This window comes from Coturnix japonica, chromosome 5, assembly GCF_001577835.2.
Source record: "Coturnix japonica isolate 7356 chromosome 5, Coturnix japonica 2.1, whole genome shotgun sequence".
In the NCBI taxonomy this organism is placed as follows: domain Eukaryota; kingdom Metazoa; phylum Chordata; class Aves; order Galliformes; family Phasianidae; genus Coturnix; species Coturnix japonica.
In genome coordinates this window covers 16149116-16219231 of record NC_029520.1, presented here as the reverse complement: position 1 = coordinate 16219231, position 70116 = coordinate 16149116, and the positions used below count along the sequence as shown (strand labels likewise).

The following is a 70116-nucleotide window of genomic DNA, read 5'->3' as shown; positions in this document are numbered from 1 at the left end:
ATCCTGTCTTTGACATCTTTTTTTCACAGAGTAGAAAGATACTGCTTTTTGTTTTTGATGAGCACTCATGGAAGAGTCACTGATTAAGTTAAGCTGGTTAAGAGAAGTAGCTTCTCCCTTCTTCATTAAAAGCAAAAAACCTCAACCCCACACACCACCAGTTACCATCTCCAAACAATCAAACCAAGACCACAACATTTATGCTGAGCTGTTGCTATTAAACAGAATTGTTCGTGCTAAAAATATCTCAGAAGCTGGTTTCTACAAGCAGTATGTTCTGTGCACACCGTGATCTAAATTACAATAAACCCCAAACTTGTTCCACAACAGAAACAACACTACAAACATATTAGAAAATACACAATAGAAGCAGGTGGTATAGATGAACTCTGATGGAGACTACTGGGTCTTTATTACCCCTAAGAGTTATTATTCAAAGATGCTGTACTATGGCTTTGCTATACCTTCTTTTCAGAATCATTCTGCATTTTAGCAGGTAAAACACCCCCAGTCAATGGATGATTTTGCAAACTACCATTAATTCCTTAGAACACGCTTTCAATAGTTTCCTGCTTGCACCTGCATATCCCTGGGAGTCTGCAGACTGTTTCAAAGGACTTCGAGAAAGATGAGACTTTTAAAAGACAAAAATGAATTGATCTTAACTGGAAAAGTTTAAGGGTTAAGGATCTGCAAAGATGCCAAAAGCTTTCAATACAAAGAACTTGGAGATAAATGAGTTTATCACAGGGTGTGAGAAAAACTGACAGTTTTAACACATGCTTCTGCAGCACAGAATAATGTAACTCCACTGCATTTATATGATAAAACATATCAGGATTTTAAAAGAACAGATAAACTACCATCAACATCTAATGCATAGTACAGGGCTCTGTTCCTGAATCTAACGGCAATAAGTTTAAGTTATATTGCTTTTGCTATGTTTCAGTGACACAATGGATTTTGGTAACAGGGGGAGGATCCACTGCAACATGAGGCTCACCTACTTTCTGCTGGTCATGGGAATGTTCTGCCTGACACCTTCCCTCTGCCATAGCCAGATTGATCCACTGGCTCTTGGGCGAGCAGACCCTCAGTGCTGGGAATCCTCCTCAGCTGTCTTACTGGAGATGAGGAAGCCTCACATTTCTGACTCTGTCAGTGGCTTTTGGGACTTCATGATCTTCCTGAGATCATCAGAAAACTTGAAACATGGGGCTCTGTTCTGGGACCTGGCTCAGCTATTCTGGGATATCTATGTGGACTGTGTGCTCTCCAGAACCCACGGCCTAGGAAGAAGACAGCTTGCAGAAGCTCAACAGAGGATCACTACCCTGGCTTCTCAGTTCACAGGGAGAAACCAAGGTTACTACTCCTTTAATATATCTCACAGACAGTAAACAGTGTAGAAAAGGAAGAAAATGCAGGCTTATATTGCTGTGTGGTAATAGCACACAAACAGTTGACAGTGCTGCACAACTCACCCACCAATCCGACATAAAACTACACATAAGTTTAAATTGATCACAGTAAAAACTTGATTTCCTAGTAATGTAGACTTAAAAGCTGTCATTAGAGTTCCATTTTATGCGTGTTGGGTAGAAAAGGCAGAATGGGGTAGAAAATAAGACACTGGAGGATTCAAACAAAGACAGCAGCTCAGCCACTGAACAAAGATATTCTTCAGCTTTCAGACACAGCTATAGTTTCAGGAAGAACAGGATCTATGACACTGAAGTGCTGCAATTCCTTATCTCCAGGTTCCCTAGCTGAGAGCAGAATCCACAGACTCAAAGTAAGAATCTCCATAGGCAGTAAGGCAACACCTGATACTTCACAGTAGGATCCACAAAAGGTAGCATGTCACTTAGCTTCCCTATTCCCAGTGGAAAAATACAGCATAGTCTTGAAGACTAGCAGTTAAGATTAAGAGTAACAGCATGGTGCCTTTTTTTTTTTGTTGTTTTGTTTGAATTTTTTTTTTTTTTGTTTTGTGATGAATACCAACTTTTATTTACTCTTATACAGAGGGATCTTAAGATACTACTAAATATTCACGCTTTAAGAGAAACACAAACTCCTCCCTCCCCTCTTCCCTCTCATTCTTTGACTTTTTTCTTTTGTAAATCACAACCAGATGGTCTGGTTTCACCGCACAATTGATTATCATCAGTTGGAAGCAGGCAGCTTCTAGCAGCATCAGACTAGATTTTATTTCTTTGAGGAGCTATCTAACCTCTCATTCAAGACTCCAAGTTTCATTACAAAACCAGCTGTTTTAATCTCTGTAGCCCCTGACCCTACCAGCTTGCTTAGTGAAACCAGAAATCAATTGTTAATAATTGCAGAGACAAATCACACCCTAGAAAGTGATGAGAAATTGAATTACTACTTATTATGTGCAAAGATGTGCACAAGCCTCTTATCTCAGAGAGTAGCATTAAATGCATTTGAATGTGCTCTCCATTCAACTTCTACATGAATTGGTTTCAGTAGGCCAGTTTTAGAAGAGTCAATCAGTGCTGTTCCTTCTACATCTGTTGATAAATCTTTATTTGATTTTTTTCATCTTATTCGTCTTAAGCATTCACAAAAAAAAAGCTTTTTTTTTTTGACCAGCAAACTGTCATAAATGAGGAATAATCTGATAATCTGTACTACTTTACATACACTGTAGTTCTTCACACATACTGAACTAGAAAAAAAGATAGACCTGGACATGGCACAGAAATGCTGGTGTTAAAGTATTATTATTGTCATCATGCCTGATTTCTGAACTAGAAGATAAACCCCATGAGATCATTGTGAAAATCGAGTGATAAAGAATCAGAAAATGACTTGGGCCAGAAGGGACCTTAAAGATTATCACAACTTTCAATACCAGGGAGCAGCAGGAACTAAACTTGTCTAAGAAAAACAGAAAAACCTGCAAAGCCAAAGAAACTAGGAAAGTCTTTAGGAAAGCTTGCAAGAAGCACCTCCACAGTTCTTCAAGCTCTGCCTTTTGGGGAAACAAATCTGTCTGACTGTGTACTAAGACACTGGTAGAAGTAGCTCAGTTTCAGGCTTACAGTTTTAAACACCATTTTCTGAACCAGCTCAGCTAAGCCCTTGATTGTAGTTACCAATAGGCCTAGAGATACCCTAAACTTGATACACAATCTACAAAAAACATAACAAAAAAGTCAGAAGAGCTGTATTTGAATTATCTGACAAACTACCCCCATTTCGTGAAACCCTGCTTAAACTAACTGCATAAAAACTCCCTGAGCAGTCTACAGAGAAGCACCAGCCACCTCTAAATTAAGTGTGGAAAATCCTTTAGTTATGTGACCAAGGTATCTTTAATCAACAATTCTCTTCCTTTCCCAAAATTCAAACTACTATAAAAAAAACTAGGTTTCAAAAAGTCACTTAATGCATTACAACAGAGTAGTTAGAAACATCATAGTTACAACAGCTTTCAAACAGCCAAAATACCCCCCCCCCCAAAAAAAAACAACACAACAAAACCAACCATCCAACCAAAAAAAAAAAAACCACCAAAAAAACCAAAAACCACACAAGGAAAATAAAGTTATTGTATTTACAGTAAATCTCAGTGAAGAGCTGCTGTACAATATCCTCTTCAAGAAGACACGTAGCACACCACCAGCATAAATAATCAAAGATTATAAATTCAAGAAAACTCTGCTTCTCTCCTCCTCACTCAGCAGTTTCTCCACTACCTCCTCACTCAAAATGACCACGGCTTTATACCACTTCCCTCACAGGTGAAAGTAACCAGGCTCAGGTGAGCTCTTGCACATAGCCCAGCTGCCAGGGACAAATGCAATCTGTTCAAGTTCCACTAGGGTTTTAAGGAGAACAGTGAGGTAAAGATTGCTGTATTAAGCATTTAAGGTCTGGTAAGTAAACATATACTGTGTTGATCAGTTGCTTTTTCAGAAGACTATTATCTCTAAAATTAATAAAGCCACTCTGTTCTTGGAGATTTTTCCTAAGAAAATATTCCATAATTCCTCAAGGAAATAGTAAACTTGCTACTAAATAGCAAGAGAGATCTCATTTGTTATGCAGAAAGGCTAGCAACAAGCCAATGAGTTTGTAAGATTGTGTGGAGTCCAACATCAACTGCTCTAACTCTGCTAATTAGAAGTGAAAAAGTTCCATAGGAAGGCTAAGAAGGAAGGCCTGTGATGAAGGGAAAGGCCAGAGCGGTTTGTCAATGAAAGGCAGCTTACAAATGGAGAGAGAACTATCACCAAAATGAGAGGTCTGGGGCCAGAACACGTAGTTACTATTGAGAATATTGGGAGGGTAAAAGCTAAAGATAGAGGAAACACAGATGTGGGAAACTGAGCACTCAGTAGCTCTTTGTCATTTTGAAATGGATTACTTATGTGCATTTTAATATCACTTTTCAGGGATGTTCACTCATATTCAGAGGTCACCAGTTCTGAGGAAGAGAGACTTGTTTGAAGATTTAATAAAAAAACACAAGCATAAAAGTAGATCTATGTTACTTGGAAGAATCATTGGAGAGCTCGGGGAAAAGAAGAAACAACATATTTAATCCAAGAACACAATTTGTATTTATTTTTTTTAACTGTTTCTCTTTTCTTTTTGCATTTTAAGTTTTCATTTTGTTTTTTTCTTAAGTGCTTTTTTTCTTAAGTGAATTTTGTCTCCCTAATAAAGTGCATGGTTTATAAGCAGTTGCCTGCTTCAATCTGTATGTATATCAGGCTTTATGTAATGCATGTGACCTACTCAAACTATTTTCTTTTGAGTGCCAAAGCAGGAAAACACTAATCCTCTAATGAAGCATAGACAAACAAAACAGGAAGTTGCCCAAAACATCCACCATTGCTGCTACTGTACACGTAGCTACACACACATACAAAGCAACCACTGCTGAAAGACATCATCCTATTAAAAATATTTTCCCAAGACCGTGATGTTTAATGAAAGACGTTGGCAGGTCTCACCAGCTCCTCTGATTGCTTTCATAGGACATTTTCATGGTATTTCCTTAGATTTCTAGTTATACAAGTGCTTCCTAAAACGTAACACATTCTTACAAAGTATTTCAACAAAGGATTTCTCATGCATGACTTAAAACTGCTTCTTTCTTTTAATTTGCAAGCTGTTTGTAACCAAGTCAGTTTACTCTGACTGTTATTACTCTCACAGGCAATTTGATATTATTATTATCTATTATATTATTGATTTTTATATCATTGATATACTGCATGTATGCAAATACAAAATTCAGCTTTCTAAGGCAGGTCCATTTAGTTGCTCAAAGCTTCTTTCCTTAAGCATATGGCAATATTTGTTCTTTTCTTCACAAAATATCCAAATCAAAACTCATTTGCAGAAGCACTTTGGGTGTTCAGCAACTTATAGAAGTAAGTTCAAGTAGAAAAATGTGTAAATGAAATCTTGAAATGGCTACTAAACCTGAAGAAAACGAACGTTATTCATTGTCCCATTGGATGGGATCCTGATTTACAAAAGCAGACAGCAAACCTCAAGAAGCCTCCCAAATTCAGTGGGATTAAATAAGTGCTTAAAGTTAAACTCCAGAATGTGAAAAGACTCTGTTCCATTGCACCCTCTGGGAAGAGGCTAGCACATCTAAATTTTACACATTCCTTCTAAACAAGAGGAATGATGAAAGTAAAACAATGAGTTCCTATTATTTTTCTCCTAAGAATGAACTAAGTTCTTTCCAAGGCTTTCATTCACTCATCACTATAAGAAATTAACCTGGACAAAAGTATGAATGGGCCAAAGCACTATTTCTTTTGTCTAGTATATTCCTTACTCTTCAAATCCCAGCCTACTTGTTGCTTAGGCTCAGTAAATCCTTTGTAGTTTATGTCTACAAGTTCAATCTACTACCATTAGCTAATCGTCTGCTTCCAAACTCCCATGCAGTGCCTGCGTGTTTACTTACGTAGGCAGCTGTACTCCTATATGTGTATGTACAGGCTTTATAAGTATTTTTAACACTCTGGAAGGTTTAGATTTGTACAGTGCTAGCAACCAATTAAAAATGACTTCTCGCACATTTTAGATGCTGTATGTAACATTAAATTCTTATTAACCATTCTGTATTAGACATTACATTCTTATTAACTGTTCTATACTAATATAAATACATATATATCAATCCATAATGCAACAGCTCATCTAGAGCAACCAAATTCCTTTAAATGTTCAAAACCGTGTTTTCCTTTAAATATTTCTCAGTATTTTAAGTATTTAAGTATTTTATGTATTTCAGTATTTCTCAGATTGGAATGATGTGACTATTGAGTCCTGAGATGTCTGACAGTTAAGAATTCATTCCTTCCAGTTTAACTAAGATAAAAAGACTCGATAGACAACATATCACTGAAACCACCTGCCTCAAGCCATTTTTATTGGGAAAAAAAGTGTTTCTGAAACATAATTTGTTATCAGTTATATAGCAATGAAAAGAGTGTACAGAACAGGACAGTTGTGAAAGCCAGAGCAGCATTAGTGATGTTATACTCATTCTAATCAATTGCCCCTGTATCTACTGCACAGGAGTTAGAAACTACAAATGGAAAAGGAATACTATTCTATAATATTATTTATGATTCCTGGTAAAGTTGTTAAATGCAGAAATCTGTTAGGCTCAGTTACTACAGTGCAACATCTGAGATACTTTGAAGAGTGTGACATGACTTTAATTATCTTCAATAGTGCAGTGGAGCTGCGAGGTGAACATCATTTTCTATCACTTCCAAGTTGGCAGTTATCTGACTGATGAGATCAGAGAAGGATCTGCAAACGTGTTCAGCTGTAGAGAAGAAATGCTGCTTCAAAGCTGACTGTTGATCTGAAAAGAAGAGCAGATTTTAGGTCTTTCAGAAAACTGGGTTACCACCACAGCTCTAAAATATTCTTCATAAGTCTCTAATAATAGATAATTCTGTATAAGCAGCAGCTTTTTATGTCACTCTCCTCATTATATCCTCATTATCATCACGAGTGTTGAACAAAGTTTTGCTGTAGTATTACTGCTGATCACAAATGCATTTTGTACTGCTAAAAGTTTGCCTGGGACTAGAGCAAGAGTTACAGCATCAGAGCATTAGTTGACAACAGAAAAGACCTCTGGTGCCCTCATCAGTGTGAGTTTGCTCCTCAGTTGACTGCTGAGACCGACTTCCTCTTACATGCTGTTTTAAAATTACTCAAATATTAGAGGCTATAGTCTACCTTAAAGGAGTAAGTTCTGCATCTTACAGTATACCTATAATGTACCTTACAGCAATGCAGTACTTTTATAATGGTAAGGGCAAGATTCCGAATTTCCTCTGTGAGTTAAATGACTACGAGTGATTTATAAAGCAAATTGGATGAAAGTGAGAAGACAGCATCTAGATAACAGAGAGAACTCACACCTGGTTGGGCTTGAAGAGATAATGCATTCATCAATTTTATCACTAGCCGCTGCAGTTCCACTTCATCACAGAATTCTCTCTTATCAGATGCTACTGTATTGCAGCAGAAGCAAGAGCTGTATTCCTTATGACGCCACTGTCATCATTTTCTATCAATTCAGGTAGATGTGTTGGATTATCATCTATTTTTTTAAACTGTCCCATACAAACTCTGTCACTCTGCGAGGTCACTGACTTCACCAGGTCTTCTGAGAACATGAAGTCCACTGCAGCAGGAGCCTCAGATGACTCTAAAACCTGTATTCTATTTGCAGAATTGAGGTGATTCAAAGCTTTCCAATCTGAACTTGTTCTGGAAATGGACTTTATTTGAACTGGATTTAATCCACCCTGCATTTTGCTTTCCTGAAGAACATGCTGATCTCTTGGCATCACATTCTGGCAGAGTGAAAATGAAGGATGTGCTGTTGACTGTAACACTGTCTACTGTAGACAAAACATAGAAAATATACAATGAAAATAACTGATATTTTTGTGCATTGGTAATACTAAAATAGGTGGGAAAAGTCATTTGGAGTCAGAATAATATATTCAATTTCTGGTGCACTTTAACCAACAGTTTTTACTTATAAAGTGATTGCTTGCAGTGAAATAAAACTTTGAGTATGGATAAATCTATGTGGCCATTTTTTCCCCACAATGCCAATTTGAGTACTCTAATGCTTTAATGCCAATGAAAATTGAAGATAATAATGCTCCAAGACTAGCTATCTAAAAGAATTAAACTAAGAGAAAAAATCGTATGCAATGAAGCACATATCAAACACCTCACAACCACTGACACACACAATTACAAAACCAGGCTAGCTTTGGTGCTACAATTCTATTTGGAATTTTCTATACTGTATCAGGATGGCAAACACCATTGTTGCATGATCACTGAACTACCGATGCATACACTGGGCACCTAACTGCATGTGTGCAGCCAATCCTGCCTGCTGTGGACAGGACAGTGTCACAGCATGCACACAAAATGGTGACATGCAAGGTCCTACTGGACTCCATGTGCACATGCCATAAAAACGTCTTGTATCCTATAAGTTTGAACTGAAAACCACTCTAGAAGTTGCATGACAGAAAATACCACAAAAAGCTGCAGTGTCAAAAATGTATGAGTTCCCTGTAACACAGAATCTTTTTAGAACCTCAGTGATAGTTCAAATGAGCAAAAGTTAATAGAACTGAAAAGAAAAAAATAAAATAAAATCTAGGATGTCTGCATTACATCCCAGTACAAGACAACAATTAGAAATGATAGAACAGAATTTCTATGTCCCCTTTGTGAGACAGCAACAGAATGAGCTGCTGGTTCTTTTTTCTGCTAATGCTGCTTGTTTTGGAATACACTCTTGGATTTATCTGCTACAACTGTGGCTCTTTTAGCTGATTGGTCTGATGTTATTATAGGTGGCATTGTAGCCACGAGGCTCTGCAGTTTTCTTCCTCAGTTCAGGGCTGTATCTGCCCTTAGTCGTTTGATCCAGAATGTTAAACACCTGTCTGTGCTGGGATGATGAGAGGAATATTAGGAAACTGAACTCTAGAACTCCCTGCATTTCTTTAGTAGGACCTAGACTTAATGTTTTTTACGAGAAAATCTCATCCAGGTGCGACGAATTTTAAGTGCATCATGTTATAACTACCCTGTCAGATGTGTTTGGGACTATTCATTAGCCCCAGATATGGCTCTTGCATACAGAACCAAACTTCTCGCTGAAGTTCTGTACCTGTCTTCGCTCTCTCCTTTGTATTCTGGCTCCTAGCGCAAAATGATGTTGCCTTTCTCCATCATAACAGGTACTTTGTTGAGGCCAGTTCTATGGAACACAGTTGTTTTTCTGCAAGGAAGTAGAAACGAACATGAAGGAAGTGGAACCGAAACATCCCTCTGGGAACTCATTTACACATAAGTATGTGTATGTGGAAAGCTGCAGCTGTTGGGACACTCGGTGCAACGTCCCAGAATCTAGTGAGTCTCAGAGATCAGAAGAAAATGATGAGAGTGCTCAAAATCATAGGAGAAGAGCCATCAGCTTAACATCAAAATGAAGCAGAGAGAAGCTAATGGCACTCAAGTAAATGATCTATGCACCACTCTGATCTTCCTTGACAGCTCTTGAACTTAGCTTTTCCCCGGTACTGTATCCTGTATGTTCTCTAATTGTTTTTAACAATGCTCTATTTATTTGTGTACAAATGGAAGAAAGTTCACTGTACAAGTTGCATACACCTCTGGATCATTTTATAATCAACTTATTTTATCTGAATGATTAAAAGCACATTTGAAAAAAACAAACATGGATTTTGTGCTTTTTGATATACCATCTAGATGAGATGGAGTTTTAAAAGGGAAGGAAAGTGTTTCTTTTTCAAGTCAGAGGAAGCCTGTTGATGTATTTCCCAAACTTTTGCAATATTAATTTGAAGCTCACTAAAAACTGTACTATAGAAGAACTTGCCTGGAGAATACTGTCTCGGTGGGCCAAAAGTTGCTTATGCCTGCTGAATTTGAAGGAAAAGAATGCATTGTAAAATGATTCAAGTGACTGTAAGAAACTTTCACTCAATTTTGGCACCAGGTCTCATTTTAATAGTGTTAGAACAGTCTCAGTTCATCACAGTTTTCACAAAGATAGTAGTCCTTTGCTGTTGAGAATTTGAAATTCATTCACAGTGTTTGAACTTTGAGAGATGTACAATTAGGAAGTTGTCAGATTTCAGCTTTCACAAAAAAGATGTCCATATCTAGGCTTTCCCAACTGGAAACGGAGTGACGCAGCCATTTTCAACATTCATTCATTTCATACCAAAGGAGATATCCAAAGGAGGTTAACTGAACTGCATTCTGAAGTAACTATTTATCCGATCCCATTGCAAAGCCAACGGGCATTAGCTGAGAGCTGGAAGGCTCTGTTGAAGACAGCTGGTGTGCAATTAGAGTAGCACACACCTGCTGCATGCAGACATTGTGCTTTGTGTTACTTTTGCCTTTATTGATGACCAGTAGTTGTTTTAACCTTCTGAGAGCTAACAGTAACTCTTCTTACACCACCAACTTGAACACAAGCATCTTTGGTACCTGAAGCACTAGAACTTTTGACCCCATTCTATGCTGCTATGACCCCTGCCAGATGTGTTACAGCTTGAAAGACAGAAACCAGTAGGGGGAAGAACAAAAAATAAAACACCAGACATTTTGCATCTTCAGAATGCTGTCTATAGAGATATGGGGGGGAAGAGATAGCCAATCTAAGAAAAAATTTTACTTAATGTAGCAAGCTCCAACACCAACAAAGGTTGATTTCTACTTCAGCATGGGATTCTAAGGATTTCTGTTTCTTGATTCACTGTGAGATGTGATTGAGGCTTTTGCTCTGTGGCATTTATCAGTTCACATTCTCTGTTTGTTTTCTGGCAGCTTCTATGCTGACAATACTCTTCCTTGAGTTGTTTTTGTTTGTTTGTTTGTTTATTATTTGTTGTTGTTGTTTTAATCTGATGATGTCTGGCTGTCTTAGGGATCTTCATTTTTGCAGCTCCATTTGGCTGGAGTCAGCCAGTAGCTCCCAGAGACAAGCAGATTCATAGCATGAACAGACTTGTCTTGTTTCCTATGATAAACTGTACCATTTTGATGCCACTGCAGGGTTTTCTTTCTGTCCCTACTAGTAATGGCCAAACTCCTTCTAGTTTCAGGAGTTAGAAGATCCAGTGTAAACAGTATTCCTGCAGGTTTTGGCTTTGCCACTGCAGGGCAGTGTAAGGCTAAGAATGTAAAATGACTTCAGAGGCAGTAAAAAGCCTGCTGCCTTGCATTTCCCTACTTTTACATCTCTGGCCCTCAACCACCACCTCTTCATTTTTTCCACGCTAACTCATTTGATTTTAATCTGACAATTTTCTCTGTCATTTCCCTTTTTCTCTGAGGTGAGCATGTATACTTTGTTAGAGATTGCATCCAGTGGGGGAACAGAAGGAGAAGCATGTTCTGCCCCATGTACGTTTGTATTTCTATGGCATTACACTTGTAATAGGAGCATTAGCTGTCCTGTTTGAGGAAGAGAACTTCATCTACAAACTGATGTGATAATGATTACCTATACTGTAGTCTTTGTCCTAACCACCAGTATGCAACTCATGAGGATATGCCGCCATATAGACATAAAACCCTGTGATTTTTCACAGTTAGGTGAATCTTGCAAGCCATGAATTCCTACAGATAAATGTACCAAAGTTGCGTCAACTGCCAAGAAAGACTGATGGAGTTACACTAGACAGACATTCAGCTCATTAATTTCAGTTGTCTTGGTATGAGATGATATTCTGTACCTGAACTGAAGCAGTATGAAAGTTTAGGAAAAACAATAGATGCATGCCTTGGAGAAATGGACTCTCTCTTTTTTTATACAAATGCTGCCATCCTGTGGTTTGTGAAGAAAAAGACAACACCAAAAAACAAACAGCAACTGATAAATGCAATGCTTATTGATTGCAGTAATGTAATTTCTGCTCACACTGTGGCAGGTAGAAATAAATTGTACCTCTCAGTATCACTTGGATTGTCCAGGCTCCAGCCTCAGGAAACCCACAGGTGACATAAAGCAAGGTGATGGCCATTGTAACAACGGGGTTTTACTTTACCAGTATAGGCCTATTAGCTCTCTTCTTTCTCATTAAAGGCAGAATTGTAATGCTGTGCCACTCAGTGATAGTCAAAACTGCTGACTTCAAATAGAGCCACATGTGAGGAAATAGTTATGAGTTGGACAAACAGGTCTCAGAGGGCATTTGTTCCCAAACTTGATGGATTCTCCGAACTGAGTGCAGCACTCAGTGGCTGTCAGTAAACAAAGGAGACCATCAGAGTATAAATCCTGAGCCACACATAAAGCACAAGTCATTCAGAATTTGATTTTTGGATATGGCAAGCAGTGTTACGATTGTTTTAGTAAAGCATGAGTGTGAAGGAATGTTGCATGACCAAAGTGTAAGGTAGACTGATCTCTAGGTGTGTTGCCTCTACACTTCCTTGCATGGCTTGAAGTGTTCTTTCCAAATGTGTGAGACCATTTCTCAGCTTGGCCATTTCTACACCTGCATTTTAGCTGGAGGTGACTGTGTGCCAGGAAGATTCACACCCTGCTGAAGGGCTCTGCCACCAGATAATAGCACTGCAGTCCTTCTGCCATTTCCTACTCTTGTGCATGTGCTTTCTAGTATGTAACCAGTCTCCCCCAGCACCACTTCTAACATCTCAGCTGGACAGTGAGTTCAAACCTTTTCACTTTCCTTTTGTCTTCCTTTTCACTTAAGTAAACCAAATGAAAATAGGCTGCTCTCCCCGAATTTAGGCATTAACAGACAAAAATGAATGAATATCTATTCATTCATTTTTTTTTTCTCCCTCTCCTTCAAAGCCTCTTGGGTAATGAAATGCTTGACTTCTCTTACATGTTTTTACTGGCGTATGATGCTCCAGGTGCTAAATTAAAGCTGTGATCATTTTTGCTATTTCCCCACCTACTGATTACTTGTTATTGAAAAGACGAGAAAACAGGACGTTGAACTCACCAAAAAGGAACTTCGGAAATAACTGCAATATGAAAGTTGTCCAGCAGATGCTGCTGTTGGACAAAAAAAAAATCACCAAACGGTTCAAGGTCAGTTTCAGTGTGTTAGGGAGAACCCGGGCTTCAGAGGGCTTCTGCAGTTCCAAGTTGTTATTCAGCACCTCAGATATGGTTCGTAGAGAGTGGGAGACCCATCTCACAACCATGTGATTGCAACATTAGGTGACTGTGCTGAGCCCCAGAACTCTGAATAATTCAGTCTGATTCCAAGCAAAAAATAAGTAAATACAAACAAAATAACCCAACCAAAGCACCAAACCCACTGCTGTTACAGCCTCCTTCCCTCTCTCTGATGAAGTGGGTTATTGGTTGTCTGTTTTTAATGCATTTTCATATCAATAATGGAAAGCTTCGCTTCACATGCAGCATTTTTCTTCCTGTTGATGAATATGGTATTTTTTGTTGAGTCTTATCTGATGTTGCTCAGAGTCACGCGGAAGATAAGTCGGTGATGTTTCAGAAAGAAATGAGAGTTCAGTGTCATGCCAGTTGTGTCAGTGGGAAGACCCTGAGGATTTTTATAACTAGTAGGGTAGATCAGCATTCATTAACTTGTACTGTTAAGATGTTATTCAGGAGTGTCTATGTATGTGAAAGAAGTATTTCTGGGTCTTGTCCATAGGGATGTCTCTAGGTTCCTTCTGCTGGCTCAGATAGCTTTATGTCAGACATTGCTAACTCCTGATGAGACCAGAGTGGGAAAGGACAAAGGAGGCTCTTCTGTGTGACATTAGGGCTCATTTTGTACCCTGTTAGCCCTGAATCTCAACTACTGACTGTCAGACCACAAGCTTCTACTTAACAGCATTCCCAGGTATACAACAGGCTCTGCACAGACCACTGAGGGAGGGTCTTGGCTGTGAAAGAGATTTACAGGAGAATGTATGATCCAAAGGCTCACCTTTGGATGATGTTCTTCTGGAGATGACAATGCCAGTTCTATGAGCAGAGTGAGCAAGCTGTCCCCTTTGCAGTATTTGACCCTTTTAAATATCTCTGCAAAATGCAATCTGTAAAATGAAAACTCTTTTCCCTTTCACATTCAGCAATGCCTACCAAGTCTTTGTCTTGTGTTTGAAATAACACTCTTCTGAAAGAGCAGCACTGGTACAAGGCAAATACCCACTTCATATTTATTTAATAGTGTTGGATACAGATGATAAAATATTTCAAGAAGAAAAAATATTTATCAGGAATAGCTCATATTTCTCTTATACCTAAAATTGGATTTTTAGTGTGTGCACATTTCTGTATCAGTTTCAATTGTAATTTGGGAAATAATATATAATAAGATAATATCGTTCCCATCCTGCAGCACACTGATTCAGAATTATAGTATAAATTGATGACTTCAGACTATTGGTGTGTGTGGTGCATGCTTGTGCATTCCTGTAGGCCAAGCTGGACTGCAGTCTGTCTTGCAGGATGATCCCTACATGATCCCAACTGGGATGGTTGTTGGGATCAACCCGATTTAAGAAGCAGTGTCTGCAAATGTTGGGTCAGCCTTGTGCCCATTCCTCTGCTCTGCCTGTGTCCCATGTCACCACCGAAGCAAAGCTCTGAATCCAAATGATGTCCACCTTTGAAATGTTTCCATGTGGCAGGGCTGTGTCAGCAATGTGCCATCCCCTTGATGCATAGAGTAAGGCATTTATTTTAAATATACCACCTCAGAAATAGACAGGAAAAAATGCACACATTTTTCTTACTTAAGTTGAAAAATAAATACAGCTGTGATTTAAAGGTATGTTTATCAGCACTGATGCACCTTGGCCTTACTCCAGTGGATTTCTCTCACTGACATCAGTGGGGAAAAGATGGGCTCTGCACAGTAAATCTAGGAATATTTTTTTCTTCTTTATCCATCCATCTATTTTGGGATGTGCTAAATGCTTGCTCTCTGTTGTAACATTAACATCAGTATGTGGAAACTTGGGTTGCTAAAATAAATCAGTGAAATGCAATATACATGACTTCACATAGAACTGCATGTACATTGTTGAGCACAAGCACTCTGTGTCCACTGTGCCATGCCAGCTGGACCCAGGGTGCTTCCTATTGTGCCCCGTGGGGTCTCACAGTGAGGCAAGGGAGAGCTTTGTGTTAAGGGTCTTCTTAGTTGAGTCTTCTTAGCTCCTGATCCAGCAAAATGTTTTTTGATTGCCATTACTATGGCTGTACATTTGAAGTAATGACACTTCCACCTGCCTCAGAGCAGGGGGATGGCAAGGTCTGTAGTACTTCTCAAAAGCAGCTTTTGTGCATGGGCCTGATTGTTTGCTAGAGGCAATGGAATTATCACCTGTATGGGAAGCTTTGATTTGTGAGGATCTGACTGTGTTTCCTTAGTTTTTGTGAGTTATTGACACTGCCTCCAGTTAGACTAAAGTGGGACTTTTTTCTGGTCTTAGCAGTTGCTCCTGATTCATGCTTGTATGAATTATAACACCGAAATTCATTTAATTCTTAGTTTTGGGGGGGAAGGGGGTGGGGGTGGGGAATGAACGCCAATAAGGGGAATAAAAAAAGGAAAAGCTGAACATTTACAAGCTGGACTTTGTTTTCTGCCCACAGCAAAGCTGGACTTTGTTTTCTGCCCACAGCAAAGCCAACAGGAGACCCTTACAAAGCTGGATGTTAGCTAAGGTGCTGAGGGGGCAGTCCTGCCCCAGCCTCTATGACCAGCCAAGTTCAACATGCCTGCACAGCAGCCCTGTGTCCTCTGTGCCCTCATTCATCATCCACCGTGGTCACCACTGCACACCACGAGGGAGCCCATGAGTTGCTTCTCTCTTTGAGGAGCTGCTCCTCCTGTTGAAGAGGTACAAGCTGCACAAATTCCTTCAGTACTAATCACCTAAGGGAGAATACAGTGACTGATCTGTCATCAAATGTTTAGAGCTGATGATGGTATCTGTTGTTTATTTGTTTGACTGTTCTTTAAACAAGAACCACAGCAATGTGACAAGGAGCAGGTTGTTGTGTGTGGGCTCCAGCAACTGGCTGTTCTAGTCCAAATGTACACATACACCCTGATACTTTCTTATCAATGACAATCTGCTTAGAGCTTCATGTTTTTCAGTTTTGTGGCAAGCTTGCAAGGTTACATGTATACACTGAATGAAACATACCCCACCAGTTATTTTTAGAAAGGCTCTAAACAAGAAGCAAATCCCTGGAGCAGTGCTGCCAGAGATGCTTAAAGTTCAAATCCAAATTAAAACTGCCAATCTTGGGCTTAAATTCCAACCTGAACTTGAGGAAAACTCTGATCTGTACCTTGAACTTTGTGACAGAAAGCTACTTCTAAGTCTTTTCTAGTACCTGAGTGTATATGAATATGGTATAGGCACTTAAAATTACATCTTGAATGGAAAATCTGTATATTTGATTGGGAATGTAGTACCTGATCTTGCAAAATGTCATCGTAAGGCTTTAACTTATAATTTAATTTATAGTAGCTACAATGGAATCTCGAGAGTCTAATTTATTAGGACTCCCACTTCTATCACAGCTTTGTAAGCTCTAGTCATGTAATAGTGAACTTGGGGGAACAAGACAAATATGCTTAATTTACCTCACAGACATTCTTAGTGAAGACCACTGACACATAAGACTTGGTTCAGAACTCACTGGGATACCACAGGAAGAAAGTCGACCCCTTTTCAGCAATGCCTTTGCACAAAGTAACTGAATGTAGCGCAGCTGAAGCAAGCACTTGATTTCTTTGCTGAATCAGAGCCTGTATCTTCTTCCTGCCAAGGCAGCGATCTTAACACTGCTCCTAAATGCACCAGTAACTCTAGAGGCTCTAATGAAAGTCAAGATAATGCCACAGATTTTATAAATAAGGGTCTTTATTTAGAATACTGTTGAAAACATTCTTGGCAATCACATCGTATAAATATATAAAGTTAAAGTTTGGCACAACAAACCAAGCAACATTAAATATATATTTTTAAAATTTTTCCTATTTTTGTTTTGTTTTTAATTTTAGCTTTTGTTTCATTTTTTCCCTTTTTCTCTCCTTTTTTTTTTTTTTTTTTTTTTTTTTTTTTTTTTTTTTTTTTTTTTTTTGCAAAGCAACTCTTATTTACAATTATACAAAAAGTTTTATAAAAAATGGTCCACAACCTTATTTTGGCCAGAACAGGGGTAATAAGAAGAAGGATCTGTCATGCCACAGCTGTTGTAGATTTCTCTTCTCCTCCATATTCAAGAGCCAGGTTCCTATTCTCCAAAGCCCAGATTAAACATTGGCCATTTCCCCGTATATGCTTTTATCTTTAGACATATTAAATAACTTCAGTTTAACAACCAATAAATAACTAAGTGTATTTTGCAGTAATACAGGTTTGAGAAGTTATAGAAGGAATTTTGCATGATACTTTCAAACTGGAACAAGCCATGAAGTCCTTTCTGTTTTAGAAAGCAGGTCTTGGAGCATGGTTGAACGGAGCAATTTGTTCTCGGCGCAGTCCGGCTGGACCTGCCTTTATAGCACTTGGTAGATTGGATTGCTGCTGCTGCTGCTGTCCTGGGGAAGCGGGGTGCAGTTGGTGGGGGAAGGAATCTGGGCTCCACTGTCATTCAGGCTTGCTCCTTCCTGGGGGGAACAGGGACTCCCTTCAGCAACAGCTTCAGCTGGAGGCAGTATGGGACATGTGGAGTTGTCTGTGGAAATCCTCTCCACAATACTTGAAAGGCAGTCGAGGCTGGAAACAACAGAACTCTTCCCATGCTTTGGGTCTGAAAACAAAGGCAAATGTGATCCATTTACCCACTGTGTACTTATATCATAGGATGTAGTTCTTTCATAAAGAAATGAAAAGCCCACTAAGTGGCTGAAGTGCACATCTGAGAGCATGCAAAGAATCAGAGGAAATGGGTATGAGTGAAGGATGCCAGTTATCAGGAAATGGATTGCAATCTGTGAAACAGAGGAGAGACCCAAGTGAAACAGGCTGCTATTCAGGGAGGGTGGATCCAGGGCTCTACTTCAGTCCTCAGAAAAGGAATGGAAGACTGGAATTCCATCAGGCATCTCTCCAGTTTGGATCAATGATACCTGGTTAGAACAGGCTTCAGGCAAAATGGGGTTAAGACTAAAAATCAGCAGCAGAGAAGGATGTGTTCCTAGACACTCTATTTGTAAAATGGGAAATGCAGATATAACATATCCCCTGCACTTGCAAATACATTTACATGAAATCCAGTGCTTCTGCCAGCCTCAGCAGCTCACTGGCTGGACAGGCAGGCTCCTTCCCCAGCCTGGCTAAGTGACTGGGGATGGAGAAGGCCATGGGGAGGCTACGGCAATGGCTGACCCCATCCTCCGTGCTTCACATAGACATATTCTCAACAGTAGATACTCACCATTTGGTGATTCTGTGTAGTAGCTGCTGTCATAACTGTTTCTCCTGCGAGAGCTGCAAGGCGGCCCGCTGTACTCCATCTGGAAAGGAGAATAATCTGAGTGAGGCTGGAGGGCTGCCTTTTCCACAGGTCCAGGAACCATCTGATCTTGTATTTCAGTAGCTAATCTGTGCAATCGCTCTCAGCTGAAATGCTGTCAAGTTTGTGTTGTAGAATGAAGCAGACAGAATTAACTTGCCAAAAAAAAAAAAAAGGAATGGATTTACACCAGAATGTGTAAATCCATGCTTGTTCCAAAGGCAAATTACCACCATTGCTATGACAGAAGCTGTGGCTTTACCAGAGATGAGGTTTTCCAGCAAACTCATCAGTACTGCCCTACGTGTATGGTCAGTTTAGGAAAGGAAGCTCAGGAGAGGAATTCTTTTGATCTAACTTTGGAAGACTTTTCCAAACCTGAGTTCCTCTGAGAAAGCCGCTACTCTACCTTTGGATTTCCTGCAGTTTCCCTTCTTACTCTGGTTTTGTAAAGAAAGACCGCCAAATCCTGACCAATATATTTCTGTTCAGTATGTGAATCTACAATGAAAAGGCTGCATTTTGAGGAGCGGATCTTTCTGTAACTCTCTCCCACCTGCCAACTATTTCACAGTCCCAAGAACTCAGCTCAGTGATTATTATCCCCACTAGAAAAAAAAATGCAGAAGTGTCCTTGTGGTCCTGTTCTCGGCAACAGTCCTGCAGCCACCCTTGTCCCCTCCCCATAACCCAAGGCTCTAAGCCTGGACTCTTTTTCTTGCTGGTAAATGTCTGCAGAGGGGTCAAGTGAGAGGAGAGCTGGCCTTCTTAAGGGTCAAGGAAAACAACTCCTGTTACTTGGGCCATCCTCCTGTTATCCCGATGAATGATAGAAAGCAAACACTATGCTTGACCAGTTGCCCTGCACGTTTTCCCCTGCAATTTCCACACCCAAGGGGACCTGCCTCACTGCTGTCCTTTGAGGGACAGACAGCAGAGCATGAAATCAGAGGTGCCTGGAGGCCATTGTGTTTGCAGGCACACAGGGACTGCCTAACCTTCCTCCCAGGAATCTAACAGACTTCCCTTCTCTTCCCAGAGACCTGGCGTGTGGGGACCCTGCTTCCCTCTGCTGCTGAACTATGAGGAGGAAGGACCTCATCTCCTGCCCAGGGCACTCACCATGCCATCGGAGCAGTTGGAGCGAGGGCTGGAGGCATCTGACTCCCCGCTGTAGTGCTCCAGCACTGGGTAGTACGCATCCTCCTGCTCGCGCAGCAGGGCCTGCAGGCTCTCGATGTAGCGGATGGCGTTCCTCAGGATCTCCACCTTGGGCAGACGCTGGTTGGGGTTGGTGGAGGTACAGCGCTTGAGGGTCTCGAAGGCTTCATTGACCTTGCTGAGCCGCCGCCGTTCCCTCATGGTGGCGGCTTTGCGGCGGTCAGCATTGGTGGTTTTCCTCTTGCAGGCCTTGCATGCCCACAGCAGGCAGCGGCCGGCCTGATGGTGCCCACTGGGTGCCCGCACATGCTCCTCCTCGTGTGGGTGCCCGTGGTGGTGCCCGTGGTGGTGCGGGTGCTCCTCAGGCTTCAGCAGCCCACCCACGTGCACCAGCCGGGGGTCCAGGTCCTCGAAGAAGTGCATGTCCGATGTGTTGAAGCACGGGTCATCGTAGAAGTCGTCAGCGGCCGCGAAGGAGCAGAGGGAGCCCTCCGTCATTTCCATGGGGCCCAGTAAGTCCATGGGGGCGATCGGGAATGCGGAGCGGGGCGAGAGGGTGGTCGGGGGGCGCGGGGGGGTCCCGAGGGTGTCTGTGCAAGGCAGGCAGGGAGTGGGGTCCTCGCACCCTGTCCCAGGCGAGGCCACCGGCGCGGGTTGTAACTGCTGGCACCACCACCACCGCCGACCCCTCCCCAGCCGCACCGCCTCGGGAGCGCCGCTCGGGGCCGTATTTATGCCGGAGCCCCCGGCGGGCCGGGGCGGGGCGCGGCGGGGCGGGGAGGGGGCCGCGGCTAACGGAGCCCCCGGAGCCTCGGCCCCCTGCGGGGGGGAAGGGGGAGTTGCGCGCGGCGGCGCGGGGAGGGCCGAGCGGCCCTCGGGTGCCGGATCCCCGCTCGCCGGAGGGACGGCCGCGGCCGCACGGTAACGGCGGGGGCGTCCGCGACGGAGCCGGGAGCGGGGGACGGCGCGACGAGCCGGGGCGGCGGGGCGAGGACAGCGACGGGGTCGGGGCTGCGGCGCGGCGCGGCCGCCTGCAGGGGGGAGTAGCGGCCCGCGGCCGTCGGCGGAGCTCGGGGAAAGCGGAGGGAACGGGAGCGAACCGCCCCGTCGGAGCTGCGGGAAGAGGCTCCGGGCCCGACGGGCGGCTCGCGGAGCGCCGCGTCCTTCGCCCCGCAGCGACGCGCCGGGGCTGCTGCCGCGTGCTTTCTGACGGCGCTCGGGCGCGTGACGCCGCTCGGGAGCTGTTCTGTCAGAACCCCAGCGGAGCGCCCGCACCACGAGGTGTGAGGATGGGGACGGGTGCCGCCATCGACGGGTCGTGCCCCGGAGCTGCGAGGGGTCGGGCGGGGCTCGGGCACGGTTATCGGAGCTTGGCCTGAGGCACGGGGCACCGCGACTGCGGGAAACGCGCGGCTCCTGGGCTGAGTCGTGCGGCCGTGGTTCTGCTGTGACCCACCTGAGTTACAGTAAGTGACTCTTTGCACCTCGGCTCAGATGTGTACGTTTGCGATTCAGGTTCCCCTTTGAACTCGAGGCTCAGCTTACCTTAATTCCAAAGCCTTTGAAGAGATTGACATTACGTCGCGAGTGGCATTGTGCCGCACGTGTAACCACACTGCAGTCCAATTGCTTGTGCAATAAGAGTGCAATAAGCTTTCTTGGGCAGAAAGCTGTGGCAGAGTTGGGGATATGGAAGAGTTGTGTGGCTTTGGTAACATCTCTCAAGGCTGCTGGAATCTGGGTTTGGAATATCACTTGAGCTGCAAAGTTCAGGTCTTTCTCCAGTACTGAAGTACTGCAGCACTTCTGCTGTGTGATTTCATTAACTTTATGATTAAGGGATTAATGGACACTTTTAATCTCCTGTTCTGCAGTTATAAATGCTGGTGACATTCGGACTCCTTTAAAATCAAAGACAAAGCTCGCTCTGCAGCAAAGCTGAGAGCATCTCAGAAGGTGATGGAACATCAGTTGGGTCCATGGTCCCGACGCCTGTGGCAGCTCAGATGGGCTGTCACCACAGCGGATTCTTCTGTTGTTCTGTCATTCAGTTTTTTATTGAGTCTAGATAAAGGTAAGAATTGTTAGTCACATTCTGTCATTACCCCAAAGATTTATTTATTTATTTATTTAAGTAGATGTTTTGGGCTCTGTACAAGTTTGTTCTTTCACTGTATCCAGAGCAGCTATTGATCAGCCCTACACATGCAGAAGTGTATCTCCCAGCTGTTCTGAGGCAGAGCAGCAAGCTCATGGAAACACTCCACTGTTATCATAGAGGCTCTTTGATCTGGAAGCAGAGAACAAGAATGTTTGTTTTAACCTTTATAGAACAGCTAAAGTAAAAATAACTTGTATTCAAAACAATGTTTTGTATACTATAAGACAAAACAAGTAGAAATGAGAAACATTGCATGGTTTAACAGCTGTGCATTGGCTGTCGAGCATTGGTGCTGGCCTTGCTGACCCACTCAAAACAATGGAACTTTGCTCAGGTCATTGGTTTAATTAGTGGAAATGCTAATTTTGCTAATATTTACTTAAAGCTACAGCGTCATCTGCCACTGTGAGTGTGCATCTAGGTTGTATCTGACCCCAGGAAAAGGCATTTGAGGACTGGCACGCGCAGTGGTTAATTTGGGCAGAGTGGCAACAGATGGTGAGACTTGGACAGGCAATACTGGGAGTCTGCCAGTAATTGCCTATGAATGCTCGGAAGTGCATGAGCTCACCTAAGTGGAAAAGTCAGGAGAAAGCCATGACCAGCTGGTGAGTTCTGCTCAGAATTGTCTTGCAGTGAAGCTGCCCTTGAGCAGCTTCAACTTGCTTTAGCAGGGGGTTGGACTAGATCATCTCCAGGCCCTTCTGGCCTCTGATTCTGTGAGGATGCGTTCCTTGCAGCTGGCACCAAAACTCAAATTGTCTTTCTAGCATTTTGCCCAAGGATAGTTTTGTCCGTATAGATGTTATGGGCCAGAAACAAGTCTTTGCAAAGAATAGTATTGCAAGATGCTCTTCTCAATTTTGTGCGGCCAGAGAAGAGGAAGGATATGGCACTTGAAGAGACTTGAAGTGAATTCCTCACTCTGATTGCAGACAGCAGCTATCTCCCTTTCCATACAACCACAGGAATTTCTTATGGCAGCATTTAGAAATGCACCATTTTTGATTCCTGTTTCAAAGCCTCTGTTGCTGTGACTCATAATTTTAAGTAAAGAATAGGTCTCTTCAGAGCTTCCAGTTTGAATGCTATATTTACTGCAGCGATGTTTCTGCAACTGTTCTGGATAATTTGGGCTTTGCTTTGTAAGAACAGATACGGAGTACATGTATGACAGCATTCAGCAGTGGAAGAGTATCTGTACAGTTGCTTTAAATGCTGTTGACTTTATACCTGTTTGTTTCACACTGATCCTACATCTCATTTTGTCAGGGCATGGTTGAAATGAAGCTGAGAAGAGAGTTGCAGGTTGTACTTCCTGCACTGCGAAGCATGGAGAGGATCATCCTGTACACAGTGGATGGGTTCTGCTGACAGAGATCACAGACACACATGCCTCACAGCACAAGCGTCACGTGGACAAGAAAAGCTTTGGTTATCTACAGTAACTGATTTTTTCTTTTTCAGAGGATACACTGGGAAAACAGCTGATGGTGAGATTACCTAGAATTAATAGAACTGTCTCTTCAGGCAGAGTCCAGAAAGTATGTTGGAAGAGAGAGAATAAAGGCCTAAAATCTGAAAAAGTACAAAGATAAAGATGAGAAGAGTCTCTGAGAAGCACATATGGCAGTATTTCTGGGGAAAAGAAGCAGCAAGTAAGTCTTACATTGAAAAGTTTAAATGTTGGGCTCCTTGTTCTGTTTGAATTCATTTAAGGTCTTCAGTGCTTGAAACCAATTCCTGTATTGTAGGCTAGCAAATCTTAAAGAAGACTGTTGTATATCAAACATTGCCTGTACTAGCTATGTGGCACTAGCTAATAACCCAACTAGCAGTTTTTCTCCATTCATACTTAGTGAGCTATGTATTAATACTGAGAAGAACGGATTCCATTGCTCTTATTCATGTTGAGTTGCAGTCAGTGGAACTAATTGTTGAATAAGGTATGCTCAGCGTGAAGGTGGGTGTTGGAATCCGGCCCAGATGGAAATATCTGTTAAACTACTGCTGTATTTGAGAGCAGCCACCCCAAACAGACAAATCCAGCATGTTGCTAAAAGCTTTTCAAACCATTCTTGTGGCACAATGCAGTATTTTTGCTGGAGAATACAGGAGATGTTTTAAAGTAATTTTCCCCAACTAAAAGACAAAAAAAAAAAAAAAAAAAAGTTGAGTCATTGCACTAGAAAGATGGGGAAAGCATCAGTGCTGTAATCATCTGTCATGTTGCAACACTAACAGAAATTAAGTGCTCTAAACAGCTTTACAGAAATGGGTTATTAACTGCAGCGGTGTAAGGGAGTCACAAAGCACTTACTGAAAGTGTGTTATTGTGCTTCTTTGTCACCTTAATACAGTCTTCTGGCATTTATTTTCATTCTGTGGTCTACTGCTTTCATCTTTAAATTCATCTGTGCAACTTTCTCGATCACAGCTAAGTACTGGTGTCATTTCATAGACGCACACAAAATCTCTTGGAAAGTACTGTCACGCTTGTAATATAAAATGAGGAATACAGCATAAACGCAAAGTACCATTTTTTACTATGGAACTGAATTTATTTTCAAACATTATAGAAACACTGTCTGTAATGTTACATAAAAGTAAGAATCTTTCAAGGAAGCAAACCCCAATTGCATAAAAATGTGGTATATAACATGTAAAACCCAATGCACAACCTAGCTGCAGGCAGCTGAGCTAGCCAGCTGGTCTTCCTAGGTGATCCTTGGTAGCCAGTATAGAGAAAGAGAGGCACTCCTGTAGGAGGTGAATGGAAGGAATTTAGAATCACAGAATATCCAGGGTTGGTAAAGACCCACGAAGATCATTGAGTCCAACTCCTGACTCCACACAGGACAATATAAGAGCTAAACCACGTGCCTAAGAGCATTGGTCTTATTCCTGCCATTGAGGAAGTGTTTGCATCCTTCATCTTGGAGAAGTACACAAACAAAGAAACAGCTGGGTTGTAAGTGAATGAATTGGACTACTTATTTTAACTGCTACTATGATAGAAATAAGCAAATAATGCCTAGTTTCAAAGCAAGTCTTTTAAAAAATTCATTACATTGTATTAGTATACTGATATAAAATTTCTAATATAAAATATCTGATATTATAAAACTAAATCTTTGGGTTTTCTCCCATATATGTGCTTCTTTTTATTTAAGTTCTTTTTGTTTTTAATAAAAGTTGTATATATTGCTAAAATAATTTGCTTAAGCTAATCCTATAGTTTAAGACAGAAGAGGCCTAGATGCTTTTTGTTTCTAGGAAGAATTGCATAGATAAAAATGCATTGAATTCTGTCAGCTTTGGTAACTAGCGGCCTTACTGGCATTTAAAGAACACAATGGAATGGGCTGGATTTTGAGCTGTGGCTCTCATGAGGATGAAGGACAGAGTGTAAAGAGGGAGAAGTGATAAAGCATCATGTCTCCCAAATTCCAGTCTCCAGGCCAGCCTCCTCTGTACAGGTCTGCCTTCAGAGCTGGACCACAGTGATAAGAGCCACAGCATTAAAGTACCTCCCTCCCCTGTTTCATTTTTGCTCCTATCCCATCATTATTACACTGTGGCAACGTGGCAGTGCAGTGTATGGTTGCATATATTGGCCCTATGCTGTTCCCAAGCTGGGAAAATTCTTTCTGTGGTCGCTTCAGACCCTCTGAAGCTCCTGCACACTGCTGGAGAGGCGGACAGGGGCTGCACTGCTGACTAGAATCTGGCTCTATACTTGTTCTGAACTCTTTCTGCAACCGGTCCATAAAGTAATCCCCAAGACTATTTCTGCCATCTTGGGAACAATCAAGCCTGCGAGCATTGGTCAGGAGATCTCCCATCATCTTGATCTTCCGGATTTTGGGTTCGATAAACTGTTTCTTGATAGTGCTTGCGCTATGAGGGTCTGCGTTTTCAATGCTTAGGGCATAAAGCTCTTCAAAGTACCGTGTCAGAGTTTTCCACTGCACCATAGCTAGTTCCAGAGCTTTCATCAGACCGACAGCATAGTCACAGTTTGGTTTCTAGAAACAAAGACAGAATTACATTTATTCAGTTTATTCAGAAGAACAGCTCATCTGACCGCATTTACAATTTTCCTGCAACTTCCTCTAAAGAAATCACATTAGGATTTAAAACTCCCAGTCTGGAGCATTTCTTTTAGGATTTTATAACTCCTAAAAATTATACCTGGAAATCTAAGGGAGTGAATGCAGAGATCTGAAGTACCAAAACCATAATGCAAGAAATTAGAGTAACTACTGCTCATTGCAAATGCTTGAAAGCTCATTGCTTACCACATACCTGGATGGTTTTAGAACAGTAATGGCCCCCTCTTTCTTGCTGATACTTCATCAAAGCCTCTGCGGCTTTTCTCTCTTCCAGAGCTTGATGCAGGAAGAACTTTGAAACATTTGGTAGAGCCACATGTGACTGATCAAAATATTCACCCTAAAAAACCAAACCAAACAAAAACAAAACAACACCCAGAATGTTAAGATTTGTTAGAAGCAGGGCTTTGTCACAGTCCAGGAGGCTTCTCCAATGCAACTTTATCTACCAGTACGATCTCTTTGAAGATCTTCATATAAATCCTTCTGGCTTTTAATTAGAGATGGTTTAGTGGGAGCTATTGGTAATAGGTGAATGATTGGACTGGATGATCTTTTAGGTCTTTTCCAACCTTGGTGATTCTATGATTCTAGAGAGGTAACTGTAGTACTGATATAGTACCATTGTCTTTCTCCAGTACTGCTATTCTTTCTTGTTAAAAAGAATTGGAATACAAATAATTTTTAAGGCATGTCCCAGAAGAGGAAACACATAGGTGAAAAATGAGCTTTCAAAGCTATTAAGATGAGCCAAATGCAAAAGACAACATGCACAATTTTGCATCTTCATCTAGTTCCAACCCCCCCACCAGCTCAGGCTGCCCAGGGCCCCATCCAACCTGGCCTTGAGCCCCTCCAGGGATGGGGCACCTGCAGCTTCTCTGGGCAGCCTGTGCCAGGCCCTCACCACTTTCTAAGTTTCTTTCTAACCTAATTTTCCCCTCTTTTAGTTTAAAACCTCCACCTCAGCCTTTCTTCATAGGAAGGGTGCCTCAGTGGAGCTGAGGGAGCTACAACCTTGTGATCTGCTAGTCCCCTAAGCATACATATGCAGCACAGCATAGCTTTTGCCTCTGGGATGTGCGCTGGACTGGAGCTCTGCTGTATACTTATAGCCTAGGAAGGATAGAAGACAAATGTATGCCCCAACCCTGGAGGCACACAGAGCCAGGCTGGATGGGGCCCTGGGCAGCCTGAGCTGGCAGGGGGTTGTGAGGTTACTTCCAACTAAGCCGTTCTGCACTTGTATAATTTCATAGGCTTTCCTGCTTCTTACTGTCCTGCTCACTTTGACCTGTTGCTCTGTGTAAACATGAAGTCAATGCTTCCTCTGTGTTGCTTCTTTATTTAGAAGAATTTGCAGAAAAGTTATGCACGCGAGACGGTGTTTATTGCTGCGATAACCAAATGGGACACCCCAACTTGTGCATGACAGTAAAGCACTCGAGAGCAGGGCCATGCTGGGATGTCATATTAACAACATTCATTGCAATACATGCATGATGCTTTTCCTGTGCTTACTTTCACCTTGCCGTTCACAGAAGCGCTGAGATTCCATGTTTTGCAGCCACGGAGGGAAAGTTACCATGCATGCTTAACTGCTAAGGTAAATCCTTTATGTACATTATTAATTTTAGGATGTTAACGCTTTAAAGTTTCATTTACCCACCATCCGTTCCTAACTGAGCAGCACCCACCCCAAGCCCCTACGAGCCACCAGCATCACCCACCGCCCGGCCCTCCCGTGGCCTTACCAGCGCCTGCAGGCTGTAGGCGAGCTCCAGCAGGGCGCCGGTCACCCCGCACAGGCCTTCCTCCACGGCGGCCGGGAAGCTCTGCCTCACGCGGCTGTTGGGCAGCGGGCGGTGGGCCGGGCAGGCGGGCAGCGTGACGCGAGGCCGCTTGGAGCGCGGCTCGGCCATGGCGGGTGCCGCCATGGAGCAGCCGCACCGCCCCGCCGCAACGCCTGATATAGCGGCGGGCACCTGGGCCGCACCTCGGCTCCGCCCGCCTCCCGCCCGACCGGGGGAGGAGGGAGCCGCGGCGCCTCCATTTCCTGAGTGCCCGGCGGGCCTCGGCCGCTCCGCCTGCTGCTGGCGGCGGGGTCACGTCAGGTGTTTTAGCAGCGCTGCTCCGTGTGTTACGGTGAATGCCAAAGTCGGGCTCCGGGCTCCGGGCTCCTCCAGCCGCCATGTCCCGTAGGTGCAGCTCCGCCTGCTGCTCTTTGAGTGTTTGCCTTCAACGCATAGAAGCCGCTGGAGTGGAAATGTGGCCCAACGCCCTTCAGATGGGATAATTTTCTGTTCAGTGACCTTCTGCTGAGTCAGCTCAGCCCTGCGTGCTGCTCTGTGCGGGATATTTTAGCAGATCGCTCTGCTCCCCCACTGACCTGTTCCTGAGCACTGTTAGCCTGTTGCACGCTGTAATTGTGATCGGATCTGACTGCCCATCACCGGAGAGCTGGTGCAATGGGGGTGTGAGAGCTGCTTGGCAGAAACCTGCTTATTTCCACTTGGGCGCCTCCATCTTCTGCAGTATTCTGCCCTCATTGTTTAATGGAACTTAGCATGTTTCAATGTTTAGAAACACAGAATGGTTTAGGTTGGTGGGGATCTTAAAGCCTACCCAGCCCCAACCCCTGCTGTGTGCGGTGCTGCTCCCCATCACATAGATCAGCTGCCCAGGGCCCTGTCCAGCCTGGCCTTGAGCCCCTCCAGGGATGGGGCACCTGCATCTTCTCTGGGCAGCTACGCCAGGACCTCATCACCCTCTGAATAAAGAGTTTCTGCTTAACTTCTCACCTAAGTCCTCCCCTCTTTTAGTTTAAAACTCTTTCCCACTGCTTATTGCTGCCCATGTGAAAAGTTGCTCTCCCTCCCGTTTACAGTGTATTAACAGTTCAGCAGTGGCTTTGTTTCAGAGTTCCCAGTACGGATCTCACATTTAGCAGTGGCCCAAGGGACTTCAGGGCCAGTAGCTTCAGTCAGTTACTGTTCAGCACTGACACTGACAGTGGGATTGAGTGCTCCCTCAGCAGGTTAGAGGATAACACAACTTTGTGGTTCAGTAAACATGCCTAAGGGATGGGTGCTGTTCAGAGAGGACCTAGACAGGCTTGAGCAGTGGGCCCAGGTGTGAATCTCATGTTCAGCAAAGCCAAGGGCAAGGTCTTGGCTTTGGATATGGAGGTACTGATGGATAGCAAACTGGACATGAACAATCAATTTGGTCTTGCAGTGCAGAAAGCCAACCATATCCTGGGCTGCATCAAAAAGAGAGCAGTCAGAAAGGCAAAGGAGGTGATCCTGCCCCTCTACTCTGTGCTGGTGAGACTTCAACTGGAATACTAGGTCCAGATGTGGAGCCCTCATTACAGGAGAGATGTGGACCTCTTAGAGTGTGTCCTGAGGAGGGCAACAAAAATGATCCAAGCGATGGAACACTGCCTTGAACACTTGCAGTGTTCTTTCTGCCTTGATTCTCTGACATTTAAAGCTGTGTTTTGTTATCTGGAGATCACGTTGTCTGTTCTGTAACCACAGGTAACAAAAATTGTGGCTGTCGCTTCTGTCCTGCCACCATCTGTTAGCTGCTTTCTAGCTGTGTGCTTTGTAAGTGATCTATCAAATGCTACCAGATATTTTTCATATGTGATCATTCAGTGCCCATCAATAGCAGTAACAAAGACTGAAGGCTACATGAGGAAAGAGCTGTAAATAAATGTATGATATGTATGCCTGTAAATTAGCCTTCTCCATTCATGATTTTATTTCATAATTAAGTGAAACCTAAGCTCTCTGGCAGGAAATGGAGAATGATTCATATGAGCACCCGTGAATTCACAATCTCTTCTATTGGACGTGAAGTCACTTTACCCATTTATCCATATGCTTTGCTATGCTCAACAGGTGCTTCATTTCACTGTTTTGTCTGATCCCACTCTGTTTTATTTCCCGTTTTCCATGGAAGAAAAGCCAGCAAGACTTCTGAGTTATTTCTTTGCTAATTTTGTTCTGTATGACTCATAGAGTTTAAAAAGCAGCCTGAAATCTGGGCTTTCGTAAAACTAGTCTTACAGTCATTAGCAAAACGTGGGGTGGCCCTGGGATGATTGAAGCCCTGTGGCTTTGAGGTGGTCATTCTGAGATATATTTTCTCTTTCTGTGTCTCTGAGCAAATATAAAGTGCTCAGGAAGGCCTGCTTTGCTGCAGTGCTGTGAAATCAGTATGCTTTAGCGATACAAGATAAGAGCTTATCAAAAGTACAAGCTAGAATGTAGTTCCTCTGAAGTGACTGTCTTGTCCTTGATGTCTAACAGAGCAGACAGGAGCCTGTTTTGGGGGCTCTTATACTGAACATCACTGTGTGACTGTGCAGTGTCTACTATTTATGTATTCCATTTACTAAAGCCAGGTATCACACTGAAATCCTGTATGCAAATACTTGGATTCATTTTGAAGTTCATTTTTGAAGTGAATTTTTCTGGAGCTTGCCTCAAATACTCCAAAGCTTTGTTTTCCATTGCTTTCCTTTTCTAGAGTTAGAGCTCTGTTTTCTTCTGTTCACTGATATTTTTGCATATGTAAACCATCAATTATTGCAGTGCTAGAAGCCAGATGAGGTGCATGAGACTTTGGCTGATCCCTCTTTCTTCTTTTGCAGTGTAGTTCTTCCTTAAAGAACTTTCAAATTCTGGATAATTGAAACTACTTTGTTATTTAGAGAAATCTTTGAAACTTTGCTGATTAAAATCTGTCCTTATCTTTAACCTTGTGTATCAGAGCAGGTCTAGAAGGGCTTCCTAATTCATGCTGCTTCCTCTTTGCAGTACCTAAATGAGGCTCTCTGTAATTAATGCTGTCTTTTCCCTTTCTGCAGAAGAGTTCACTTGAGGTGGCTTGGAGTGAAGATGAGGCAGCCTTAGCTTGTGTCTAGCAGGCTGAGCACAGGCCGTGTTGGAGCCTCTGTGACTGTGCATGCTCATAGGCTTCTTCATGCTAGCTTCTCTGGTAAAACTGAGACACCACTAAATTGAGACTACCAGCGGTATAGCTCCGTTTTCTCTTGAGCACATGTGTCTGTTTCCAAAGTATTGTTACATTTTGGCAATTTACCTACACCAAGTTTCATCCCCAGTCACTCCTCTGAGATACTGCAATTGTTACTTCAAGTTATATTTTAAAGAAGCACTGGACAGCAAACTTAAAGGCTGGTCAGTGCGATCTGTCCATGGTACATTGTAATTCCAGTCACTTATTGGAGGTTGGAGCTACTGGGTCTTACAGCTGGAGCAAGTATAAAGGGATTCTGAGGAATTTCTAAAAACATGTGGTGTGCCCCAGGCAATGCATTACATAAGGGGTCTGTGCAATCCCAACTGCCTGCAGTCTCTCACGGTTTGTATTCCTTGCCCTTCTTGTTCTGCCTTCCTTTCCACAAATATGAATAAGAATCTGTGCTTGTTTTCGGGCAAATGAGAAAATAAGACTTGACGTTTTGGAAAAGGCACTGCCCTTTTCTGGTACAGTTTGTGCCACTGAAGTCAGTGGCTGCAGGTAATGCCTTCCAGGCAGTGTGAACTCTGGTAGGTGCGCTCTGTGCTCAGCAGCCCTTGAAAGAGCATCAGACATCTTTGAGATGAGCATGAGCAGATGCACTCCGTACTTGTTCACAATGTTTGAGGCTGCAGTAGTATTTGCCAGTAGTAAACAGCATCTTCTGATGGAAGTCCAGGAACTCTTTATTGTCTTGCTGCTCTGTGTCACTGACAATCAGTGTTCATACCAAAATGCAGGTACTTCAAGGAGTTGAATGGTTTGACTGATGCCCATTACTGCTTGGCTAAAGAGGGAAGGCATCGAGGCTGCAGCTGTGGTGAGGGGTGTGCAACATCTTGCAGGTTAATGGGAAATGATTCCAAATGTTTTAGGTTTTGAATTCATCAGAAGGTTGAGAGCGAGCTATATTCACAGCTTTTATTTGAGGAAGAACCCTTTCGAAGTTTATAAGAAGCTGAGCAAAAAATAATTACAATGTTTTGAGTTTTTTTGAAACTTTAAAGTGTACATTCGTAAATGTTTTAAATTTGGGATTCATATGGATGTGTATGAGAGCAGCCCTGTGGAGAGAGACTTGGGGGTCTTGATGGACAGAAAGCTGGGTGTGAGGCCAGCACTGTGCTCATGCAGCCCAGAAGGCCAACTGTATCTTGGGCTGCATCAGTGGAAGGGTGGTAGCAGGTAGAGGGGGAGGATCAGCATGGTTAGGCCCTGGTACAGGCTGCCTGGAAAGGCTGTGGATACCCCATCACTAGAGGTGTACAAGGCCAGGCTGGATGGGGCCTTGGGAAGCCTGAGCTGGTGGAGGGCAGCCCTGTCCACAGCAGGGGAATTGGAACTAGATGATCTTTAAGATCCCTTCCAACCCAAGTCATTCTATGACTCTATGATTTTATGTTTTAATGGAGGTGAGTCAGAAAAAACAAAAGTGGATAACTTTCTTCAAACATCACAGACCTTAAAGACTATGCTAAACTCCAGGGTATTGAAGGTGTAGATTGTTAGGATATCCATTTCCCTATCATGTTCTCCCTAATTTTAAGGATTTTTAATATATTTTAAGATTCTTACAGTGGTAGCTGTTAGATTGTTGTCTGTTCGTGTCAAGCCCTTCTGTGCCAGCTCAGACAGATTGATTTTTATTTCATTATCTTTGTGCAGAGGATCTGCTCATTTGGGCGTTAGCCTGATTTCCTCATAATTATGAGGTATAACATAGAGTGGATCTGGCTTGTATCACTTAAGGCAGCCAGCAGCATTAACTGGTGTTCTTGGAAGGTTACTCTGGTCTGTAGGACTCTGTGGCATTGATTACAGTGATGCAGTGAAGGGCTTTCCTTCTTGATTTTTAAACCACTAGATCCTATTGCTATCATTTGTATAATTCAGAAATTACTGTGCTGAGCATTTAACACTCTCACAGAATGGTTTGTTCTCTGCTTGAAATTCCACATACCAAGAACCTGCCTGAGGCAAAGACAAAAAACCTTAGCTTTGATACTCCAAAATGGGCTGCATAAATCCTGTGCAGCTGGTCTGTGTGAAACGTACCCAGTGACAGCACGTCACAGAGAGGATTTCAAGGTTTAGGGAAAGCTCTGGGTCTCTTGGATGCTGGGAGAGTCTCACTACTTGTGCTGTGCAGGGCAGTGACTGAGCGCTATCAGACTGCATTAAGTGTGTGGTCACTGTGCGGCTCCCTCAGACATATGTGTGGACAAAACAGATGCATAACTGGGCCGCATTGCCTTCTTTTGTATATTTAGATATGCTTTGATATTTTCCAACTTTGGAGCTGTGGTTAAAGCCTCAAAGGGAATCCAGGAGTCCGCAGCAGCTGAGCCTATGTTTCTAGCACAGGCCGTTCCTGTGCTGTGATGTAAACGTGGTAAGCAAATGGTGTCAATGATCCTGAACTGCAGAGCTTGTCAAGGAAAATTCTGAGTCTTGTTTAAAAGTGAAAGCCAACACAGTAGCACTGACACTTGTGTGTATTTGTGGTGAGGTCAATGACTGTTATGGATTTTAGACTGTTTCTTTTCTGCCTGTGCCATTCTGGCTACCAGCTCTGCTCCTTGAAGTGACTCTGCTTTGCTTCTTTCTGTAATATAACCCATCCGGGACATGGTCCCAAGTGGAAAGTGACTCAAAAACTAATCAAACCTCAGAAGGTCACAAATGAAAAGAGGTACAGTTCAGGGAAATACATGTTAGAATACGTGTTAGAGAAGTTGTGACTGGTGAATATGAGCAGCTTGTAACAAGGTCATATTTTCCCCTAACACTGCTTTGTAAGCACTTTGGAAAGCCTACTTTTGCTCAGGTTTTGTCTGATGTGTCCCAGAATGGGATCATCCATGTTTCTTTGAAAGGATGCTTGTGGTCTAGAATCTGGGATGCAAACAGGACTGAGGGACACATCTTGTGAGGCAGCAGTAAGGCCATGGTACGTGGGCAGAGGGAGGGTAGTGAAGTTTGCCATGTGTAGCTTTTGACTTGTAGCTGTCTGCTTTGAAGCAGGAGACAGGAAGATTTATTTTCCTTTTTAAAGGAAGATCAGTGCACAGCAAAGATAGGTGAGAAGTTCCAAGGAAAACTAAACAGAGAAGAGAAGCAGCACTAACTGGCAGAGTGGGCCAAACCTTTCACTGTTGTATATGGGCATTACTCATACAACTTCAAGAGAGTACATGATTGAACTGAGCATGTACCAGCTGAGGGCATGGCCCATAATGTTCTTTATAAAGGTCCGATTCCTCCCCAAATAGTTTTTCCCTCTCTCTTCAAAGGGGCACCTGTTGTTGGAGGAGCTGGTGATGATACTGGATTAGTGCACATGCGGTCAGCCCACTTGGCCTCGGCCCTTTGGACCCAAAATGAACTCCAGCTGCTGTTACCCAGAGCAGGTGCTTCATCCAGCCTGAGCAGCTGTTTGAATGCATGCTGTTGTGGCCAATAGGCGGGGTGAGTCCTCTGAACTACCAGTGGAAGAGCTGGTCAGCAGGAGGGAAGGGAAAGGCACAGAGCTGGGTTTCTTATACCCAGCATTTAGCAAGGGGACAGTATTCCAGCATAGCATGGTGGAAATGGGAAACAGTGGCTGGTATTTTGCATGCAACATGCCCACATGACCCAGTGATGGATGCTTGTTCCCAAAATGAGGCTGAGACCTATAGAATACCAGCAGGACCCTGACAAATGCTGGATCTGTAAGATGCTGAATCTCCCTTGTCAGTTACGTGGCCTTGTGTGAGACATTCAGAGGGCTGCTGGCATCTAACAGTTACTCAGTGTTTTCAGCCACTGGTTCAAAGCTTTAAAGAGCTGCCAGGCAGAGGTGAGATAGGCGCAGAGCAGTGTGCAGGGTGATATCTGTGACGTGCAACAGCTGAAACCAGCAGCAAGGGAAGATGACAAAAGCAGAGGGAAATGGGTTAAGATGCAGCCACGGGAGTGCAAGGGACTGTGCCAGATCAGTGGAGGGTGAGGAGACACGGGCGTTCAGAGTTAGGGAAGGCTGGAAGTCAGCAGCCAGAGTTTGAGGAGGGAGTATAGACAGGTAACACCAATGATAGAGCAGTGGTAACCCAGGGAGGGCTAGAGAGAAGGGAGCAGGGCAGGGATGAAGGTTTCTTTTTTCTACATTGCATATGGTTTCAGTCAGATCCCATCAGCCAGGCTTCTCATTCTTCATGCCTTTGCTAATTGCTCAAGCAAGCTCTCAGCGAACCTCCATATTTCATTTTTCATTACAGTGTGGCGCAAGCCCAGGAGAAAAACATAAATATTTGAGGCCTCTCTTTGTCAGGAAATGGGATTTCCGCAGGTGCTCATTTACAAATACTGTGCATGCTTCTGAGGCTTGGCATATGGCATTGCTAAATCCTGATTCAGGATGCAAGAATGTCTCGTGGCCTCTGCCATGTAAACTGTTGTCCGCCCAAGTTTGGAAGTCAGCCCTCAGTGATGGCACTAGACAAGTATGGGTGAAATGAGCAGCTTGGCTTCAGCACTGAGCAAGACTTGTTGAACACTGTAAGTACAGATGGGCCAATTCACAGTTTGAATAGTATAACAATACATATATATATATAATATTATGGCTTTTTCTGCAGCCATGGTAAGAAGTTCAACAGCCCCTTTCTGCCATGCCAGGATTTGAAAGAGTGACAAAATATTTCATCCCTTCACAGGACTGGGTAAACTTGTTAACTGTAATGCTCATATGGAATTACATAGTAAAACTTCAGATAGTCTGATACATTGATTTGAGATCCTCTGTGTGGCAGCAGGGAAATTACTGTCATTTTGTTTCACTTACTACTTGGATTAGTTAAATTATCCAGCTGACTTCAGTTGTTTGTTCTTTTGAACTAAAAATTGCTTGTCCTGACACAGACCTGTACGGTTTCTTTCCCAGTGTAGTTCTTCCGTTCGGTATTCCTCCTGTTTGTATTGCTTCCACATTAAAATGAGAAGCTTAGAGAAATATCAGAAGCTGGCTCTCTCTACATGAAAGAAATGCTTAATGCTGTACTCCTCTTCCCCAGCTTTCTTGCACTGTGGTATGAACTCAGCAAAGTGGAAGTGCTACTTTCTACTCCTTTTAGTGTGGTAAATATGAAAAAAAAAACTCCCCACTAAAAAAACCCACACTGAATGCCACTCTCAGAGCAGCCAGATATCTGCATTTAAATATGGCAGTACATATAATCTCACTTTCCAGAGACTGTTAACCACTTACACATGGATAGAATTTTTTGGAGCACCTTCCTAACGCTGATTTAAATGGAATTAGCTTTGCAGATCTGAGCCATTACCAAAAGGGTGTGTTGGAAAGCCTGGTGTGAGAGACAACAGAGTGAAGCATTTTAGGTGTCCTAACTTATTAATTGCTGGATTAAGATGAAGGAAGGAAAAAGATTTTTAGCAGCCCTCTACATTTTGGGCATCAGGAAGACAGAGTGTTTGACATCACATGAGGCCCATATTATGCTGTTGAGGAATTTGCAATTCCAGATCAAAAATACTGTAAGTGCCCTTTTACCATACAGCTGACAATTAGTTTGCTGCCAGTAAGAAAAACAATCATTAAGTGGTGAGTGAAAGTAGTATCAGAAATGGACCCTGACAGGGTGGCAACACACAGTTAGGCTGAGGGACATTCTTCACACCTGCTGTGGTGCATAACAGTAGCTGGCTGAGTTAACCCGTGGCTCTACAAGCAGAGCATTGTGCTGTGACACAGCCTGGACAGCGATTGAATTACACACCGATTAGGTCTTGGGCTTCTCTCTATCAGTGTGGACAATGAAGAATCAGAGAAGTGGACATGAGAGCTTTAGCAGGCCTTGTGCTCTCGAAGGGAGGAGGATTAGTTTGTAAATGGTAAATTGTGTTGGGGCCAGCAGTCGTAAAATTGAGCTCTGCCCTTCTGCTGCCTCAAAGGCACAGGCTTTGCAGAAAACCCCATCTCCCCCCTGCTTCAACCGCCTGCTGTGATTTGGGGAGGGGTGGACATGTAGACTCTGCTCCTCCTTTTCTCTGCCAAAGAAGGAAGGCGGCGCTGGTGCATTCAGATGAACTTCACCCATCACTGTCTCTTGCTGTCTTCAGTTAGAAAGGGCAAGGGATTAAACAAATCAGTCTTCTGCCATTTCTACATGGATGCAAAAGTTATGCGATTTACCTCTCATAACTGAGGTGCTGCTGGCTTGTTTACTGCCTGGTGCTGGGTGTCCCTAAGAGCTGATTTAACCCAAGGTATATCTTTTTTCAGGAGGTCCACAACAGGTCTGAAGAGTTGGAAATGTTGCATCCTTTCCCTCTTGTCACCTGCTCCCACATGACTGCAGAGCCTGTGCTGTGCTTTTGGCTCACCCTGCAAATGCTCCTTGTGATGGAAGTAAGTACAGAGCTGGCACAGAAGACTTCATGTGTGATAACAATATTCTTTGGGTTTATTCTTGCTTTGATTCCACTGGGACCAGTTGCTCTACACACAGGAACTAAAGGTGGCAAATCCTCTTCCATCCTCTTCCAATTTTCAGTGGAAAGTCTATGCCACATCAACCACTTTGGTTTTTTGGAGAGGTTGAGCTTTTATTGTTTTAAGAAAATTAGGTTAAACCCAAACAGGAGAAATAACTGCATTGCATGTTGTAGTTGGGAGTGCAGAGCATTCACATTCCATCTGATCTTGTGCTTCCACTCCCTGCATATACTAAATGTGACAGCTACTGGCACAAGTGTAGGCACAGAGATGGGCAGGAGTAGTTTGCAATGCCAGACATTTTATCTTACGGACTTACCCAGTTTTCTAGAACCAAAGATTCCCCTATGGTAAAGCTGACATCTTAAAGCATTGTAGGAGGTAGAAAGATGTAACTGCACTTGACTGGGTACATCTGTGATTCTGTAGCTAGCTTGAAGTTTGCCAGTAAATAAGGAAGTACATGATAAATGAAAATAGGACTAATTAATCTGCAAGTATATATTAAAAAAAATAATTAAAAAAATCCTATCTTTCTTTAAAAATCCTTACCTTCCAAATAATCTGAAGGCATACTGACCCCGTATCATCACAGTGAAATTCAACAGGGGTGTTCCTACTAGTGGACTAAGAATACAGATCTGATTACATACGTGGAAAACTGTTTTCTTCTGGTATTCTTTGCTACTGTAATAAACAGTAGTGTCTCTCCCTATAGGCTTTCTCTCATCTGTTTATAGTGATGGCATTTTTCTTTTTTGAGCTGGGAAGCAAGCAATACCAAAGTACTGTAAGACTGTAGAAGGGGCTTTCTAGTTAGGCCATTTAAAAATAATTTTCTTTGTGTTCTCTAGTTGGAGCTGAGAAAAAAAAAAACAAAAACAAAAGCCATTTATATTTCATATTCCTAAAAGCAGTAACAGATTTACTGGAATACACCAGTTCAGAGTAATGTGTTCCTACACTGCAAGTTCCCAAAAATCCCTCAGATTCTTTCAGATAGGTGGAAAATTACCAGTACCTCCCAAAAGGTGCTAACAATTGTGTGTGATACATAGAAGTTGGCTTGGGTTGGTTGGTTTTTAAAGCTCAATAAAAAGTCATACATACATGGGATTAATTCAGCTACTGTTCAATACAGTCAGTATGGATCACTGATGGTTCGCTTTCAAAAACAGAGAAACAGAAAAATAGAGTTGTTCTACTATTTTGTTCAACATGGAATATTTCAAAGGTATATTTTAAAGAAAAACAACGAAAAACAGTCATTCACCAGCACTGGTACAGGATTGACAGAGGTTAACACCACTGACATCATGCTGGAACTGTATAGCATTTTGTCAGTGGTTATTAATGCTCTGCTGCTGGGAGACAGACAGTGCCAGCTGCCAGCCTCTCTGCGGGTGCACCTCAGCCACTGCTCCAACAGACTGTGAGCGTCTGAGGATCTGCTCCGTGCCTAGTCATTGCTCCTCTGGCACAGGAGGAGAGCAGATAGTGCTACAGAGCCACGTTCAGAAGGCACAGATGACTTGTGTTACTCAGATCTTCAAGACTAAAGACCTTTGGAAGGAAATAAAGCTGGAAATTCAGATAAATGTGCATGGGAATTGTGTCATTAGGCTCAGGGGAGAAGCCTGTGTTATTTAAGAGTGCCTCAGAGTTTTGGACACCAATGGGAAGAAGACAGAAATGGTATGGAGTGAAAAAGAAAAGCCCTTGAGAGGAAGGAGAAGGAACATTTTAATGGCAGAATGATGTTGAATGTGGAACAATTAATGATCTCTGACTACATCATATTCATTATACATCCAGATTTGTAGGCTTAGCTCACTCACTTGGGGCTAGCTATTACTTTGTGTAATACCTTTCAATTACATCCACCATAAGGGAATGAAACAGATATGTAAAGGTGCAATACATCAGTGTAGGATATCAAATTGAGAAAGGCATTTTTAGCAGTCTGTACCAAACACAGGTTGAATCCAATGTTAGATTATTCCTTAAGTGTATTGTTATTATGACAAATCTGAAAGGAGCTAAAAGCATGTCAGTTGATGAAAACAAAAAGGAAGCTTTTATTTTCTTTGCATAGCCTGGAATCAAAGCAGGACTGTCAGCTAGGCTTACAGAGCCCTGCTTCATACCATGCAAGCACCCTCTGGTCACTGTGAGCAGAATGCTCAAAGAAGCCGTGAGTTCTACAGAGGCACCAGCTCATCAGGCTGCTCCACACTTGTAAATGCTGAAGTATGCTAGGGCTAGGGAAAGATCTGGCTGCCTCCATCTAATAGACACCATCAGGGTGGGGTGTTTCTTGCTCCTGTTTAGTTTTTGCAGAACAGATTTGTCACTATAGATTTCAAATGCTGCGTATGTATTTTCTTACTGAAGCCCTCACAGCGCTAACTCAGATCATGAGATTCTGAAGGAGTCATTTGTGTACCAGTGATTTTTCTTAAGAAAAACTTAAATGGTAAACTGACATATGTTGTCTGCATTATTTCCAGTTGATACCTCAAAAGAAGCAGGTATTTCACATGGCAATGCAGGGCTATGGAGGAGTTGATGGCACTGGAATTGAAAAAGCTACTTCAAAAAGACTGTGGCTCTCTAAAGTGTGGACACTGAGAGGCAGCCCCTCTTGGTTTTGACTTTGATGCTGGCCATGATTTGAGCAGGAGGTTGGACTATGACAGCTTGAATTATTCTGTACTCAGAAAGGAAGCAGTCCCCTAATTCTGGTTCACATCATTTTATATCAAGCTCCCGTGAAACCCATTCAACCTAGATTTTATGTTACAGTTTTCACTTGGATGTTTGTCCTTATTTACCATCTGAGGATCAGCATCATGGAGAAGATTGCAACTGTACTTCTCATACAGGAATACATAAAGGAAGAACAGGAATAATACAGTGAGTTTGTCCAGTGGTGAAAGGCCTGATGGTTCAAGAACATTGTGATGCCAACCGCAGTCTGACGTGCCACAAAGTCTATTGTATTCTCTTTGGTACTAGGATAAAAAACAAAACACATCATTGCCTGCAGGTCTTTTCTAAAAGAGTGATGAATATTTGAGCACAAGAACCTCAGGTTTAGGAACGCAATTCCATTTTTACTTTTGCACACCAACAAATTATTAGAATTAAATGGAAAAAATCCATGTAATCTGCATGTGCTACCAAGTACCAAGCTTTACACCCAAACAGTGACTTGTATGGACAACTTCTATGGGCACTTTTTCAGAGTTCACTATACAAGTAGTCTATAGTCAGTTATCTAATCCTTACTGCATCATCCTGCACCAAACCAGCAGAAGCAGCAGCTGAAGAAGAGCAGTTATAACCTTTCACACAGCCCCTGAGAGATGGCAGCTGAAGCATCGTGGTCTTCCTGGTGCAAGACAGACATGGTTGTACTGGAACAGGCTACCATTGTGCAGGGGGGCTGGGGCACACGCAACACCCAGAGCTGGGCCTGTTCAGCCTGGAGAAGAGAAGGCAGAGCAGACATCTTGTCTACCACTGCCTACAGCCACTTGCTGGGGGTACACAGGAGGTAAGGGCTGGGCTCGTACAGAGGGAGAGGGAATGAACCCAGCCAAGTTGGAGCAAGGGAGTTTCCAGCTGGAAGCTTGAGAAAAGTATTTCTCAGGGCATGCTAGGATTTGGAGCAGGAACCCAGAGAGGAGGTGGATTCACTTTAATGGTAGTTAATTAACATACCTCATTGTACTTTCCAGTAGCCCAAACTTTTCAGATAATCATAAAAATGTATAGTAAAAAATTACCTCACTCCAAACACGGCTCTTTTGAAGAGCAGCTGAGAGAAAAAAACTTTGTAATTCTGCATTTCAAGAGACTCTCTTACTCATTGACCTCTTAGCATTTGATTACTCTTGTACTCTGTTGGTAAATAACATTTACAAGATCTCAGTTGCAGACCAGCCTTTCCATTGGCAGTTAGTATCTCTGGGGACCAAACAAAAGCAGAATAAGCCCCCAGAAGCCAGAAGTGCTGCAGGCACTTGGGCTTGATGGCTGCAGTAAGGGGGCACAGCAACCTCCCTAGCAGGACAGAGTAAGCCTGGCTCTGGTGGAAGGAAGCTGGTTGAAGATCAGTGTCTGAAAGCTACATTCTCTTAAAGCGGTGACTGGTGGGTGTGGGGTTTTTCTAGTGGGTACAAAGTCGTTATGGTCTCGGGGACTGCTGCTTTAATTTGTTGCTGGATGGGGCTCTGCATGTTGACCTGAACTGTGTGTTGCCCCTAATGTAGGGGGTTCCTGTTGGTTTGTGTTGGTTTTTTGTTTCTTTTTTTCCTCCCAGAGGATGGTACTTGTGGGTCTGTTATTACAACAGGAATAACAAGGACTTAATAAGCGTTCATTTGTGTGCTTGCTACGTAGAGATGGACTACTGACTTAATCTGGGAGAACAGTAGCATAAACCTTACCTAAGTGAGCTGGTTTTGGAGTCCTGTGCCCTTTTCTCAGAGTCAAGTGTTCCTTAAATGGCTTCATTTAAATTAATTTCAGGAGCTTTTGTATGAGAAAGGAGAAGAAATTTTCTGCCCCTCCTCACAGAGCATGCTCTCCTGTGGCTTTGTAGCAGGCATGTTAATTTGGCCTGGGCTCTTAGATGAAGTGTGGTGTCGAGTTTCTCCTAATTGAAGGTGCAAGCCTTCAGCTGTGAACAAGCTGCAAAACTGTTCACACTATGAAGGAAATGAGGGGAACTCTTCACATCTTCAGCTCTCAGTGAAGGGAGCCTGCACAGGAGGGTCTGGCTCAAGGCTGGGAATGGGGCTGGCTGCAGAATCTTTGTAAGTTGTTGGACAGAGTAACTAGAAACTGTGTGTGAATGGAGTCTAAAGAATGATGGAACAAGTCAAGCTTGTGGCTGAGCACAGCCGTCCCTGGCTCTGAATCTGCACACGTGCTGTCATCAAGCTGTAGAACAATGTCCATAAGGATGACATAGGATCTTGGTCCCTCATATTTAAGGAGGAGGGTGGCTTCTCTCCTTCAGACTGCTTTTCACTTTAAGAATGGAGGGCAAGTTCCCCTGCCACAGCCCAGTGGGGATGAGCTGCACAACAGGCTGATCTGTGAACTCAGAGCACATCTGATCCATGCAGCAGTGCTGGCTGCCTGGTCCTGGGCTCCACCTGAGTAACTACAGTGTGCTCGTCAATCAGGGCCGGGCATTCCACCCTGACAGCTCCCCCGGTGCCCTACTGTGCCGAGCCTGCGCTCGCCATCAGAGCCTTACACAAACATGTCCTGCTTTAAAGCAGGGCTACAAGGGGAACAAACAGTACGCTGCCACCAAGGGGCCACACAAATTCAAGAGCTGTTAAGTAGGGGGAAGGAAGAGCTCTTGATGTCTGTCCCTACCAGGCACCTGTGGGAGGGAAACAGCTCATGCTAGGTCGTGTTCCTTTTGATATGAAATAGTCAAATGTGGACATGGTGGATACTTGGAGATGAGTTCTGGGCTGCTTTCACCCCTCTCCAGGCTTTCTGCCAGTGCTCCCGGGTGTTAGGAGCCTGACCCAGCCCCCAGTGATCCCACCTGGGTGTTGCTTTGGTTCACGGGGAGTTCCCTCTCTGAGCATCACTTGATGGGTGTAATCACAGAATTGTAAGGGTTGGAAGAGACCTCCAGAATTCATTGAGTTCAACCCCCCTGCCAAAGCAGTTTCCCTACACCATGTCGCACAGGTAGGCATCTAGGCAGGTCTTCAATATCTCCAGGGAAGGAGGCTCTATAACCCCCCTGGGCAGCCTGTTCCAGTGCTCCATCACCCTCACCATAAAGAAGTTCTTATGTACATTTGTGCAGAACTTCCTATGCTTCAGTTTCTGTCCATTCCCCCTTGTTGGCTCTCCTAAAGTCCAGGGTAGCAATCCTACTCTTTGTTTTCCTTCTTCCAGTCAGGAATCCTGTAATCCTATAAGATGCTCAATGGAGAAGCTGATAAAGTATTTCTGCAGTTGCTGAATTTTCACTAAGTGGGCTTTTTTTGTGTCTGGGAGCATATTTGTGTGCTTAAAGTTAAGCATGTGCTTGAGTGCTTTCTTGGATCAGGACCCAGTGCTTGCAGCTGGGGTGCCCTGGTGCTCTCAAGTAACTTATGCTTAGGACTCTTGGTGGACCGCCGGGCTGTGGGGCTACTCACAGAGCTGTGACTGATGAACGCTGGGTGCTAAGTGTCAGACAGTCTCGCTGTAATGAGCCTGAGATGTTTGGCTGTGCTGTGAGCTTTGTGCTCTGCCAGGGACTAGTTGAGGATTATTCTTGTATGAAGGCTTGACAGAAACATATTATTTTATGGTTGACATCCTTAGCTTTTATAGGTTACTTTCTCTTCTGTTCAAGAGCACGTGCTTTGGTATCTTCTATTCTGATCCCAGCACCTTGTTTTCAAGGCTTCCTGTTACACTGCTGGGAGAAAGTAAGCCTGTGAAGGGAGCAATTGTGATGCTAAAACCAACCCACTGGGGGCTCTTGTGGGTCAGCATTGCACTTACAGATTACTAACAACAGTCAGCTCTGACATGGACTGAGAACATGACAGCACTGAGCACCTGCTGGGGTGAGGACACCGGGTCCCCAGACTGAGCTTCTTCCCCTCACTGGCACTTCTGTGCCTGCCTGGGGCTGAGGCACACTGGGGTGTCCTGAGTCAGGCACAGCTGGTGCTGCTGGGGTTCAGGGGTCACTGCAGGAAAAGCAGATAGCAGTGGCAGAAAACACAACTCTATACCACATCAAAATGGTCAGGTGTTTGTTTTACCATGGATCTGCCAAGCTGTTAACCTCTACTACAGCAAACATGAGATTGCTTCTAGCTCAGTTTGAGTACTGTGAAACTGATAATCACAGAATGTCTTGGGCTGGTAGGGAGGACCTGACAGCCCACTCAGCCCCAAGCCTGCAGTGGGTAGGGCTGCCCCCCACCAGCTTAGGCTGCCCATGGCCCTATCCAGCCTGGCCTTGAGCATCTCCAGGGATGTGGCATTCACAACTACACTAGGCAGCCTGTACCAGGGCCTCACCACTCTCTGAGTAAAGAGTTTCTGTCTGACTTCTCACCTAATTCCTCCCCTCCTTTAGTTTAAAGACACTTCCCCTTGTCTTAGCTCCTTCCTCTTTATAAGCTCCCCTTAAGTAGTGTCCCCTAAACGGATGTGCAAAGTGGAGTGGTGTTGGGCAGGGGATGAAGCTGGTCAGAAACATGCTGAAGTAAGAGTGAAAACTGGTTGGAAAGGGTAGGAATTCAATGCTTTCCATAGCTCCCTGTTTTTGCAACTTTCTGAATTCCTTTTTATTGTGAATTACTTGTTAATTTTTTGTTAAATTCTTGGTTTGACCATAGCTGTGACCAAAGAGAAGAATGCATTTGACAAGTGCAATAAAGCAACTGTTCCATGTTTATGGCAAGTGCTGTGCTAATGCTATTAATTCAGATTGTCTGGATTCTTATAAAACCAAGAAGTGTAGGATTACCTGCCTTGCTGGAACACAGTTGAAATGGATCATACTGCAAAGCAGCACACATCTCCCTACCAAATTTTTGAGGAAAACGTTGTGATAGTAAGGCAATGTGTATCTCCAGCACACAACTGGTTTAGATGCACTTAGTGTCCAGCTATGGATGGAAACACTGAGAGAGAAGTAATACAAGAATGCCATTAGCAGAGTGCAGAGAGGCCAACAATGGCACTGCATGGGGTGGTGGTGCTAACTGTGATAAAGGTGTCTTCCAAAGTACATTTTGTTTCTGTATTGTAAATTAGAAGTAGTCCTTGCTAAAGGGGAGAAATCCCAAAGATGCAGGGAAGCTCTTGCAAAGCCAGGGAGGGCTTCTGCCCCACGGTGCTTGGGTTGAGGTGAGTTCAGTGAGTTTTAGAACTGCAATGAAAAGCTGTTTTGTTGTTGGTGTCTCCTGCCAGGGGAGCAGTCTGCCCTCCCACTTGATCTTGGTGTTCGTGGCCATGTCTCACTGCTGCTGGGCACACATTGAAGTAAATGCTGAGGAGTTGCTGCACACATTCACAATAGCTTATTTAATCAGAGTGCTTCAGATTGAACTTGACCTTGAGGTCAGCAGGTCTCACTGTCCCAGACAGACTTCTGTTATCAAACCCCTGCTTGGAAAATGCTCCTTGCATGAACCTGAAGCTACCAGAAGGGTCAGTTGTACATCTCAACCTGAGGGTATAATTCACCATAGAATCATAGAATGGGTTGAAAAGGAACCACAACGATCATCCAACTCCAACCCCCTTCTATGTGCAGGGTCACTAACCACCAGACCAGGCTGCCCAGAGCTACATCCAGACAAAATTTTCTTCGAAGACTTTAGAGAGGGCAAAGCAGGAACAACACAACAGCATCGTGCTTGTGTGGCCTTCCTCCATGTGTACTTGTTGGAGCACTGTTGGCTGCCCAGTGGAGCCTGGGATGTGCAGGCTGTTGCATGCTGTACACTGTTCTCCAGCTAATGCCAACTACAGCCCCATGTGCTGTGCACTAATCCCTTCCCCCCTCATGCATTATTTCCTAGCGCGGCATTAGTGAAATGCACGCTGATCTGCTGTTACTTCATGGATTTAGAACATAATCTGCGGGCCCTCGATGATGTAAAACAGTAACTATTGGTTTAAGTACGGGCGGCGCCATCCTGCCTGCGTGGTGCTGGGGGTGGGCGGCGTGCCAGCCTGCCTGCTGCCATGTGCTGCGAGTGGAGCGTGCTGCGCGCCGAGCTAAGCCCGGCACAATCAAGCAGGAACGATGACAGACGGGAAGAGGCTGCTTTATGGGCCACTCTGCTTGGCCATAACATCAGCTCCGGAGACAGTACTGTCTGGAGGGCTAAGAGTTTCTTTCCGCACTCCTGCCTTGTGCCTGCAGCTGCCCCTCTTGGGGCAGGCAAGAAGGAAGGGGAGATTGGGAGGTCCTCCAAGTGCCTGTCAGAGCGCCTTATATGAAAGTTCTGAGTTAATGTCTTTATACCTGTTCTCTTGTTTCAAGCCTTGTCAAGTAATGCTGGACTGAATGTGTTTCTCCTTGCTTTGCTTCCCTCCTATTCAAACAGCAGAAATGATGTTTGCCCACATCTGGAACTGCCCCTCTCAGTGGGTTTTCAAAGGGACAAGTTCACACTACTTCTATGGAAGCATCTGCCTATGGAATAAATAATAATACAGCTCCAAGTATTACCCTATGGAAAAGATGGGAGACAAGGGTTGCCTATGAATGCCATTAGTACTAATAAGCATGGCAATAATGCAGCCAAAGATATGGTGAATGTATTCATCCCCCTTTAATGCATGTGATGTGCTGATTCTGTGAGAATGTGTGAAGCTGTGAGCTGTATGAATTTAGATACTGTTCTGCTTGGTGCATTATTTCTCCTTCTGTGTGCAGAGAACAGCCCAACATGTTCTATGGCCCAAGATGTGCTGTGACTTGACTGTTAATATCTTGCTGTGGCAAAGCAATCTGTCACTGGCTCTGGATTCAGGCATTTAAAAAGCAGTTATAAAACAAACATGAAATGGGCATTTATTAGCAAAGCAGGCACTTCTTCATCTGAATTTCAGCTCCTTACCAATGTGAATGTACTTCTCTGCCCCCGCCCACCAAATCATGGCTTACGTGGCTAAATCTTAGTTCTTCCCAAACCCTGTGTCTGGAGCATCTGAGCTGGCTATAGCATGCCTGTGCTGGAGGTGATTTTACTGTGGTCAGCCCAGGTTCCTTGCTATAGCTGCTGCCTTCCCATGGGACGGAAGCAAGGACTGCAGGTGGAGATTTGCAATCCTGGTGCATTTCCAGGACATGGAGATGTCTCTTAACTTTTCCTCTCTATGTGCTGTAGTCTGTAACTGGTTGAGTTAGGAGGTGAGATGAAGAATAAACAAATGAAATTTATTTAGCTACAGATCATTAAATACAGCTTTCTAATTTCTGCCTGAGCTGCCTGTTAGGATGGGTGTGAGCAGTGTTTCCCATGTTGGTTGTCCAGGTGTGCTCTTCCTTTCCCTGCGGGCATTAGCAGGCAATAGATGCTTGTTGTGCTCACAGTGGGTCTCCAGCCTCTGCTATAGAGCCCAGTGCAGTTAGCTTTGAGTGTATGCAATAGATTTGGTGAAGCAGGAGGTGAGATAGTTTAAAGCAACGCATACTGTCTCTTAAGTGTAGAGCTACCTCCCCTTTCCCCCTTATCGGAACTGTGGGCAGCCATGGGGTTCGTGCAGATTGCTCTGATAAAGATGCTTCCCACCAAGCTGCCCTGTGTGCATTATTTCAGCCTGAGAAATATGAGCATTGCTTCTGGCTTACTGGAAAAGGTGGGGAGGTGTACAATTGGGATTTCCATCTGAAAGAAGATGCATGAAATGATGGAATTCCATGGGCAGAAGGATCGTGTCACTCTGAACTTCATATGTTTTCATCAGTATCATAATACTAACATGGTTTGATTCATCCCCTCTGCCATCCTATACCTTATGCACTTGATAACGAGATGTTTGTTCCACCAGCAACTCTGTGTTAACTGGGGGTACGGCATTACTCACAGTAGAAACATGGCTGTTATGTGCAAACTGTGTTCTGCCAAGGTAAGTTTGCGGGGGCTGAAGTGAAACTGTTTCCTAAACTGTGAACATGATCCTGGGTGCTCAGTCTCCTGGAATGCATTCTGGTGCCTCCTCCCACAGGCCCCCCAGCAGCACACTGCCCTGCCTGGGCTCTTCCTGCCTTCGTTTCTCCTGTGAGGCCCAACACAAAGAGTGGCTTGCACCAAAGTGAGGGTGTCCAAGTGTGTTCTCATGAATGCATCACTTGAAGCTGTCCTTACGTCATCTTTTCTTGGTGTGAAGTGACCCTCTAAGGCCACTTAGTGCCACTCCTTGATGCTGACTGGGAACCAGTTGGATTTCATGGCTTGCAAGTCATTAATTGGTGAAAACTGTGGAGCTTTATTTGCTGCTTTTAGGACAACACTGTCCCTGTCTGTGCAGGAGTGTAGAGCTTTGGGAAGGACTGGGCTGATCTGGCACAGCATGGGGATTGTCTGTGAGCTCAGTTGACCAAAGTGAGCTATGGTGGTACTGGTTTTTCATGTCAGGATTTGCCAGGCCTGTCTTAGGTGGCAGTCTTAACATAAGATGAGCTGATCCCCTGGCTGTGGGCCAGGTGAAGCTGGAGATACATGCTTAGACTGAACTGGAAGGAAGCCGACCTGGTGGGTCAGACCCACTTGAACTCATTGCTTCCTTCCCTCCTCACTTTCTCAAAGGCACTTGACCTTTTCCTGTGCTGCATAAGATGCTCATTTGGACTTCAAAGCCTAATAGATACCTGTCTCTGGAATTTCTGGGTTTTCAAAATGTACCAGACAGATCTGAATCCTGGGAAACTATGCTCTGGGTAGGTGAGGGCCTGGGGATGAAGCTTTTGTGGGAGTTTCAATTGCTGAGTTTTCATTGTCATGAACAGATGCGTTCCTTGAGCAGAAGCAGTGGCTCATTTCAGGCTTGAGAGAAGGTATTGCCCTAAGCTAATGCCTTCAACTTGAAGACTCAAACCTTGCCTTCAGTGTTTTGACTCTTAGAAAACATACACAGTGCTGTACAGCTTTCCTTTGATTTCATCGGAATCAGCTGCCTCTGCTCTGGGTCAGTCACAAAGAACCAAAACTAGTATCTGAATAAACAGCTCATTCATTTGAGGACTGTTATTTCCCAGTGCCAGAATCTGGAATGCAACCTGGGCAGCCAGCTAATGAGAACACCAGAGCTGTGAGACTGCGGAGGTGGGGCAGAGAAGAAAACAGAACAAACACTTTTTTGTGGCTTGGGGTGAAGGAGATTCAGCCAAAGGTTAATTGCAGTCTACCCTAAAATGCTGTGAAGTATTGCTGCATGGTGTCATACAGCTGCTTCGTTCCAGTGCAGAGGTGTCTGTTTCAGTGGTGGGTGGCATGAGCCAATAGACTTTTCTTAGTTGCACGGGGGTGTTGTGAGGTCTCTTGCAACTTCCAAAAAGTCTGCTAAAGCTTTGGTACTGCTTAGGATGTCACTGCAGCATGGAAGCAGGCAGTGAGCAAAGTCACCAAGTGAGCAGCCCCTCCATCCCCTTGTTTCTCCTTCACTGGCAGAAATGTGAGAATAATTCAGCACTAGTGTTGTGGTTTAACCTGGCAGCAGCTGAACACCACACAGCACTTTGCTCACTCCCCCTCCCATTCTCATCTGTCAGCGAGATGAGGGAGAGAATAGAGGGGGAAGGAGCAGAGGAAGGGAAGGTAGTAGAACTCATAGGTTAAGACAGAACCTTTACTAAGATGGAAAGGGAAGAGATAAATAACAGTAATGGTAATAATAATTATACATACAAAACAAGCAAAACATAAAGCAATTGCTTGCTGATTGATGCCCAGCCAAGCCACAAGCAGCAGCTGCCTCCTGCCCAACCCCCCTCAGTTTTCAGAGTCACAGAGCTGTAGGGGTTGGAAGAGACCTCAGCAAATCATTTAGTCCATCCCACTGCTGAAGTAGTTTCCCTACAGGTTCCCTAAATAGGTTGCACAGGAAACTAGGCAGATTTTGAGTATCTCTGGAGGAGGTGTTGATGGTTTGCAGGCTGGTTCAGCCCGGTTTTGTGACCAGTGGGGCAGAGGGATCCACAGATCTGCACCTCTGGAAAGGGGAAACAGGACCCCGAAATAATTAAAAACAGCAGCAATGATTTGAGGAGAAACAAATTAATTTGCTCAACAAGATATCAGAATGCAAGATAACACACTATAATATGGTATAATTAGAATTGGAGCTAATAAATGAAATATAATGACAAAGAGTGTCCAAAAAAGCTGACAGCCTTACACTAATGGCATGTGGCTGGGGTGAGCAGCAGAGAGCCTGATGATCCCAAAGAGGGACATCGGGTGACCTACTGAGGCCTTACATGTGCTCCCCCTGAGCAAGAATGATAACAAAACAGCCAACACTCTTCTGGGGAATGGAGTTGTTCTTCTCTTCCATACAGGTGCCTGAAACTGGAACATTAACTCTTTAAGTCCCAGTGCACTGCATGATGTGGAATACCAATAACCAAAAATCATAAAAATAACAGGAGACTCCATGATCTCTTTGACCAGCTGTTACAGTTAGAAAGAATATCACGGAGAAATGGAAAGAAACAGAGAAGGAATGCTCACCCACATTTGGAGATTCAGGCTCACGATGGAAGACTCTACAAAGGAGGGATCTTCAGAAAGCAATCCTCCCCAGTGGCAGTCAGCCCTTAAATGGGGGCTCCATCCCTTCCAGTCACTCAGGTGAATGAATGGCTTTCATTTCTGCAACTTGGCTTGATTTACCATTTCCTTTAGTAGCTTCTGCAACAAATTGTGTAGATCTCCATAGAGCAGCCTTCCACCTCCAGTGCTTTCCCACAATGCAAGAGGACTAATCAGTGAACAGGGCATGTTTCTTCTCATTCTCTAGCAGTTTATTTTATAGAGGAGCCTCTTCAGCACTCATCACCTCCTCATCAATTCTGTCTGGGATTCCCTATTCAAGCCTGTTGTGTCATCAGTGCAACCCACTTACTTCACATAGCACCAGCAGCAGACCCATTGGAGGTTGTGATCTGCTGTTCCTATGACTTCTGTCCATGTGTGGCCCCATCTGCTATGCGGTTTTTATACTGCTCATCCCTCAATAAAATTTTCCTCTGAATTAGGGCTGTTGTGACATCTGGGAAGTCCCCTGCTGCTTTGTGGGTCTCTCATGACCCACATCAGCTCACTGTTGTATGTGGGATTTATGGCCATTGCCTGCTTTTTCTAGCTAGTTGAAGACTTTCTGTAATTGGATTTTGCTGATTAAGCAGTGCCTGGCCTGGATGCAGGAGAGGGAAGGTTTGATATGTGTGTAAATCAGATTGCAGGTGAAAACTGCTTTCTGCCATGTGGTTTGTTGTGGCTGCTTCCAAGAGCCATGGTGGGAGCTGCCTGCCTGGGGACAGCTGAGCCCCTCAGCCTGCTGCAGCTGCAGCGCCTGGTGCTGTGGGCAGGGATGCCTCCCTCTCCCTGCAATGGGGAGCAATAGTAGGATTTCTTAAACATTTTGAGTGTTTTTGTCTAGTCAAGATAGCATTACCAGTTTTAGTTCCAGCTATCACCTGTTTCTGATAAAGTGTCATAGACTACCATATTGAATATCGCAACCTTTAGCTCTGCTATTGGAAGTGTTTTGCAGCACAGGATCAGTATTTTGCTAGTTTTGTAACTGGCAGGAGATGTTTCTTTGAAGAGGAGTCCTGCCATGAAATAATGTGCTCTTAGTGCCTCTTTCAGCAGTTGAAACTCTGCCTTGAGCAAAGCAGTACAAATGTTCCCTAGCAGAACTCCAGTTTGATAATGGTGCAGCACAGCCGGCTCATTTCTCTGGTGTTGCCTGCTCTTTCCTGTTGATACTGGGTGCTTATACAGGAACCACCTGGCCTACCTCTGTACTACTGACTTCTGCTCTAGCACGCACTTGTTAAATTAACATTGGTGCTTGACAGCCCATTTTCATGCCCAGCTCAGGTAAGACAGCTCTTTGCTCTGTGATCCTTATGCTGGGCGACAGGATGCTCTGGGACAGCCTGGGGGGTTAGAGCTGCATCGCTTTCCATCTCCATCACACACAGCCGCCTGCAGTGCCTGCTGGTTCCACCCGAGTCTGAGCGGCCAAGTGCAGATTTGCCTTCTGGCCTCACAAAGGAGCTGAGGCTGTCTTGGTGGCATGAGTGGTCACTGAACCTGCATTAGGGCTTTGGAGGAGGGTGGGTTGTCACATCAGTTCGGTGGTTCTACCAGCAGCGTGTTAGCTGGGTTGAATCTCATCGCTCAGTGGCCAGAGGTGTGCCTTGAAGTGAGTTGTAGTGGTTTTGTGCAACACAACTTGCTCTGTTTTCTCAAACTGAACCATCAGGTGCCATCACGGGTGACCTGGATCTTAGCAGGGAGAAATCTGAAGGGTTGCGTAAGGTGTGAGCTCCAAAGTGGCTGCAGATTTCTACAGATATTTCATGGGAAACAAATCTTTACTTGTCCTAATACTGTTAAATTCACTTCCTTCAAACCTGCTTTCAGCAGCTTGGCTAACTGGCTACTGGAAGTAATTGGACACACCTAACAATAATTGCAGTGGAATTTTGCTATGAACTGCAATGTTCTCTTCATGTCACCTATCTCCTCTGTTAGATAACTCTCTTAACAGCAGTTGGGTAACAGCTCCTCCCCTTCAAGTCACCTTCCCCTGTTAAACTGTTCTCTAAAGCTCCCATACAGTAATGTTTGTGGGGTTTATAATCTCTCACATGTAACACTGGGATGCTGCTCAGGACATGCTCAGAGCTCCCACTGGGGCTTCAGATATGGGCTTCAGAACCTCTGCTTCTCTTCTGGGGGAGGCCAGGGGGATAGTGGAAGACCTGCCTGGTTTGACTGCAGTCTTCTCTCTACAGAGACCATGATGTCTAGCTCACACTTCTGCTCTTCCTATTGTGTCCAGAGCCGCAGTGTTTCTGGGCAAAAGCAGTACTTTGCAATTCCAGTTGCAGCTCTTGCCCTGGTATGCCCACAGCATGGAAGGCACTGCTAATAGGGTTCTGTTCTCTCGTCCTTAGGGATTAGAAATTAGGGATCTCTGAATACTGACTTTTTGTTTTGAGAGGTCTCAATTCTGTACTCTTTTCCAGGCTTCTGTGAGGCCATGATGATGTGTCAGAGTCCCTGAGTATCAGTGGAGCCTAGAAGGCCCAGCAGAGCTTCGGATGAGAGCTGCTGCCATCTCCCAGGTAGGACAGGGAGTGCCTGGCCTGTGTGGTGCGTGTCTGGCAGCTTGTCCCAAGCTGTAAAGGGATGTGCCTGTGCTTTGGGGTCCTTCTAGTTTGCAAGAGACCTAACAGGAGAGTGCCAGTCTGTTCCCTGATTGTTTTATAAAGGCAATCAAGATCAATGCACAGGGCTGCATGCTAAGCAGTGTCGAAAAAGAATCTTTGCACTACTTCCCTCTTGAAGCCTGTGGTGAAACCTCAACTTCTGGGTATGGGTTTTAAATTTTTTGTTTCTTTAGTTATTTTAATGACTCTTAGGGAAGTGGTTCTTGTCTGGAGCTCTCCTTCTACAGTCCGTTTCCCTTATGCTTGTGTCTAATAAACGTTCTTGTCAGTTTGAGTGCCATCCTGGAAAGCAGGTGTAGAGCTGCTATAAGTAGCAAGGACCCCAAATGCTTGCAGGGAGTTCCTCACAAACCCTAAATGACAGTTTTGCTTCCTGTGCCACGACCTCAGAGCTCTGACCTGCAACTGCAGCATATTTTCTGTGACTAACAGCTGTAATTCCCTAATTATCATGCTCCATTCTCCTGCTGTGCTGTAGATTTTGTTACCAAGGAAGCAAGTGAAGTTTCCTCATTCCTGTCCTTGCTCTGCACACTTCCAACTGTTTAAAATCTGCCATTTGATTCAGCCCGTAAAGACAAATGACTATCTCTTGTTTCAGGTGCTCACAGTCTCCAGAACATATGTATCCATGCACTGGGAAGGAGGAGGGCAAAGCAAACCTTCTGGCCTTTCTTTTAGTGAAGGCCGATGCTTTGCAGTGCTGTTCTCAGGTTTGAATGCCTTTACAAGCAGTGGTGCATTGGTGCAAGGTGCTGGATTAAACATAGCCTTGCACTTAGCTTGCTCAGTGGTCACTGCTTCATTGGACTGACTAGCAGAGCTTCTGCAGATGCTGGGAAAGAAAGATGCGTGTAAAGCTCTGAAAGCTGGCTCTGTGTGTGGGGGGTAACGGGGATGCATGTCACTGCCTGACACGATAATGGGGTCAACGGGTCACCTTCATTTTGTCCTCTGAGTTGGAGGCTGAGGACCAATGGTTGTTTTGCCAGATGGAAATGAGAATACACCTATGCTATAATAAAAGTGCTGTTTCCTCTCTGGAGGCGTGAGAAGCCTTGCAGAGGGATCTCAATTAGAGCAGCGGACAATCAGCAGTGGCATAAAACTCAACAAAGGTGAGTGCTGGGTGCTGCACCTGGGGTGGGGCATAGGACATAGACATAGGACAGATGGGAGACAAGTGAATGTTGAGCAGCTCAGCAGGAAGGAACCTGGAGTGAGGGGGTGTTAGTAGCAGCAGTCTCAGCATGAGCTGGAAATGTGCCCTGGCTGCCAAGAGAGAAAGCTGCTTTTTGGGGTGCACTGAATACAGTGTAGCTGTCTGGTCAAAAAGTTGATTAGTTCTCCTGTTGTGTTTAGTGTTTGTGTGGCCTTACCTTGACTACTGTGTTCATTTCTGGTCTCAACAGTATAGAAAATATATTAAGATCCTTGAAGACATCCCAGTGCATGTCCTGGGGGGAGAGGCTGAGCACATGTGGACTGTCTGTGTTGGAGGACACTGAGAGGCGACCTCACTGCTCCCTACAACTTTGCATTGAGGAGGAACAGAGGGAATGCCAGACTGTACTTTTGGGGACCGTGGGCTGGATGCACAGGAGCAGCACAAAGCTGCTCTGAGGAGGCTCAAACCAGGCATAAACATTTCCTTACCATGAGGGTGGTCAAATGCCCTCACTGTGCTTTAATTTTTGGTTAGCAGTTGGACCAGAAGACCTTCTGAAGGTCTCTTCCAATGCAACTAATCTCTATTCTAAATAATAGAAACTTCTGAGTATTCCTTAGACTTCACTGATGCCCATACTTCACCTGGAAGGATGCTTGCAGGCTGGCTTCTGATCCAGCCCAACATGTCCATGCCCAAGACATGAGTACAGCTTGTTTTTGCCCTTGGTAGGTGTGGTGATGAACAGGAAACCTTTCCAAGGGTGTGGCCTCCAGCAAATGGTGTTTTGCATCTTGCTCCAGAAATACTGCCTGAGTTGTGACAGAAATGTCACAAAAATGTCACAGGTAAAAGCTACTGTTTTAAGTGGATTTGCTGCTTGACTTCAGTCATTATACACAGATGGAGGAAATCGTTGCTTTCTCTGGTTTTTGGCTGTTGTATTTTCAGTAACTGAGCCTTGAAAATGTGCTACTTTGGGGGTGAGGGGACTACTTACTGTCCTCAAAAAGACCCTGCCAGATGAAATGTAGCGGTGCAAAGAACTGTTTAGACAACAAATAGCATTGAACCAAGATATGGTCTTTAAGGTCTTTTCCAACTTGTGCAATTCTATGAGTCTACGATGATGGTTTTACCTTTGGTCCTCCCTAGGGGCTTTGTACATGAGCTGGGGACCTGGATAGCAGAGCTCAAGCGCACACTCTGGAGGTGCACACACCATGCAGTGCTAGTAGAAGGAGCTTACAACCTCAAGCGATGGTTGTGACAGCTTAGCAGGTGTTGGGATTTCATGGCACCATGGTTAAGATGTGCTGGAAGATGCTGTGATAATTATTAAGGTGTCAAATATGTGCTGGATGCAATGTCAGAGCAAAGTTGCAGGTTTTGATGTGATTTCTCTGTTTTAAAAGGGGGTTGACTGCTTTTGTAGATGAAATTTGGTTTTGCTTTGGTGCTGTGTATGTCCTGTTTGTGGGGTTTGTGTGTAGCCACTGCAGGGCTGTGTGATGCATTAACTTCTTTCCTTCATACCTCCCTGTTCTGTCTTCCTCTGGTCCTGTGCTCTCTGTCTCACTGCCACTGTCCCCTCGGCAGCCCTCTCCCCTGAGCACATGTGGAAGAGGCTGAGGCACAAGGCTGCTGGCTCCTATGGCTGCCTGGGTGTGCTGCTTGTCCTCCAGCAGTGGGAATGGTGTTTACTGTCCCCCAGCAGCTGGCTCTTTGGCGCTGGCATCCGCACGCTCTAGGCGTGCTCTAACAGATTTCATCCAGCTCGCTCCTGACTGGTGCAGTACATCGTCATATCCTCGCTGCAGCTGTCTGGGGATGAAGAAGCCCCTGTTGGGGTGCCAGCCAGTCTGACTGCTTTGCAACAGGAGACTGCCAGGATCCCTGGTGGCTTTGCGGAAGACTGGACTTTTGTCGCGTGTCCCAACCCCCCACCACTGTACCGCACAGCAGCATGGAGCTGAGAGTCCTCAGTGGATTGGGTAAGGCCCTACCTTGCAAATGCCTCATCCAGGCACATGAGCACTTGTTTTTGCACAGCGTGACCCACGCTGTCAGCCATAATCCTGAAACCTAAGGTGCTAGAAGGAAAAATTGCATTTGTACAACTTGCCAGTGTTGTGCTGAAACTGGCACAAACTGCAGGAGCGTTCATAGTACCTGTCAAGAGTTTGGTGAGCAGGAGCTCAGCAGTAGAGGATGCTGGGTTGGGGTTGTCTTGTCCAGAGAGCAGCATGATGGCAGCATGTCTGCCAAAGCCAGAAGAAAAAAGCCTGTCACTGTCCTGCCAGGGTGTAGACTGCCACTGCTTCCTGGTAATTTACTTATGTCAGAGAAATAATACTTTTTAAGAATAGCAAGCAGAATGTACTCATGTTCTGTAAAAAGTTTTATAATAGCAATGTTCATCTGTCAGCTAGCAGGGTGAGCAGTCTGAACACTTCTCAGCCAAGATCTATTGACCCTCTGGTTCCTACAACACAGCAGCAGTTGGTGAAAACACAAAGGCACATCTTTAGGAAACACTTTTGTCAGGAGAGTCATGGACTCCACTGCTGGTGCAGAATAAAGACCTTTATTGCAGGTGCTCACCTTTTATACCCACACAGTAACTCCTTGGTCACACGTGACCAAGCGCCTTGTGAGTATTTAAGTCTGGCACAAATAGCTACCAAGCTTGTTTTTATTTATTTGCAATGTCTTTTGTTCATAATCACCCCTTTCTTTATTAGTTTGAACAACAAGCACTTGGTTGATCGCCTTATTAATATAAAGAATATATATCAACAAACATGCAAAAACAAAAAAAACCACAATAATCCACATCACCTTTCCTTTTTATACAGCCAGACATGAGAAATCTTCCTACAATGCCAATCTACTGCACATGAGCAAATGTTCACCTTGAATATCTGCTTCTGAATATCTGCATGCCATCATCTTTTCTCTTAGAATTTTCTGGAGCATTGAGCAACTGCTACAACAGCTAAAAGGTTCAGAAAAAGTATCTTTACTTTATAGCTCATTGCATATTTTGTTGATTGCTTGCTTTGTTTATTATGTTTATATTGTTTATCTTTTACTTGTTTCATTCTGTTTATTATTTTGTTATTTACATTGTTTATGTTTCCGGTGTGTATATTGTTTACACGGTAAGCAAAGTAAACAATGAACAATACAAAATAAACCATAAAAAAACCATAAACATAAATGATATACATAAATGATCAACATAGACAATAAACACAAACAATAAACAAAATAGACAAACAATAAACAACAAAAACATGAACAAATATAAAAATGAAACAAAATTAAGCAATAAACAAAAATAAACAGTTAACTATTAAATAAGTGCATAGACTCACTTTTACATCGCTTATTTTTTCTTTGTTTACTTTGCTTACCTTTATGTGCACTTTTTTCTTTGTTTACATTTACCTCTTTTTTCTTTTTTACTTTGCTTTCTTTCTTTATTGTTTTTTTCTGGGTTTTTTTTTTTTTTTTTTTTTTTTTTTGGTTTCTGTGTTGTTTTATTATTTTAGTATATTTACATGTAGGCCACATTTACTTCTGCGTAATGAAGATAAGATGTAAAGAATAGAGTAACACGGGTGGAGCCAAGTCCGCTCTCTAAAGCACTGCTTTGCAGCATAGTCATCACCATTAGCTGTGTATTTTCCCCAGTGACAAACATGAGTGCTCATCAAAACTTTCACCAGCAGAGGTGACCCACTGCCTCACTGTGCTCACATCCACTGGTTGGTGTCCACAAATGTTCAGCAAGCACTGATGAATCTCAGTGGTGCTGTTTTTTTTCTGTATAGAGGAATTCAATGACACACCTTTGTTTTCTCTACACTTCAGTGTCATACTGCCCTTCTGCTGCTCTCTGTCACACTGCAACAACACGTAACAGAATACTGTCAGGAAGGTTCAACTCTACTGCCATACCACCACCACCCACCTCTTAGGTTGTGGGCTAACAATAAAACAAGAGGCACTACTTTCGAAGCAGCCCACATATGTACATAAAAACAAACACACATATTCTGACCCCTACAAAGACATTTACCATAACCAGATGACCTCCAAAAAACCTTCTGCCACCCATGAGTAAGCGAGGCAACTGGAAAACCCCACAGGGAAAATGCACAAAGATCTCTCCAAAAGTGCATGCAAACAGGGTAGAGCATGTTCTTGCACATGCTGTAAGTGTGCGCACACCACACCTATGCCCGTTAGTCTCTCTCTTGGAAGTGAAAGTATAGGATAAATTCATCTGCAACATATGTCTCCCCATAAGAGAAGAAGGCGTTGAGTATTTAGAAGAAAATTCTGTAACTGTAAGAGGATCTTGTACTGTACGTGATATTAACAGATTGTTATTTTATTTTTTAATTTTTTTTTTACTAGACCCCTACTATAGAGACCTCTCTGTTATCTGCAGAAGACTTTGTCTAACCGGGTATTTTATGCATCAAGTCTTACATTCCTCTTACTTTTGCTAACGGTCTTTTCCAAACAAAGACTCTTCTTTCAGGAGAATTAAGGCTCAAATCTTTGTATCTGTTCCAAGGGCGGAGTGTGTCTGCCTTATTTACTTTGCTAGGGCCGCTGGCATTCACAGGACGTCAACAGCTGGATCTGAGCACTTCCTTTAATTGAACAGGTTTACAGTCTTTCTGTGCTGAAGCAATTCTCCACATCACACAAGGCTGCATACCGGAATAAAATGAAAATTTAAGAGCGCTGGCTAACAAGACCTATAAGCTCATTGTTTAAACAAGAGGCCGATTGTCTGGGCACTTGAGTGCTCTGCTCCTCGAACATTAAACCCACAAGAGGGACAACAGCCTAATCCACAGCTTGCTGCCAGGTGGTATGGAAATTAATCTTCCACTTACCCGGGCTATTAGTTGCGGTATTTATAAAGGTTTGCAAGTAAATGAGGCAAACGACTGAAATTTTCTCCCTGTCATGGAGGGTTGTGGCAATGTGGTGATATGAAATATCAGCCTTCAGGGATGTGCCCCGTGGGGAGGGAAGTGTGAACGGAGTGCAATGAATGCCTGAGGAGCAGGAAAACGAGCAGCTCTTACCTGGTAAACCATGGCTGGTCCCGGCCCAATGCCAGCTTGCTACCCAGGCAAAGAGGAATCCAACACAGCATCACCTTTGCTCTTCTATGAACTGCTTCTGTGGCATTTAATTCAAACCTGCATTATCAGAACTGATGAGGAGAAGAAATCCAGGAGTTTCTGTCATATAGTTGCTCAATTACAGCTGTAAAAGTAAAGGGAAATACTCAGAGGAAAGCAGGTAATCAAAGTAGGGACAGAGATGAGACTTCAAAAAACAGAACCCAGCCCACTTGAGCATCTGAAATAGTAAAATACCAAATTTTATCCTCCTCTTGAGCATCCTTTGCTCTTTGAGGCATCTTACATCTGCAGTTTCCTGGGTTAAAAGACACAAGTCTCCCCAGTGCCTCCACTTCTCCATTGTGTAGATCCAGGTATCCATGTGCCCTTCGATGATAACTAGGGAGAAAACCAGCTAAAGATACAATAAACCTTCCTTACAGAAGGAGAGCATAACTTTACAACTTGTTCCTTCCAACTTCCCAGCTACATGGAACTCTTGTTTTTCAGTGCTTTAATTGGATGAAAGGTCCACATTCTGTAAGATAAAGAAGGAACCAAACAGGTCAGAAAGGCTTTAATGAGATTATTTTTTTTTTAAAGATCCCACAAGTAGCAGCAGGGCTTGGGCTTAGAGGAAATTGAATCAGAATTATTTTGGTTCCCTGTTTGGCTTGCCTTGTAAGACATACAGCCAATAGCTCCATAGCTTCAGTCAAACTCCTTACTATAAATAACAATTTACCACTGAAAAGAAATGTAATGGGTCAGAGCTGTTCTCAGAGATCCAAATATCACACATACACACAAGGCTTTCAAGTGAGTTGGACACAGACTGAAGAGTGAATTTCCCAAAATGGGAAACAATGGGAACCACTGAACAAATAAGGTGTTTAATTCATTCTGGCCCTGTGTTTTCCCTCCTGTAAACACTGCCCCTGAGTGAGTCACTGGACAGCCACACACCCAGACCCTGACTTCAGCCCAAACCTACAGGCAGCACAAAGAGCAGGACCATGCCCTGCTACCAACCTTTGTCATTGCACTTGTCCTTCACTAATTCAGTCTTGAATCGTGACAAGAAAACCAGTTCTTAGGATAAGTCGGAGTCCCGGTGCAAGGAGCTGCAAGGTTGGCAATGAATCCAGCCCACAGATCTGACTCCAAGTCACAGCCATGACAGCTTTTAGTTCTGCCATGACATCTCAGCTCCAACTTTCCAACTCAGGCACCATCCATTATGAATTCTTTGACCCTGTTTCCTGGCTCCATTCAGTAACACAGCCGTACCTCTGAACAGCAATGACAATAGTGAAGTAGTCTCCTTCATCCAAATTAGATGAAGGATCCAAGACCTGAATCAGCATCCAGGGCTTTCTGAGCTGGAGCCTCCATGTCAAGTGCAAACCACTGCCTTACAACTATGAAAATGTTTAATCAGTTTAGGAAGACTTAACTGTGACTTAAGGAGGAGTGGGTTCCTGCAATCCTCCGTATCAACAGCCAATTACAAACAAAACTACAATCAACAGGATCCCCATAAACAAGCTTAAATGATTTCCTTTCCCCAGTCCTATTCCCTATCTCAGTGCTAGACTTATTCACAATCATCACAGGTATTTCCAGCCAACACTGGACAGGAAAACATTCCTTTGCAGCAGCTGGCCTTTAGCTTGTTGCTGCAAATGTCAGGAGGTCAGCTAGTTATAGAGGCTCACTGACACCAATTTTCTGCAGCAACTTTGTTGCCTGTCTTCGCTACTCATCTTAAAATAAGAGGTATAGTCAATGCAAGCAGCAACTAAAAGCTATCCTTACACTGCCTCTGAACTGCTCCAAGGCAGCAGACTCACGCCTGGCTGAGCCAGACAACCACCCTAACAGAGCCCAGGCCAGAGAATAGACAGCCAGTTGTCCCCAGCCTGGTCTGAAGCAGCAAGGAGGCACTTAGCGATTCCAGCAGCAGCAATCATTTTGGAAGGACTGGCTTTATCGTGTGTCCCTGTTATTTAGATTCAGATTAAGATCTCCAGTTCCAAACCTACCTTTGTCTCCAAACAGTGACCAACAAACAGGCTAAAATGAACAGGTATCAACAATTGTCTATTTCTCAAATCAGACCTAATTAGGGCCTGAAGCATAGTCTTACCCTTAGAAAAACAATACCAAATATCAACAGTTAGAGCTTTACAAGGTGAAGGTCTTACTTTACAACAGTATCAGCATGTAGAAGAATTAGTGTCACCAAATACAGAATACATCTACTTTTGGACAAAAGTGAAAGGTGAATTCTTACTTTGAACTCTAATGTAAGGCAAACTTAAACAGTTCCAGCCTCAGATCGTTTCTAGGAGAGAAGGAACAGCATTTGGTAAAGTCAGCACTTCCAGAAAGCATAAAGACAATTCCCTCTCTGCAACTGGATGACTTCTGATGGACTCTGCTGAATACAGCACAGGTTATGGCTGGGAAACCAATAGGCATGAATTACCAATAACAACTCGCAGGCTCCAAATCAGATGGGGGAGGAAGGTTGAAGGCAGCAGGGACATCTGCCACCTTTGACTCACCACTGAGACTGGAGCGAGTGGCAGCATTGGTTCTGGCATGAGGCGAGGGGTTAGAAATTTAGTTTTGCTATAAAAGAACATATTTCTTTCCCTGATACTTGATCTTGCAGGAAGCTGCTTGGGATTAGTAAAGCTGAATTCCTGCCTTGGCTGAGCTCTTGGGACATGCTGTGACAAATGCGAGTAGGTCTATGGCTATGTGCGAGGACTGCTAAAGAGCAGAGTGGGAGAGCCTGCACTATTTATGAGCTGTTTTTTTCTGAAGAGAAGCATGAGGGCTGAAGGCAGTCCTGCTCACCTTTAATTTTTCACTGTGAACTGTGATCAGTCTACCAGTATTTGAATCCGATTGGTTTTGGAGTCAAAGGGCCCATTTTGCCAAAATAATATGGTCTCAAGCAGAAAGGACTACCCAACACAATCTATTTTTTTCCATTACTTGGAGAAGCTGTAGTGATAAAGATGATAAAGTACCACATTGACAGGGTTAAATATATAAAACAGGAAGGTGGAAGAGGCCAGAGACAAACATACATCAGAGAATAATGAATTACATTTAGCAACAATTAATAAATGAATTACTTTTGGATACCTACCTTTAAGACACACACCCCCTGTCATGTCAGCCAGCAAGGAGTTTAAGGGTGTTCTTTTGAAGACTGACCTTTCATTTTTTCCACCTCTGATTGCTTGAGATAGGATGACAACTTCTTTGAAACAGCGGCCTGTGACAATATTACCACACAAAGGTGTACCAGCACTTCCCTCCCTTATGCAGCCACAGCTTACCATAGATTCTAGCATCACTGCAAGCAGTTTGCACCTGGAAATGCTTGTTGCTCAGCATAAGAAAACCATTCTGTTTGATACTAAACTTTGCTTGAAAACATGTTCTATAAGCACGTTTATATCTAAAATATATTATTAGAAACCCCAGATTTTATACTGGCATTTATTATCCAGTAAAAGCAAGTCACCTATGCTACTTTATTTCTCTTGAATTATTTGCCATGGTTTTGTACAGAAAACTGGCTTTCTAGAAGCACTTAAAAATATTTATACAGCATCACCATAGTCCTGGTCAGAGTCAAGTGCTACTCTGGAGGTAGATGGAAATTAGGGCAGAAGTAGGTGAAATGGTTTATAGGAGGAAAAAAAAAAATAAAAAAAATCACACCACTCATAGTCTTTACACATTCATTCACTATTAAATAAAACCTAGCAGAGGACTATTTCCCTTATAGACAGAGCATTTTCTCTCTGCAGTTAAAACACAACCCCACGACTGGTGCAGACACCACAAGCTAGGAGAAATGGAGCCAAATTCTGCCCTTTTGGAAATCCCCTTCTATGAGCATGACATTTTTGTGGCCATCTGTTCAACACAAAACCTGCTAGGTTCTCTGTCCCAGCTCCCTGAAAGACCCAGCCTGGCAGCAGCGTTCCCTTTATACCCTGCAGTGGTTCTACTACAATGTTTATTTATTTATGTATTTTAAGTTCTCGGTCTCCTTTGCTCAGCCCACACTTTCACATTGTCGCTTCCAGACACTGTCTTCTAAAATACAATTCCAGTCTTGCATGTTTGAAATCTTGTTTGTACACACTTGATGCTCATGTGATGAAGTGTCAGCAAGAACTCTTTCCAGAGAACCAGGAAACCAGTTTCCCTTCCCTCAAGATTCAATTCCCATGAAGTGAATTTTAGGAATAAAATGCTGCCTGAGAGGGAGCTGTCCTATAGAGAGGAAAGAAAACCAAACAGGAAAACCTTTGAGGAAATGGTCACCATTAAAAAAACAACAATCCAACAACCAAGAGGTGGCACACAAACCTGCACCTATCCAGAGATGTGGGGTCCATTCATCTGTCATTAATCCATTTCTGGAGCCTGTGATGCATCATCCAACCTACTTGAAATACTTGTTTCAGGAATAGACTATTTTTTATTTCTGTCTACAGACTACCAAGTATCCCTGATGTAGGTATCTTTTGAATTGTTTAGGAGACTTCCCTTCTTTTCCACCATTCACACACCTAAATGGGAAGAGTTTTTTTAGCACCACTACAAGCAAATATCCAATTAAAAGATAACAAAAGTTGACTATCCTTGAATACTACAGCATGCATATATGTGCATTACAGATTCTATTGTTCTTCTAACTAGAAATAGGAAGCTCTTTGTGCCTAATATCTGGTACTTCATTTCTAAATTTGTCATCTTCAGGGGGATAGCCAGGATAGAAATGGGAGTCCTGGATTTCTCATACCCTACCTGTTTGAGTTCACCAGAAATTTAGCAGAGCCAGTTTAGTCCTTTAGGAAGGAGGGGGGCAAAAAGCACAAGCAAAATGTTTTACCCAGTAACACGCACAATGTATTTTCATGGGGATGTTACAAAGTCAGCTTCTAAATGGAAATGTTTTGTCTTAAAGCCCAGGATAGCTATAAAAGTTTCTTTGGAGTATCTGATTATAGCTGCTTTGGATTGTTTAAGATATACTTAGCTAGGTAAGAATTGTATTATTATTTGAGGTGTCCTGAAAATTAATGAGAGAAGCAAATAAGTGAAACACAATATCTTAAGGCTTGAGATTTCTCCTTTCAGTCATTCTCCATTGCATAATATTCTTTATGTCCTTCATCAGTCTTGTACTTGGTTACAGATGGAAAATATTAGCTCTGGTTTACAAAACATGGCCTCGTTTCCTGTAACACAGCACAGGTTGGACAAATCTGTCATTTGAGCAGTGTGTCTATTCTGTGGCCAATTCTGTAATCTACAAGCAACGTGATCCTAAACAAGGAATCTCATGTTAGCAGCCAAGATTGGAAAATCCCTGTTTAGTGTGATTGCTGCCAAAACCATCTCACTTGCTAAGGACAAACTAATTTTCAGTCTGGAGATTGGGAGCTGTTGCTCTTCTTTTTTACATTCTTTATTACTACATTTAAATAAAACATGCCTCACTAGATATTAATACGCTACCTGAAATGGGGACTTGGGAAAAACATTACTCTGAAGGACACTAAAGTTTAGCAGAGAAACTGTAAGTTGAATGAAAACCAAGGGAAGACAAAATGGAATGAATATTTTTGAGAAGTTTGGTATCAAGCTGGAGAAAACTTGTTAGCAGAAATTGTCAACAATAGGTACATGGCAAAGGGTCTAAATATTTTTGTTCAGGACCTTGAGACACAAAACCAAACTAGTCCAGTAAAATAAGCTGAAGAATACTGTAAACACAAAGAAACTGGGAACTACTGTATGGAAGGAACCAGTTGAATTAAAGAAAAAAATATGCAAAAGAGAATGACCTTTTCATAATATAAAATGCAATATTGTAAGCGTGAGATTAATTGCAAGAATTGACTTTACAATTTGATACCTCATTTAAAGCTGTAAAAATGGGATTGTTATTGTGGACCTGAGGTGATCCTGCAATACCTTTCAGCATCAATGTGATGCACTTAGGACAACAATGAATGCAGTCCAGCAGAGTATCACTAAAGACATCCTCGAACAGAAACAAAGAGGTGTTCATGCTGCTATGCAAGCATCATTGATACTCCTGAGCCACACCTAGCCTCAGATGGTCTCACATGCACATTTTCCAGGGTTTAAATTCTTTTTGTTTGTTGTACAGTTTCCTATATGAAGAACTGCTAATTTTAATGAAGTCGTTGAAAAGCCTTGCAGGTTTGCATTTTTAAGTTGAAAATCACCGATGTTGATTTTCCTTTTCACCCCTTGTAGGAATTTCAGCACATTGCAGTATCTCACAGCTGGCCTGCTGAGCTCACGGCTTGCAATATGGCACTAGGGAACAAGTATTCAAATAAGAGGACAACGTTCTTCTGTAAGAGTAAGCAAAGTCATGAACGGTCTGTCTGAGAGGAATATGAGCAAAAGCTTCAGCTCTCTAAAATGAAGCTCAGGTAGTTTAGGGTAATGCCTGTCCTATGTATACATACAGGTCTGTATAGGACAGGGACCCCAATTTGCCACGTTACTAATGTGGCATCCTCTGAGCAGAGCAACTGCTACACTGCCCATCCAGCAGGTCTGTACCTTGCCACACACACACCTTCAAACAGTCACTTGTCTCCTGCTCAATTTGATTGACACATAGAAAATGTGTGTTTTCTATCCTCAAAACTGCTCCAATGCACGACGCTTTTGTCTCTGACAGCACAGCACAGCTAAGCACAATACAGAATCCCTCTCAACAGAAACACACAAGGTGCCAAACTCCACCACAGGACTGCCCAGCACCTCTCTGCCCCCAGCACAGCACAGCCAGGTACATGCTGTCTGCTGCAGACACAGCTGCAAACACAGCCCTTGGAGCCAGCCTGTGAAGAGAGGAATGGGTGCTGCAGGGAAGCTTCCTTGGCCTCCTAACGAGCTTCTCTCATTCCCTGGATCTTCACTACCAGAGAGTGCAGGAGCTAATAATATCCCTTTGCTTCTGTTATGAAGCATTTCCTCCTCTTTACATTAACTTTCTTTAACTGGTTGCATTACCAGCTGCTCCTCTGCTGCATGACTGAGTCAAGAGGAGACATAAATCAATTTCTGCTGTTCACCAAACAATGAATTCAGTGCTTTCTCCCCTTCTGAGGGATGACAACTTTAAAATGTGAAATCAAAGCATACAGTAATTAATAAATACCTAAAAGATCTTCTTTTTCTTTTTTTCCAGATTTCCTGGAGAAGACATGTCCTTCCCTGAAAAGACTCACAGTCACCAACAGGCACAAAAGGATGGAAGAATCCCCCATGGACTCAACACAGCTGCTTCCCAGCACTGCCACAGTGGCAGAGCCGCACTGGCTGGGCAGCTGAGCTTGAGTAGCACAGGGACTCAGTATGCCAGGCCCACAAACCCTCCCCATGTCTCACTGAACGAGATGGGGAAGAATGCTTTTCCTCCCACCTCCAGCACACAGCTCTGCAATGCTCTCCTGGGATGGAAGGCATTAAAATACAGGTGTAGAAAGTTTCTTGCCCACCACACATCACACTCATCCTAGACACTCACCCTTTTTTTCCTTCTATCATTATTCCTTCTCTATTTTTTACTTTTGGTCTGGCTTTTTTCTTAAAGACAAATGCTTGCAGACAGTAAGCACCTTTCTTCCTGCACATCCTGCTCAGAGTAGAAGTTACATCCATGGAGCTCCAACATGAGACAGCCATCAGGGAAACAAAGCATTTCATGTAGTTTTCAATGCCTATTTTCTAATAAAATGCACAAAATACTGGTTACACCCAATCCCAGGCTTCTTAATGCAATTGCAGCAACTGCATGTTAAAGCAGTACAAAACAATTAGGAATACATGCTATAGTATTTATTTTTCTTAGCTATTTGATAAATGACTGTGCTCTTAATATTAAAAGGCTTCTTGTGGATAGGTTCCTGAAGTCTTTTCTCAGCAGCAACAGTTAGATTTCAAAAGTCAGACAGCGACAGTAATTAAGGAAAAAAAATTGACCCAATCATTTTTCTAATTCAGCAACTAATTTTGAACCACCGAAATTTAAGCTGCTTGCGTTCATCTAGGAAATACTATTAGGAGTAGCTGTTCGCTCTCTAATAGCACTCTGTCTTTAGTTTCTTGTGAATGATAATCCAGGCTGCTTTTGCCTTAGGAACTGGGGGTTATGTTTCCCACTGACCTTCTACAGGCTTCCAAAAATAGGGAACCAGGAGAGGGATGGCTCTGAGTGCCCACAGACTGCACCCGCTTTGCACAGGAAATGTAGAAGGGGATTTCAGTTTTCTTCTTCTTTGCTAAGATGACCACAAAAAACACCAACGCCTGGAGTCAAATGTGACATTTTCAGTCAAACACCGTCATTCATTTTTGTCTTCCAAAGGAATCACTTTGATTTGATTCCACAAGCACTCAGGAATGACATTCGGAACTGTTGACTTAAAGGTTCTTCTTTTTCCATTTTTATTTCCTTGAGATACAAATAAACTTTTCCTTGTTTTTCTTCTTTTTGTGTGTGTGTTTGTTTTTTGCAGTTTTGTTTAATATAACATATAGAATATAATGATAAGCAAGCGTGAAGCTGAAGTGATCAGTACAGAGCAGTACTTTTCCCTCTTTGGATAAACAGAGTAAACATTTATACAGCAAGGACAGGACAAAGTCAAGTATACACTGAATATACACCTGCCTGGGACCTAGACTGTAAGTGGAAATACAGGGCAGCCTGGTCTGGTGGTTGGCGACCCTTCACAGAACAGGGGGGTTGAAACCAGATGATCATTGTGGTTCTTTTCAACCCGGACCATTCTATGATTTTTAAGATGACTTATAACCCTACATACTACTTGTACTCAGTTTTCAACCAAAAGACCAAACATCATTTAATTCTTATTAGGAAAACCCAAAACTCCCTGTTATCATTCTTTAAAAGCAAAGCCTTGTACCAGGAGCATTATGATAAATTCAGCCTTGTAGATGCCACTTGCTCACAAAATCACTCTGAATTTCTGGAATGACAAGATGTGTCAGAAAGTCTCCAGCAGTACATTTTCCACTGATCGCACATTCTGCTTTACCACATTTGTTTTTGTTCCTGCAACACACTTTTAGCTAATGCACAATGGATACCCTCTCTTCAGAAGGAAATATTAATTGCTTTAATTGTTTGGGATTTCATATCCCGTGCAGGTGTGAAAGGCTCCAGTGACTATTCCTCCAAGTGGTGTACATTTCAGTAAAATTAGTGGTAAAACACCATTAATTATCTGGGCATAAATTACTTCTCTTTTAACAAAACATTCTGCTGGGGTTTTATGTAGCACCGCCATTTTATTCAGATACCCATTTTGTTAAAACATTTTCACATTATAGACTCATTGCTCCCAACATATAACGGAATTAAATTAAAACCAATAGGAGCATGGAGCATGAGATTGGAGGCACTTGGAACCACTTGGAATTCAGAGCTGAGCTACAGCACAGTTGTTTGTCAAAAAGTACATGAACACATGAACTACTCAAAACACATCAAATGTATTCCTTTCTAGAGCCTTAATCTTTGTCTTACCCTACAATTGTAGAGATTCATATTAAAATCAAATCTGCTCTTGAATCACTAAATCCCTTTCAGCATTGTGCAAATATCCTTCCTGGCCTGATATTTATTGCAATTTAATAGGGCGCTCTGCCATTCCGGTGAATGATGCAAAGAATACTTTGCTTTAAAATATTTTGGAAAAGCAGTTTTCTGCATTTGTTTGAGACTGTTGAGCACTGTGGCTGTACTAATTCCAACCCATTATCCAGATGCTCAAAGTACTAGGACCAAGAAGGTGCAACGTGAACACCAGCATCTGGAAAGGTATTTTAAGGTGATGGAAAACAAGCATCACTTAAATTAAAACTAACATCAAATTTAATTAAATTCGATGTTTGTCTAAAATAAACCTGAACATATGATATCAGGGCATTCAAGAGTGCAGGCTTGGAAGAACATTAATCCAAGCAGAGGATGAGATACCCATGGGATTTCTGCAGGAAAGGTCACTGACGGTGTGCAGGGGATAATTTCACATCTACATTTTAGAGTCAGTGAAGACATCAATACTGCAAAAACAACAGTTTGATTCAGAAATAGTCTAACTAGTAGCATTGTGCTAAAAATAA

The 70116-nt window shown here is 43.4% G+C and overlaps 4 protein-coding genes and 1 long non-coding RNA gene across 19 annotated transcripts in view; 2 read left to right on the top strand and 3 right to left on the bottom strand.

Moving 5' to 3' along the window:
- LOC107314652 (protein FAM237A-like) overlaps positions 1-4647 on the top strand; it is a 6241-nt gene extending 1594 nt beyond the window's left edge. The window contains exons 2-3 of the mRNA XM_015864121.2: positions 950-1365; positions 4428-4647. Of these exons, the coding sequence (XP_015719607.1) occupies positions 957-1365; positions 4428-4576 (558 nt within the window). The 5' untranslated portion in view covers positions 950-956 and the 3' untranslated portion in view covers positions 4577-4647. The remainder of the gene's footprint in view (positions 1-949; positions 1366-4427) is intronic.
- A 12545-nt stretch (positions 4648-17192) lies between these two features.
- On the bottom strand, positions 17193-20447 carry MYOD1 (myogenic differentiation 1). Its single transcript, XM_015864142.1, has 3 exons — positions 19715-20447; positions 18515-18593; positions 17193-17887 (listed from the first exon to the last, which is right to left on the bottom strand). The coding sequence occupies exons 1-3, from the start codon at positions 20273-20275 to the stop codon at positions 17634-17636; spliced, it is 894 nt and encodes a 297-aa protein (XP_015719628.1). The 5' UTR covers positions 20276-20447; the 3' UTR covers positions 17193-17633.
- A 144-nt stretch (positions 20448-20591) lies between these two features.
- On the top strand, positions 20592-68455 carry LOC107314671. Of its 15 annotated transcripts, none has more exons than XR_004307427.1 (9): positions 20592-20674; positions 21628-21827; positions 23382-23572; positions 37368-37493; positions 53350-53448; positions 54155-54266; positions 54966-57726; positions 66205-66313; positions 67154-68455. XR_004307427.1 is itself a non-coding variant. In XM_032444985.1 (6 exons), the coding sequence occupies exons 3-6, from the start codon at positions 23515-23517 to the stop codon at positions 40232-40234; spliced, it is 393 nt and encodes a 130-aa protein (XP_032300876.1). In that variant the 5' UTR covers positions 20592-20674; positions 21628-21827; positions 23382-23514; the 3' UTR covers positions 40235-40311. The 15 variants fall into 15 exon arrangements, 1 of the variants encoding a protein (XP_032300876.1); XR_004307423.1 differs by having other exon boundaries at positions 54155-55569; positions 56321-57726; XR_001555558.2 differs by having other exon boundaries at positions 54155-56715; positions 57580-57726.
- Positions 24449-28060, bottom strand: LOC107314670 (ferritin light chain-like). The gene is made up of 3 exons (XM_015864143.2): positions 27784-28060; positions 26223-26369; positions 24449-25942 (listed from the first exon to the last, which is right to left on the bottom strand). Exons 1-3 carry the CDS (start codon positions 27964-27966, stop codon positions 25436-25438), a joined length of 837 nt encoding a protein of 278 aa, XP_015719629.1. The 5' UTR covers positions 27967-28060; the 3' UTR covers positions 24449-25435.
- On the bottom strand, positions 59135-65321 carry LOC107314672. The gene is made up of 2 exons (XR_004307431.1): positions 59836-65321; positions 59135-59451 (listed from the first exon to the last, which is right to left on the bottom strand). It is a non-coding gene; the product is annotated as an uncharacterized LOC107314672 (long non-coding RNA).
- Positions 68456-70116: the final 1661 nt, after the last annotated feature.

What these genes read in the sequence shown, in the direction of transcription:
- LOC107314670 (XM_015864143.2), bottom strand. Translation starts at nt 27,966, where the DNA reads ATGGCGGCACCCGCCATGGCCGAGCCGCGCTCCAAGCGGCCTCGCGTC. An exon ending in CCTACAGCCTGCAGGCGCTG is followed by an intron (nt 26,370 to 27,783) that starts GTAAGGCCACGG and finishes TTGGTTTTTTAG; the next exon opens with GGTGAATATTTTGATCAGTC. An exon ending in ACTGTTCTAAAACCATCCAG is followed by an intron (nt 25,943 to 26,222) that starts GTATGTGGTAAG and finishes CTTTGTTTCTAG; the next exon opens with AAACCAAACTGTGACTATGC.
- MYOD1 (XM_015864142.1), bottom strand. Translation starts at nt 20,275, where the DNA reads ATGGACTTACTGGGCCCCATGGAAATGACGGAGGGCTCCCTCTGCTCC. An exon ending in CCAACTGCTCCGATGGCATG is followed by an intron (nt 18,594 to 19,714) that starts GTGAGTGCCCTG and finishes TCTCCTTTCCAG; the next exon opens with ATGGAGTACAGCGGGCCGCC. An exon ending in CTACACAGAATCACCAAATG is followed by an intron (nt 17,888 to 18,514) that starts GTGAGTATCTAC and finishes CTTTGTTTTCAG; the next exon opens with ACCCAAAGCATGGGAAGAGT.
- LOC107314671 (XM_032444985.1), top strand. Translation starts at nt 23,515, where the DNA reads ATGAGAAGAGTCTCTGAGAAGCACATATGGCAGTATTTCTGGGGAAAA. An exon ending in CTGGGGAAAAGAAGCAGCAA is followed by an intron (nt 23,573 to 27,570) that starts GTAAGTCTTACA and finishes TGCCGTTCACAG; the next exon opens with AAGCGCTGAGATTCCATGTT. An exon ending in AAATGCTCCTTGTGATGGAA is followed by an intron (nt 37,494 to 40,090) that starts GTAAGTACAGAG and finishes CATTATTTCCAG; the next exon opens with TTGATACCTCAAAAGAAGCA.